At 32.4% G+C, this 72,089-nt stretch overlaps 2 protein-coding genes across 3 annotated transcripts; one reads left to right on the top strand and one right to left on the bottom strand.

Moving 5' to 3' along the window:
- Positions 1-33,701: 33,701 nt before the first annotated feature.
- Positions 33,702-49,627, top strand: LOC139487591 (uncharacterized). 2 transcript variants are annotated; one of them, XM_071272485.1, is made up of 13 exons: positions 33,702-33,954; positions 36,723-36,846; positions 37,543-37,641; positions 39,051-39,116; positions 39,642-39,707; positions 40,084-40,175; positions 41,185-41,285; positions 42,946-43,136; positions 43,512-43,586; positions 44,998-45,117; positions 45,552-45,683; positions 47,006-47,136; positions 47,740-48,118. In XM_071272485.1, the coding sequence occupies exons 1-13, from the start codon at positions 33,845-33,847 to the stop codon at positions 47,852-47,854; spliced, it is 1,422 nt and encodes a 473-aa protein (XP_071128586.1). In that variant the 5' UTR covers positions 33,702-33,844; the 3' UTR covers positions 47,855-48,118. The 2 variants fall into 2 exon arrangements, with proteins under 2 accessions (XP_071128586.1, XP_071128588.1); XM_071272487.1 differs by lacking the exon at positions 47,740-48,118 and adding an exon at positions 49,349-49,627 and having other exon boundaries at positions 33,709-33,954.
- LOC139487592 (uncharacterized) lies at positions 48,921-61,280 on the bottom strand. Its single transcript, XM_071272488.1, has 3 exons — positions 61,094-61,280; positions 52,652-52,972; positions 48,921-49,605 (listed from the first exon to the last, which is right to left on the bottom strand). Exons 1-3 carry the CDS (start codon positions 61,190-61,192, stop codon positions 49,009-49,011), a joined length of 1,017 nt encoding a protein of 338 aa, XP_071128589.1. The 5' UTR covers positions 61,193-61,280; the 3' UTR covers positions 48,921-49,008.
- Positions 61,281-72,089: the final 10,809 nt, after the last annotated feature.

Raw genomic sequence — 72,089 nt, 5'->3', positions numbered from 1 at the left:
GACCCGTAAAGTACTCAACATATAGGCATCGTATGGTTATCGAGCAAAACCTGACCCGTAAAGTACTCAACATATAGGCATCGTACGGTTTTCCCGAGCAAAACCTGACCCGTAAAGTACTCAACATATAGGCATCGTACGGTTTTCCCGAGTAAAACCTGACCCGTAAAGTACTCAACATATAGGCATCGTACGGTTTTCCCGAGTAAAACCTGACCCGTAAAGTACTCAACATATAGGCATCGTACGGTTTTCCCGAGTAAAGTACTCAACATATAGGCATCGTACGGTTTTCCCGAGTAAAACCTGGCCCGTAAAGTACTCAACATATAGGCATCGTACGGTTTTCCCGAGTAAAACCTGGCCCGTAAAGTACTCAACATATAGGCATCGTACGGTTTTCCCGAGTAAAACCTGACCCGTAAAGTACTCAACATATAGGCATCGTACGGTTTTCCCGAGTAAAACCTGACCCGTAAAGTACTCAACATATAGGCATCGTACGGTTTTCCCTAGTAAAACCTGGCCCGTAAAGTACTCAACATATAGGCATCGTACGGTTTTCCCGAGTAAAACCTGACCCGTAAAGTACTCAACATATAGGCATTGTACGGTTTTCCCGAGTAAAACCTGGCCCGTAAAGTACTCAACATATAGGCATTGTACGGTTTTCCCGAGTAAAACCTGACCCGTAAAGTACTCAACATATAGGCATTGTACGGTTTTCCCGAGTAAAACCTGACCCGTAAAGTACTCAACATATAGGCATCGTACGGTTTTCCCGAGTAAAACCTGACCCGTAAAGTACTCAACATATAGGCATCGTACGGTTTTCCCGAGCAAAACCTGACCCGTAAAGTACTCAACATATAGGCATCGTACGGTTTTCCCGAGCAAAACCTGACCCGTAAAGTACTCAACATATAGGCATCGTACGGTTTTCCCGAGCAAAACCTGACCCGTAAAGTACTCAACATATAGGCATCGTACGGTTTTCCCGAGCAAAACCTGACCCGTAAAGTACTCAACATATAGGCATCGTACGGTTTTCCCGAGCAAAACCTGACCCGTAAAGTACTCAACATATAGGCATCGTACGGTTTTCCCGAGCAAAACCTGACCCGTAAAGTACTCAACATATAGGCATCGTACGGTTTTCCCGAGTAAAACCTGACCCGTAAAGTACTCAACATATAGGCATCGTACGGTTTTCCCGAGCAAAACCTGACCCGTAAAGAAAGCTATAAAAGTCCTCGGCATGACAAAATATGAAACAATTCAGACCAGAACGGCATCGCCTAGTCAACATATACAATTACCTGTCTAAAACGTAACACATGTTGCTATTAATATCTTACCATTTTCAAAAGGGGGCTCAATCCCAGGATAAAGGGGGGTTCCAACCATATGACCCTTATTTAAACGATAGATCGTCAAAAACAAATTGGGGTCCAACACCTGGACATAACCCTCCCTGGGTCCGCCCTGATAATCACCTCCCTTATACAATACAGACCTAACGGCTCTTATAACTAAAACATATTTCCTTTTGGTAGAAATACCCTAGTATATGTCATACGTTTGTGAATTGTCATGAGCGCGTCCGATCGAATCTTGCAGTGTTTAAATCAGATAAATACCATCACCTCCTAGAACGAGTTGTCCTAGAATCATATTTAATCACACCACTAATACTAAATAGTACAAAAGAAACAGAGAATATTATGTTTTTATCTACCACATTAACTCATGCTACTGCCTAGGGTTTCATTTTCTGTCGTAAAACACACGACGACACAATTATTATATAGATGATTGCTGGATTGCCCCGTGCTTAATTGAACTATGAAAGCGTAATGTAATTACCTATTTGACTAAATGAGGTTAGCTCTATATTTACCATGAAATATCTTTTTATTCATTTTCAATATGCTCCCGTAAAATATAATTGTATTATCAGCTTCCAAAATCGAATAAGGATATTTAGGTTAATTATGAACTCAGATTAAATTTCCAAAAGCAGAACATTCGATATATATCGGGGTCTTAAGTTATAACTATATTGTCATTCGCTTTGCTCATCCAAATCTAAAAAAAAATCTTCATAAACATATAGATTACCACATAAATGGGGATGAGTCACTAACCAGCTTTCCATCCCTAATGTAACAAAATTCAGGCTATATTTCTTTAAACTGATTATGGAAGAAACAATCATTCGTAGTAACTTCTAAAAACTGAAAATCGAAAGGTTCTTAAACACTTTGAGTAACTAACTATGATATCAAAATAAATTTACAAAAGAAAGTGAATATGAATCTAGAGTTCAAGCGAACGACGCTCACACAATAATACACCGTACCACATAAACCATTGACAAATCCACGTGTTGCTAAGCGAAGCCCCAAACAATTTCTGATACATTTTGAAAAAGGAAGCACAGTTGCATAAAATGGTACACCAGATAAATAAAATTGAGAATGGAAATGGGGAATGTGTCAAAGAGACAACAACCCGACCATAGAACAGACAACAGCAGAAGGTCACCAGAAGTATCAGATGTTGTTTCGATTGGTCTTTGCTGATTTTTGTCATAAATTATAACTCATAGCAATACAAAAAAAGGTCCGCCATTAGTGGTGCACAGTTAGTCCCCATTGGAATTCCGATTACCTGACGATATACGGCATCTCCAAAGCGAACAAAAATGTTATCTAGTAAAAATTAATGATAATGTACCTCTAAAATTTAAGGGCAGATATAGTATCAAAGCATGTCCAATTGACATAGTTTGTTTTGTTTATTGCTACTAAAAAATGACCTAAAAGAGTTTGAACATATATATTCACATTTTGACTTTAATGATTTTCATAAAAATGATATAGGAGGTGCACAATTTTATGACGTTATATGGTAAAGATTATGTTCCATGTTATTCAAAAATTGATAAAGGGTAAAAAGTAGAAACGAACGGATGGACAACCCCATCAATATTACATCTAGGTATAGAAAAATGAGTATGATAAAAAGTTGTACTTTTACGAAATAAATGATATTCGGAGATCAATATTACAGACCAATAACTGCACCCAACTGTTAGGGATTAGATTAAAGGGATGATCGTTGATATGTTTTTGTCATTCATTTTACGATTGAATACTTGATGTATAGTTATAGAAAATCATATTATCTTATACATCAACTTAATGTCTATTGGAAAATAATTAGAAGATTAATAACAGCAGACATCAAAATGGAAGATAAAAGTGACATTACAAGGTTATATTTGTCGTTTAAGGACTGTCATAGAAAATAAAAGTACAAAACACTGCAGTTCAAACATTAAATCCAGATGAGAATTACAAGAAACGTTGATGCAACTCGAGATTGAATTAAATCCAACATGATCTAATAGACATAGATATGCACCAATATCTGACGCCAAACGATAGCCGGACCAGAGGTAAAAACCGCTTCTTCCAAGAAAGGGCCACAACAGACGCCTTCGGACAATCATTTTTTCCAATGATCATTAGAGAATGGAACCAACTGCCAACATCAGCAACATCAGCTGACACAGTTGATGGATTCAGAGCTGCCCTGAAGGCATGCTCTGCTAAAATTTACACAGTAGCATACTGTACATAGTTTTAATTGTATATATAGAGAGAACGTTTTATCCTGTAAATAGCCAAGAGAAAACGTTCTGTGTTGTCCGACATTGCGTTAGTTTTCGCGGGACCTCATACATTCAAAAAAGAAGAAGAAAGAAGAAGAAGAAGAATTTACAAAACTCCTGTACAAAATTCCAATGCAATAGTTAGTCTTGCTTCAATCTATTTATGAACGAATTTGTTTTAATTATAAACGACACCAGATTCAAGGAATAAACAATTATAACAATTGCTTATACCCCTTGGCATTGTGTCCGTTAAGGTTAAAGAAAGAGTAATACAACAACTATTCATTTACTTGCTAGCTTTATAAGGGAGAATCATACATGTACGTCTACAATATATATGAATAATAGAACACTCCAGTTTTTGGTGAGTTTCGTGTTGCTTACTCTTTAGTTTTCTATAGCCTCATGCATACTAAATTATATCTATTTATGTACTATAATTGTGTGTCTGTTTGTCTTTTTCTTCTTTTTTTTATAGCCATGGCGTTAGTGTCAGTTTATTTTCGATCTGTGAGTTTCAATGTCCCTCTAGTATATTTCGTCTCTATTTTTTGATACCCTGATAATGTGATAATGAAACGAACTGATATTGACAATGTTAAATCAAAGGTTATGTATGATGTTGCCGAAACTATCACCAATACTTTATAGTCATTTGTAATAGAGCTTTCTTACAAATTGACGAAAGGTACGTATGCTTGACGAATCATACATAATACTCGTTTTAGGGATCCTTTATTTTGACATATTTATATAATAGTCGTGGAACTTCGGACAATAATCATGCATGCTACGAAACTTATTAAATTGGATTTTTCTTGAGATATATTAAGGATTTCGGGACGTACGATAGGTTAGAATATGATTATTGATACCACCAGGTCGGAGGAGGTAACACTACAAAGTATTCTAAATATAGAGTTGTCAGACGAAAAAAATGTCCCCTAGAAAACTAAAAACCGACCCCTCCCCCACTTTTAATATTACAATGTTGCCTTCCTTGATTCATAATTTGCAACGCTCAAAATAATAAAATGAAGAAAATAGGATGATCTTTATACTATGTCATATGCTGGTGCTCATTTCATAACTTTTGAATCATCGCCTTAATGTGATATATATGATACACCGGAGCAATGGAACGGTTATTTTAGCGTATAACTGCGTTTTGCCTAAGTCCTGAACATTCATGAAATATTAGCCACTGGACTATCTTCCAAACATGTGTACTGTTAAATCGTCATTATAAAATCCACAATATATACGGTGCAAAACTGTAGATTTATTTCTTGATATACAAAGTCTTTTTTTTTTTTTTTAGATTTATTCAACATTTCTTTTTAAAATCATTGTATCATCATTTTATAGCAAATCTCGATATTCCACTTTGACAATTTGCTGAAAGTGTACTGTAACAAATCAAAATAAATGTGAAACTTGTCGTTAAATTTAGACTAACGATCTTCAATAATGTCATTGAAATGTTAATCGTGAAACTCGTGCTTATAAAATTCCCGCGGAAATTTGTGTACTCGTGGTTTACGTAAATAACGTATCGGACGTAAGTGTATTTGACACTATTTTTCTCTGTTTGATTATATTAAAATCGTGTATTATTTGCGATATTATTTTTTTTTTAAATAAACTTGATTTAGAAAAGAATGCTGTTTTACTGGATAAAACAAAGACTCTTTTAACTGTTTTTGTAGAAATGAAATACGTGCTCCCTTTACGTTCGTTCGTACCTTTCGTCAATTTGTAAGAAAGCTCTAATAGAACACTTAATTCAGTAACACAGTACATATTTGTTTCATAAATGTGACAAATTAACTCTCATTTCCTTAAATGTTAGATATTTTTTTTACTTTTTAACTGTGTATGTATTACATATAATAATATAATAATAATCAAATTTCGTGTTAGCGAAGAAAACTAGCCTCAAGCATACTAAATTATATTCATTTACGTTGTACGTTCGTTGCGTGTAATGCAAAATGATAGTTTAAATAAATACATAAATATGTCTACATTCGTTTTTATATTCATGCACCAAACGTAATGATGTAAATAAATATTTTTCCTAAATATAACACTGGAGAATTGTGATATTATTAGCTTACATGCATGGTAATAAAGTAGGCAATAACAGACAAATTGCAATAGGGAAGAAGAAAAGGGTTTATGACGTCATTGGAAAGAAGGCTAATGGAAGATGTGGAACACCCGATAACTTAAAGAAACAAAAAATATCATTTATATGTAGTCTTAATGATATCATATAGTATTTGAAGTCTAAACATACATATTACATCATAGTTACGATTAATTCTAAACCGGCTCAAGTTTCACAAACTAAAACAGTTGAGCTGAATTAAATAAAGATTTGAAAAATTACAACAGTTTCTTTGGCAAATAAACAACAAATCAAGAAACAGGATTCACCAATGGAATTTAAGCCGTACGGTGACATATAGTTGTTAATTTCTGTCTCATTTGGAGAGTGGAGAGTTGTCTCATTGGCAATCATACCGCATCTTCTTTTTTTATATCTGCCTTCGCGCAGGTATATAAAGAATGTGGCTTCAAATATGGTTGTCATGCTTTTCTCGACTACTTGTGACCTCTTTACAAATTCTGTTGAATGTATATTTATTGATATTTTAGTCTTGAACAACATGGTATGTTAATAAGACTATAAATCATAATTGACTTTCAACTAGGCTAACTTTCAGTAACTTTGAATACTCTTCGATCGGTACCGTGTTTCCTTTTCTTTTGTCTTTTCGTAGGGTTTTTGTTGTGCTATTTTTCGATATGATAAGCCCAGACTCTTAAAATGGTTGTTGTATCTTGGTCTTATGGTGTGCGTTTACATCACTGTCTCATGTCATTGGAGAGCTAAGCGCTCCCAAATTTGTTAAACTAAACAACTTTGCAATGTCCATAAAACTGTGTCTGACCAAGGTCAGGAGCGTGTACTTCTGTGGTTGTCGTTGGTTGCCGTTTGTTAAACTTTTTTGAATTGTTTCACATAAAGTCATGCTTTCTTTTGTGTATTGGTTTTGCTCATTGTTGAAGACCTTATGATGGACTAGTTGTTTAAATATTCGTATATTAGTTTTTGGTTGACAGTTGTCTTATTGTCAATCATATCACTTTTTTATATTGTGAACGTCAACCTTTCTCACCTCAAGATAGTGATCCAACAGCGCACCGTTAGAATCACAGGCACTCGTCTCAGAAAAACAAATCCCATATGCCTTTATATAACACAAGTGAGTTATATAAATGTATTTTGGAATATTTTTTTCTGAGACGAGTGCCTTTGTACTCAAAGATCTACGAGACTCCCAGGTTCTAAATGTATGTTCAAATTAAGCAAATTTTTATTTGTATGTTATAAGTTTCCGTTAGATTTGTTACACAAAGTGTTGTTAACAACGACAAATGAGCAGAATTGTCCAATGATATATGTATGTATCGTCATTAATTAAAAAACGAACGGAAGACAGTTCAATATCCAGATATGTCATCAGAAACAGTTCAAAACGACCTAACCAAGGTCGGAGGAAAGAGATGATATCATAAATATGATAACACTGTCAAATACCGGATGAGAAGGACACAGATTGAGTTTTTATTGATGTGAAGATGTTTTGAGAATCATGCATAAAGGAAGTCACCTCTGTTAACATCAAAATGCATTTCAATGAACGATATATGCATGGTTTTCCTATGATAAGGGTCAAATTTCTTAAGATTTGAATCATGATTGTTGTCATATGTAAGTTGTTACATTACATTAGTCTCTGATGCATGATTTTTTTATTACTAATTGTTTTTGGCTTTTAACTAGCGGTCAGTAACTGCGAGTACTCTCAAATCGTATTTTCTTGCTAATTCGACCTGTTTATACTTTTAATAATGTTTTTATGTTATTTTTTTATATTAATATGGATCTTGTCTATATACCAGCTTTGATTATTTGGAATATCTACTAATTTTCACTTCTTCGTACTACATTTATTCTCCTTAAATATGTAGGGAAGTTTTAGCTGGCTCTAATTGTACAGTTTTATTGTTATATTCATCCCAATTTGTATCTAGTGTTAAATTGTGTATTTATTTATATGACATAACTTTCTTGGTATTCCTAATTATTGGAAGAATTTTATACACATAAATAGTATACCTAAAACGACAAAGTTATTTTTCATTTACCTGTAGATATTATAAAAACCGTTTTTTTTTCAAAAGTGATTATATTTTCGAAGGGTTAAATATTTCGCGGAGGTGTTTTTGCCATGGCTTTGTTTGGACTTTTTTGTTTGCTTTTTGGCCTTGTATGTTTGTCCCTAATATTTTATTAACTGTGCATTTGCATTCAGGTATTGCAGATCAAATTTATTCGTTCATAGTGTGTTAATATACGTTGTTTTTTTTATTGAATTAAGCCTTCCAATTTTTCTTTTTTATCGTGTGGTGTTATGCTATTGTTTCAGAAAAGGGAGAAGGTTTGGTACCATTAAAACGTTTAATCCCGCTGCAAATGTTTGCACCTGTCCTAAGTCAGAAATCTGATGTACAGGAGTTGTCGTTTGTTTATGTAATTTATACGTGTTTCTCGTTTCTCGTTTTCTATATAGATTAGACCGTTGGTTTTCCCGTCTGAATGGTTTTACACTAGTAATTTTGGGGCCCTTTATAGCTTTTTGTTCGGTGTGAGCCAAGGCTCCGTGTTGAAGGCCGTACATTGACCTATAATGTTTTACTTTTATAAATTGTTATATGGATGGAGAGTTGTCTCACTGGCACTTACACCACATCTTCCTGTATCTAAGTAGTAACCAAAGAAACAATTTAAAAGCAAATATAAAGGAGACAGCCAAGCCATTATAAAAAACGAAATTATTACGCAGACAATATATCTTCGTTTACGAATCCTACTAGTTAGATTGTTTCAGATTTCTTATTGTGACTGTAATGCAAAAAGTCGTCGTTACATTACATTGCATATCTGAAAAAAAAGACAAAGCTTTGAATATTTCGTAGTTCAACGACATGCGAAGAAAATAAAGTAATAAATTCATCAACAAATATTCTTTAAAAAAAAACCTCGAGGACTTTTTATACAATTAAGGATAAATGAACTGCGTAAATATCAATATTTTGTCAGTAATTGGCTAACTTAATATTATCCTAGCAGGAAAACTTCAACTTGATTTAATGTATACAGTATTGGTTAACTTGTTATCCTAGCAGGAATACTTCAACTTAATAAAATGTATATATAGTATTGGTTAACTTGTTATCCTAGCAGAAATACTTCAACTTAATATAAATTAAATGTATACAGTATTGGTTAACTTATTATCCTAGCAGGAAAACTTCAACTTAGTTTAATGTATACAGTATTGGTTAACTTATTATCCTAGCAGGAAAACTTCAACTTAGTTTAATGTATACAGTATTGGTTAACTTATTATCCTAGCAGGAAAACTTCAACTTAATTTAATGTATATAGTATTGGTTAACTTGTTATCCTAGCAGGAATACTTCAACTTAATATAATGTATACAGTATTGGTTAACTTGTTTATAAAGTTCTAGCTGCTATTACTGTAATGATCCTGTATGGGGGTGCGAGAGGCAAAATATCAACAGCTAATAAAATTACGTCCTTTAATGGCACTTGCAAAACGAAAAAGAGACAGTACATGTGATTACGATTACATACATGTATATAACAAAATCATATACGGACTGAACAGTATTTCCGGAAACGCGGATTCAACCCCCTATATATATTACATCCCCCCGACAAAAGAAAAATGTAAATTTTGCTCAGGGTTGAATTCGCTTTACAATATATATGCACCAACTCATATACCATCTCAAAACACAGCATGAAAAATTACAATTATCTGACGTTGCGAAATCTCAACTTTTGAAAGTTAGTAGTTAAATATATTTTTACAGATCCGAAATTGTTTCGTGATACATGTATCATTGAGTAATAAATTCAACAGAGCCCCTAACTCTTACAATATTGTGAAGATGTCCTATAATGATCACATTTCATAAGTTGCAAGTTTCAAAAAAAAAATATATCAACTGTCTCTCACAGAATCATGGTGCACCAAACCCATTTACGCACACACACTCTCATAAAAAATATAAAATTGCTAACAGATAAAACATATCAGAAAGATACAATTCACGGGGTTTGTTTATGAAATTATTTCGATATCACTAACATAGATCCTAGATAATACAATCGTCATAAAAGTTCCAAAAGGACGTTAACTACAGATTTCCGTCTTTATACAATGCAAAAAAAACAAAAAAAAAAAAAAAACATTCTCTCTACATTTTCCTCAATTTGTTTGCTAATGAAACTGTATATCACTATCGTGTTTCCTTAAAAATCCACTAAATACAAAATGAACCATATTCATACGATCTCATCAACATATTTCAAAAATAGTAAAGATCGATGTTCAATATAAAGATACAAAATTCGGCATTCTTCCTAGAAAATAATTATTGAATTACAAATCTGAAAACGCAGTACCAACTTTCTGCTATTATGTTACAAAATTAAATAAATCAAATATTAATGACTAGATAATTCAAACTTGATACTCATGTGAATGAAATTGAAATAAAAATCTACATGTATAAAAATGTGTTTAGCATAATGTCATGTATACGCAATATCAACAATCGTTCATTATTTTCCTCAGAATAATAGAAAAAATCAAGCAAATTAAACATACATAATACGAATTGTTCAAGTATTTCAAAAAGATAAGTAATATCAACATATGCAAAAACAATCTTAAACAGTTAATAATCAGTTTCCATGTACATGTATATTATATATGCAAACAAACTAATGTCCGTATATTTAAAAAAAAAAGTTCTTATTGAATAACATTGAAATAGGGCTCCGCTCTGAACTGAATTTCATCTGATATCATAGTAACGGATTGTCATGAGATAAATCCCACGGACAAAAACATGAAAAGTTCGCCAGAAAAAGTCGTTGTACCATCATCAAAGGGCATTGTCATGAGATAAATCTCACGGACAATAAGTTCAAGAAAAACATCGCTGTACACAGATTAATAAATTGTCATGAGATAAATCTCACGGACAAAAAGGTTCAAAATAAACATCCTCGTCAAGCATTGGCAATTGTCTTGAATTTTACAACAAATATGTACAATATGAGCGTTCCATAAAATTAAACGCTCACGTCTGAATAAAACATTAAAAAAAACGGTGTATCATGAGGTAAACCTCACGGACACAAAACGACTTAAAGAATTTGTGGAGGTGGTCGGTGGTTTATCAAATCACGGGTTTTCTTGTCAAAATCGGACTCCTTTAGCCAACGGGCATTTTGAGCCGGTTCTCCAATGAAATGAACTAAATAACTCATTGTTCCGTCCACAATTTTCCTAGCAAGTATTCGTTTAACTTTGTAAAAACGATTTTCATCACTCGAAACAGTTTTGTCTCCTGGATCGGTGAAACTTTCATCTTCAAACCGAGCTGGTTTCTTTTTTAATCGGGTTGATTTCCGGATGAATCTCACGTACAGAAAACTGGGATTCATGTGATTAAACATATTAAGGCAACTTAAAGAAAATCATAATACAAATATTGTCAATGAAAAACTGTCTATTTTCAGTATATCGGGTACAGAAAAAAAATTTGACTACCCACGTGGTTTTCCCACTCAGTGAAAATTATGGGAAAAAAATTTCAGTTCATTTCAGTTCAGGTTTACACAAATAAAGTCCTTTGAATGAAGTTATATTTCGGGTCCTCCGCCATGTAATGATCCTGTATGGGGGTGCGAGAGGCAAAATATCAACAGCTAATAAAATTACGTCCTTTAATGGCACTTGCAAAACGAAAAAGAGACAGTACATGTGATTACGATTACATACATGTATATAACAAAATCATATACGGACTGAACAGTATTTCCGGAAACGCGGATTCAACCCCCTATATATATTACATTACTTCGAGTCAATTATTAAACTCATATGCAGATCTTGTGGCAACTACAGTACGGCCGGTTTGAATCTAAATTTGGTATAAATTTTCATGAAGAACTTTTGAAAGAGAATCCTACAACATCCACATATGTGACATGTGTGTTGTGCTTACAAATATTGTGAGCGCTTAGTTCTCCAATGACATTTCTTTTTTCTATGGTCCATTGAATTAAGGCTTAAGGTGGTCAGCATTTATTACTCAATATGTGTTATATTCGTATTCTAAATATCACGTAATTCCAATACAATTCACAGTAATAAACTATTTGGGATATAGTTTAGAAATCGAACGGTTGTATAAAAGCTCATGCACCCAAAGCGCTTATAAATTGATCTAATTGTTTATCTTTTGTTTTATACAAATGGAGAATACGAAATGCTCCTAGTGGTAAAAGATCTCTTATGTAAAATCATGTGTTGCTAAGATGTGACCGTTGATATGACCAACACTTCTTTGGCAATATAAGTAGATCGATGACTAGATTGTTTATTTGAAATTGATAATCGTTTAAAGTCATACGGCACAAAAATCTAGCATACAGGTTAGGGATGGTTAAATGAGTCTTTCATTTACCATTTATACATATAACATATGCTCTGTTTTAACGTCCGATAACCTGCTGTGGAAAATGTCACCCTTCCAGGACTTCGAAGGAAGCGAATATTCTATGATACCATGTGCTCAAGAGAAGCAGCAAATAATTGTGTTGTAATCTTTCTTTTTACCTATGAAGGCGGCAATAAAAAACATTATCTTCTGCACTTGGCGCAAGTACACTAGTACTACTAGATCAATTAACGAGACGGTCACTTTTGGTAAATGTGTTGCACCTCATGATAATAATAATGTTGCACTTATAATAATAATGTGGCAATACAGTATTATCGTATTACACTTCTAAGAAATTCATATCAACGGAAATCTAAATCACTGAATCGCAAGTGGGAGGACTCGTTAGCCGATTTACTGTCTCGTGGACTATCCTTAACTACATCTCTTTTTTTAAACGCCTAACATCATCGTCTTTTATTCTCTGGTGGATAGTTGTCTCAACATCGTCTTTTTATAATGTTTAGTTTATGTAAATTAAGATTCATTTACTACAACATACTTATGATCAGTTTTGGTTTTCAGACCGTATTATATAGATAAACATTAATCACGGTGATACGATTCTATTTTAGCATTGTTCATCCCATCAAAGCTAGACATCAAAGGTTAAAAAAACAAAACTAGATGATAAGGAAAAGACGATTGATAAAAAACTGGAAATTAACTCGTCAGTAATAGTATATGATTATGGTTATACAATTTATAAATTTTTTCGCTTTTATATTGCATTTGGAGGAAACTTGTGTATGTACATAATAATGATCGACAAATATCATATAAAGCAACAAACAACAACCATTGACTTCCAGACTCCTGACTTGGGACAGCCAAATACAGAAAAGGATCCCAACCCTCCCCTAACTTGCCTGGGTCAGTGGCGTAACAGTACAACATATGAACACACTATAATAATCAGTTGAAAAGGGCTTAACTCATCAGATCGATATGTACAAAGTATAAACTTGTCACAAAATACCGAGTTGAGGTAGGGTACTTAAATACATTCCCACACCAAAAAGTCACAAAGTGCAGATCTGCGTACATGAATACTCTCAGTTACTGACAGCTAGTTCAAAGCCAATAAAAATAGTTTGCATCTAAGGCAGCAACCATTTGATTTTCGGGGGGGGGGGGGGGGGGGTCTATCTTTTTTTTTTTGAAAAAAAGTTTGTTTCCACTTTTTTGAGAAAAAAGTAATGTTTATCTATATAATACGGTCTGAAAACCAAAACTGATCATAAGTATGTTGTAGTAAATGAATCTTAATATACATAAACTAAACATTATTAAAAGACGATGTTGAGACAACTATCCACCAGAGACTAAAAGACGATGATGTTAGGCGTTTAAAAAAAGAGATGTAGTTAAGGATAGTCCACGAGACAGTAAATCGGCTAACGAGTCCTCCCACTTGCGATTCAGTGATTTAGATTTCCGTTGATACGGGTTATGTTCTTCTCATATATGTTATGATGGTATGATACTAAACCCCTAACGGGAAGGATTGTGCCTGATATTCATATGATGAAATCGTAATCTTTCAATCAGTTTAATTGAAGTCTGGAGCTGGCATGTCAGTTAACTGCTAGTAGTCTGTTGTTATTTATGTATTATTGTCATTTTGTTTATTTTCTTTGGTTACATCTTCTGACATCAGACTCGGACTTCTCTTGAATTGAATTTTAAATGTATTGTTATGCATTTACTTTTCTACATTGGCTAGAGGTAAAGGGGGAGGGTTGAGATCTCATAAACATGTTTAACCCCGCCGCATTTTTGCGCCTGTCCCAAGTCAGGAGCCTCTAGCCTTTGTTAGTCTTGTATTTTTTTTATATTTTAGTTTCTTGTGTACAATTCGGAAATTAGTATGGCGTTCATTATCACTGAACTAGTATATATTTGTTTAGGGGCCATCTGAAGGACGCCTACGGGTGCGGGAATGTCTCGCTACATTGAAGACCTGTTGGTGACCTTCTGCTGTTGTTTTTTCTATGGTCGGGTTGTTGTCTCTTTGACACATTCCCCATTTACATTCTCAATTCCATTTGTTTTTTTGAAAGCCATGCATGTGAATATGTATACAACGATAATATTTAGTTTGATTTTAGTTTACTGATAACAAAATCAATATTGATACCATTAAAACAGTATTCAAAGTTATAATTATAGTGTTGTATCGGTAACCTTTTAGAATAAGTTTGTGTATCGAAATTTCCGAACATCTCCATAAAAATTAGGACGCGATATCCCGTTATAAATGGGTTTTTTACAGGTACAACCAAAAGATGGTGCCAAATAAATTTGAGAATGGAAATGCATACAGTCTTTCGAAAAAGGAAAATTAACAATAGAGAAAGAAAAATCGTCCTTTTTGTGGCAAGTATTGAGTGTAGAGTTTCTCGAGTAAAACTTAAATATCTAAATCTTTGAAAATACAGTTGTTATCGGTTACCGTTATATTTGATTATTTTAAGTTCCGTTCCGCGAAACATTTTGAAAGTGTATTTAGAACGTTCTAGATGAACAAGTTTAACGAAAAAAATATCAAGATTACGGTAACTATTGTTAAATTCATCAATAAGATGCAATTTAGACGGGTCTCATAGGCAGCTCCAGGGTGGACCCTAGTGTCCCAATCTTGTTTGAAAAAATTGGTTGATTATATGCAGATGGCAGTTAGGTCCGCTGCTGTATGCCCTGAGGTAATCGGTGCCCTCAGGTAATCGTGGCAATAGTGCCCATATGCGTAGTAATAACATGATCTAAAAATAGAATAAACTAAAAATACACCATTGTACTTTCTATTTCGACTGAACAGTATATGTGCGAAAAATAGGAGAAAACAGGAACACATACATTTTTTTACAATAAGTTACGACAAATAATTCACGAAAAAAATCCAAATATTTGGTTTATTTGTGAGCATTGCAACGTGAACAGATATTTATTTAGTGAAACGTATCTTTATTAAAATCATATCTTTCTGATAGAAAACAGCAAATTAAAGTAAACGGTGTTCTGAGTAGCTGGGCTGACATCCAAAAAGGGGTACCCCAAGGTTCTATATTGGGGCCCCTTTTATTTAATATCTTCATAAATGATATTTTTTATTTTGTTAAACATGGTACATTATATAATTATGCGGACGACAATACTCTGTCTTTTAGTAGTCCGGATTATGACCATCTCATATCAACATTAGAATCTGAGTCTCAAGTGCTTATTGATTGGTTTAAAGAAAATAAGATGCAGGCAAATCCTGATAAATTCCAAGTTATTGCTGTAGGGAAAAGAACCTTTGCAAAAAATCCATCTATACAAATTCAGCAAAATATTTTATCATGTGAAGAAACAGTAAAGTTACTTGGAATTGATATTGATTACCAACTAAAATTTGATGCACATATAAGTAACTTGTGTAGAAAGGCATCACAACAGCTGAATGTTCTCAAGAGAATTGGATCATTTTTAAACAGATTAAATAAACTTACAATTTTTCATACTTTTATTTTGAGTAATTTTAATTTTTGCCCTTTGGCTTGGCATTTTTGTACAGAGAAAAATTCTAAAAAACTTGAAAAAATACAAGAGAGAGCATTACGATTTGTATACGACGACTATTTATCATCCTCTGAAACTCTTCTTGAGAACGCAAAGGTTCCAACCCTACAAGTAAGACGCATCAGGACAATGGCACTTGAGACTTATAAAATTTTAAATAATTTGGCTCCTGTATGTTTACAAAATTTAATAAAAATTAAACACACTAAATATTCTTTTAGATACAGCAATATTTTGGATGTACCACAGGTAAGAACTACCTCATATGGGAAAAAATCTTTTAGTTTTGCTGCTGCTACTTTATGGAATAGCTTACCTGACCACTTCAGGACTGTTAACAGCTTCTCACATTTTAAGAGTCTTGTACAGTCCTGGAGTGGAACAGAATGTTTTTGCTCTGCCTGTAGATAACTTTGTGTTACAATATTTATGCTTTTCATGTTGCATTAACAGCCTGCGTTGCAACTGAAATTTTGTTTTTTACCTTTTAAAATTTGAAAGATTTGAAATTTTTTACTTTATAATTCATAAATTATTTAAAAATTAATTTTTAAACAGAAAATTTTTAAAAATTTTAGTGCTTCATATATATGTTTTGGTATTTTGCAAGATACATGTATTATCTATTTGCTTAGAGTTAATTTTTGGTGCTGCTTCTTATTATTTATTGCATGCTGCATGTCTTGTTTTATTTGTTATTGCATATGTTTTTATATTCGGTGAAAAGCTCATTAGAGCTTATGTTTGTATTGTTTGTCAATATGCCGAATCCAAATAAAGTTTTACTTACTTACTTACTTACTTGACTTAAAATAATTAAAAAGAAAACACTTTTTGAATGGCGATTTAAACTTTTATAATAATAGTTGTCAAAAACTGGCTTCATAGAGATTTATGTAAATAAATGTATATACAATCATTTAAACTAACTATTAAAGAAAAGGGGGGGGGGGCTATGGATTCTTTTCCTTCGGCGAAAGACAATATTTTTTGGAGACAGGTCGAAAACATTTTTTTCTTTCATTTCAATTTTAGCATTACATATAGTGGCAGAACAATAAGAAACAAACTTTATAAAAACCAAACATAGCAATTCTTGTTCGACTGCATGAGGAGCAGTGGCGGATTCATTCATTTAAAAAAAAGGGGGGAGTCCCCAATCCAGAACACAAGGAGGGGGTTCGGCCAACTATATGTTCCCATTCAAATGCATTGATCTCCAAAAAAAGGGTTCCTATCCCCAAAACACCCCTGGACCCGCCACTGATCTGTTACAAAAAATATCGCTATAAACTGTCACGGCATTATTTGAATTTAAGTGTACTGCATGCATCTTGCACTGTAAGATTAGCATTCAGTTAACACTAATGCAAAATTGTTAAAAAATTACCACTTTCGTTGGTTTTTTCTTATCTTTGTTTGAAATGTATTTTATTTAAAGCTTCTTTGTGTACCATTCTTTGTTTATTCGAAAGGGGTAGTAGATATATATATATATATATATATACAATTAAAATAGAAGAACCTAGATAACGATATGTAGGCGTTCAATAATGATACATATGGTATTAATCGCAATGAGACAACTGTCCACAAAAGGACACAGAAATTAACAACTGTAGGTCACCGTACGGCCTTCAACAATGAGCAAAGTCCATATCGCATTGTCATCTATAAAAGGTTCAGAAATAACAATGAAATCCAATTCAAACGAGAAAACTAACGGCCTTAATTATATAAAACAAATGAACAAAAACAAATATGTAGCACATACTAGTAAACAAACGACAACCACTGAATTACAGGCTCCTGACTTGGGGCAGGCACATACGGTTTTTTTTTCTCATAAAAGTTGTACAAACAATCGATATGTGAAAAGTATTCCATCAATTATATCAAAGTATAAATAATCATAAATCTTTATCATTTAAGCAAAGCATACATTTATAGATCCGTTTTTTACTCGATTGGCTTTAAGATAGTTAATAATAGATGACACTAACATATGGACAGATAACGCATATATTGATTTTGGTTACTTCTTTTAAAGTAACATAAGTAGAAAATGATAACATTTAATATATAGGTTATTGAAAATCAGTCCATCTTGTCCGACTGCATGAGGGGCAGTGGCGGATCCATCCATTTAAAAAAAGGGGGGGGTTCCCAATCCAGACACAAGGAGGGGGTTCCAACTATATGTTTCCATTCAAATGCATTGATCTCCAAAAAAAGGGTTCCTATACCCAAAACACCCCTGGACCCGCTACTGTCCATTGTTCAACTACTAAATTGTCTGTTTTACTTACTAGTACACTTGGTACAATAAAAAACCTTATAATAAATTGTTCAAATAAGGCTTTTGAAAATATTGGAATTAATTACTTTTGGAATGTCAAAAACTCGTTGGAAGTACTTGATAAATTGCATGCATATATTGGTGATTTTAAATCTGTTCAAAGTTTTGATTTTTCTACCCTATATACCACTTTGCCTCATATTCTTATTAAGAAAAAATTCACATCCCTAATTAACTGGGCATTTAAAAAGTCGGAATGCGAGTATATGTTCAAACTCTTTGCGATCATTTTTTAGTAGCAATAAACAAAAGAACTATGTCAATTGGACATGCTTTGATATTATTTATGCGCTTGAATTTTTGTTCGCTTTAGAGATTCCGTATATCGTCAAGTTATTGGAATTCCAATGGGGACTAACTGTGAACCAATTATTGCGGACCTGTTTTTGTATTGTTATGAGTTACAATTTATGACTTAAGTTAGAAAAGACCCATCAAAACAATATTTGATACAAAAATTTAACAATACTTTTAGATATTTGGATGATATATTGGCTCTTAATAATAACGACTTCCGTATGTATACTAAAGAAATTTATCCTGTAGAACTTACTTTGATAAAAGCTAATGATAACAATGACCACTGCCCTTTCCTCGATCTTGATATCTATATCAGAAACGGGAAGATTAATACAAAAATTGTTGATAAGAGAGATGTTTTTTCATTTCCTATTGTTAATTATCCATTTGTAGATGGTGACGTTCCATTGTCATCATCTTATGGTGTTTTTATATCTCAACTTGTACGATTCTCTCGTGTATGTAACAACGTATTAGATTTTAGAGAGAGAAATTTATTTATTACTAAAAAATTATTGCACCAGGGTTTTCGATATCACAAATTGGTCAAAACATTTACTAAATTTTATCATCGGTATAAGGAAATAATTCGTAAATATAACTCAACATGCAGACATCTTATACGTTCAGGTATTTCACATCCAATTTTTTATGTAAGTATTCTATATAAAGAACAAAAATGTCAGTATTCTCCTCAGAAACTAACAAAACCTTTAAATAGACTTATTAAAAAGGGATATATTTTACGATACTGTTGTCAGGTCATTAAAGATTGCATATTTTGGCTTTAATATTGATTCACTGATAGAGTCTTTGAATCGGGACTAAACACATCTATTTCTAAAAAAAACAGTTGTTGGCATGTCACGGGTTATGTTCTTCTCATATATTTTATGATAGTATGATACTAAACCCCTAACGGGAGGGATTGTCGGGAGGGATTGTGCCTGATATTTATATGATGAACAAATGATTTTTCAATCCGTTTCATTGAGGTCGGGAGCTGGCATGTAAGTTAACTGCTAGTAGTCTGTTGTTATTTATGTACTATTGTCATTTTATTTATTTTCTTTTCTATCATCTTTTGACATCGGACTCGGACTTCTCTTGAACTGAATTATAATGTGCGTATTGTTACGCTTTTACTTTTCTACACTGGCTAGATGTATAGGGGGAGGGTTGAGATCTCATAAACATGTTTAACCCCGCCGCAATTTTGCGATTGTCCCAAGTCAATAGCCTCTGGCCTTTGTTAGGCTTGTATGATTTCAAATTTTTGTTTCTTGTGTATAATTCAGAGTTAAGTATGACGTCCATTATCACTGAACTATTATGCATATTTTTAGGGGCCAACTGAAGGACACCTACAGCTGCGGGAATTCTCGCTACATTGGAGACCCATTGGTTGCCTTCGGCTGTTGTCTGCTCTATGGTCGGGTGGTTGTCGCTTTGACATATTCACCATTTCCTTTCTCAATTTTAATAACTATGTTTCTGATCTAATTTTGTATTCTATAAACGGCATCTATATATTTACACTACAAATCTACAACTCTCAGTATATGGCTACACGTGCTGATCTTAATATACTCATGCAACATATTCATTAGCTGTGTATGAGTATCAAAATCGTATCATACGTGATGATAACCAGCCAGTACACACTGTGAGGATTTTATTCACCAGTATTAAAAAAGAGAAACATTGCAGTACGAACAGTAATCTATTTTTTTTTTCATTTGACATTACTTTGAAAGAAGCGTAGTTACAAGCACAGGTTATATAGTATATAACTGCTTTTTTAAAATGTTAATTGTCTTAATCAATCTTATTTGAGAGATGTTGGATATTTTCAAGGAAAAACCTCACATCTCCAGTGGACTTTTGTACATGGTCAGATACTAGTAACCTTAGGTCATCTCTAAATTACTGTGTATCTCCTGTATCTCAGATCATATCTATGATTGCTCACATGGTGAGGTTACCTCAGGTCACCTCTGTATGATTGAACATTGTGAGGTTACCTAATATTACCTCTGTATTGCTGTACATGGTGAGGTTACTCTGTATTACTGCACATACTCGTATTACCACTTTGTATAAACTTTACAAAACACTTTTTTTTTAGTTTTCCTCAGAGCACTTCTGCATTTCTATACATGGCCAAGTGCACATGTTAACTAATGTCATTTCTAACTACTGTATATAAATATGTAACCTTAGAATACCTCTGTATGTTAGAATATGGCGAGGTTACCTAAGGTCACAACTTCATGGTCATTGTACCAGCTGCATGTTACCACAGATAAACATTGCAAAACGCTAATTTTCTACAAACCTCAGGTTACCACAATTGAATGTTCATAACTCCCTTCGTCAGCTTAGTCAGTCCAGATTACATCTATGGTTTTTTTTCACGGACAGTCTACCTCAGGTCATCTGTAAATTACTGTACATGACCAGGTTACCTCAGGTCATCTGTAAATTACTGTACATGACAAGGTTACCTCAGGTCATATGTAAATTACTATACATGACCAGGTTACCTCATGGAACCACTGTACTACTGTGCATGGTAAGGTTACCACAGGGAACCATGGTACTACTGTGTATGATCGGGTTACTTCAAGGAACCATTGTTCTACTGTGCATGGTCTGGTTACCTCAGGTATCCATTGTACTACTGTGCATGGTCAGGTTACCTCAGGGAACCACTGTACTACTGTGTATGGTCAGGTTACCTCAGGGAACCATTGTACTACTGTGCATGATCGGGTTACTTCAATGAACCATTGTTCTACCGTGCATGGTCTGGTTACCTCAGGGATCCATTGTACTACTGTGCATGGTCATGTTACCGAGGGAACCATTGCACTACTGTGCATGGTCAGGTTACCTCAGGGAACCACTGTACTACTGTGTATGGTCAGGTTACCTCAGGGAACCATTGTACTACTGTGCATTGTCATGTTACCTCAGGGAACCTTTGTACTACTGTGCATGGTCAGGTTTCCCCAGGGAACCATTGTACTATTGACATGGTCAGGTTACTTCAGGGAACCATTGTACTACTGTGCATTGCCAGGTTACCTCAGGGAACCATTGTACTTCTGTGCATTGTCATGTCTCCTCAGGGAACCACTCTACTACTGTGCATGGTCAGGTTACCTCAGGGAACCATTTTACTACTGTGCATGGTAAGGTACCTCAGGGAATCATTGTACTACTCTGCATTGTCAGGTTTCCTCAGGATACCATTGTTCTACTGTGCATGGTTATTTAACCTCAGGGAACTATTGTACTACTGTGCATTGTCATGTAACCTCAGGGAACCATTGTACTACTGTGCATGGTTAGGTTACCTCAGGAAACCATTGTAATACTATGCATTGTCAGGTTACTCAGGGAACCACTGTTCAACTATTAATGTCAGGTTACTCAGGGAACCACTGTTCAACTATGCATGGTCAGGTAACCTCAGGAATACATTGTACTACTGTGCATTGCCAGGTTACCTCAGGGAACCATTGCACTACTGTGCATGGTAAGTTTATCTCAGGGAACCATTGTACTACTGTGCATGGTCAGGTTACCTCAGGAAACCATTGTAATACTATGCATTGTCAGGTTACTCAGGGAACCACTGTTCAACTATTAATGTCAGGTTACTCAGGGAACCACTGTTCAACTATGCATGGTCAGGTAACCTCAGGAATACATTGTACTACTGTGCATTGCCAGGTTACCTCAGGGAACCATTGCACTACTGTGCATGGTAAGTTTATCTCAGGGAACCATTGTACTACTGTGCATGGTCAGGTTACCTCAGGGAACCATTTTACTACTGTGCATGGTCAGGTTACCTCAGGGAACCATTGTACTTCTGTGTATGGCCATGTTACCTTAAGAAATCATTGTACTACTGTGCATGGTCATGTTACTACAAGGAACCACTGTACTACTGTGCATGGTCAGGTCACCTCAGGGAACCATTGTACTAATCTGCATTGTCAGGTTTCCTCAGGGAACCATTGCACTACTGTACATGGTAATGTTACCTCAGGGAACCACTGTACTACTGTGCATGGCCAGGTTACCTCAGGGAACCATTGTAATACTGTGTATTGTCATATTACCTCAGGGAACCATTGTTCTATTGTGCATGGTCAGGTTTCCCTAGGGAACCATTGTACTACTGTACATGGTCAGATTACTTCAGGGAACCATTGTACTTCAGTGCATGGTCAAGTTTCCTCAGGGAACCATTGTACTTCTGTGCATGGTCAGGTTACCTCATGTAACAATTGCACAACTGTGCCTGGTCAGATTACTTCAGGAACCATTGTACTACTGTGCATGGTAGGTTTCCTCAAGGAACCATTGTACTAATGTGCATGGTCAGGTTACCTCAGGGAACCACTGTACAACTGTGCATGGTCAGGTTACCTCAGTGAACCACTGTACAACTGTTCATGGTCAGGTTATTCATAAAGATAGACAAGAATGAGATTTACAGATAATTTAGTAGACTGAATTTTTTTCTGAACACATTTTTTTCTGTTTGTTTATTGGTTTATGGTGAATGGAAACATAAATATAGACTTTTTTTTAAAATCTTGCATCTTCTGGGGATATCATTCCAGGAAAGTGGAAGGATATCATGTTTACTTGAAGTGGTGAGGTCTAGTAAAAAAAGCAAACAGAAAGTAGAAAAAAAATTAGTTGACTTCAGGATTGCGTAACGTTTTATTCTTCGTGGCAAGACCCCTTTTTTCAATTAAATCACAAATTCACTTTGGTACATCCATGATATGAAAATGAATTGTTTTTCTAAGATCAGCTGTTTTGCATGTAAGCCTATGGAGCAGTCAACAACAAGACTGCAACCTTATGTTAATTTGATTTGAATCGATTATATTTGTTGTTATTTTTTGGGTTACCTGAGGTAATCCTGTTATATAGAATACTTCGTAGATACTTTGCTGGTATATGCATTTATGCTTTAATTACACAATTTCTTAATTTAAAATGTAGTACTTCATAGATTTGTATTGTTTGTGCGATTATATGTAAATGTTACACGAGTTAACTTGAGTTGAATGGGTTGTATTTGGTGTTATAATTGGGGTTACCTGAGGTAACCCTGTCATGAATGAATACTTCGTAGATACTTTGCTAGTCTTTACAAAAATTGTAATAAACCAACCTCATTCATTTTGAATGTAGGTCTTCATTGAAGTTATATTGTTTATGGGATATATATGTGAAGGTGATCTCAAATAACTTCAGTTAAGTGGGTTATATTTGCAATTATTTTTGGGGTTACCTCAGGTACCCCTGTTATGAGAGAATGCTTATTAGATAGTTTGCTAGTGTAAACATTTATGTTGTAATCAAATAATTTCTTTATTTTACAGATGTAAATTGCTTAGGCGATATTTAGAAAATGCAATCTGTCTTAACTCGATTTAAATGGATTATACTTGTAGCTATTTTATGGGTTACCTGAGGTAACCCTGTCATGACAGAATACTTAGTAGATACTTTGTTAGTATATGTACTTATGGTGTATAAAACCAACTTCTTCATTTTCAATGTAGGAATTCATTGAAGATATATTGTTTATGTGATGTAAATGTAAAGGTGATCTGAATTAACTTGAGTTAAATTGGTTGTACTTGCTGTTATTGCTTGGGTTACCTCAGGTAACCCTGTTATGGACAAAATATTAGTAGATACTATGCTAGTGTATACATTTGTATTTTATTCAAACAATTTCTTAATTTAAAAATGTAGCACTTCATAGATTTGTATTTTTTATTTGATGTTATTGTTATGGTTACCCGAGGTTATCCTGTCATGTAAGAATACTTTGTAGATAGTTTTCTAGAATATACAATAAGTTGTAATAAACGATTTACTTTTTTATAAATTTGAACATTATAGATGTGTATTGTTTATATGATATACAGGAAAGGCAACTTGAGTTAACTTTATTTGAATTGATTATATTTACTGTTATTTTTGGGGTTACCTGAGGTAACCCTGTTATGAAAGAATACTTCGTAGATACTTTGCTGGTATATGCATTGATGTTGTAATTACACAATTTCTTATTTTGAAATGTAGGACTTCATAGATTTGTATTGTTTATGCGATGTATAGATATATGTTACCTGAGTAAACTTGAGTTAAAAGGGTTGTATTTGTTGTTATTATTAGGTTACCTGAGGTAACCCTGTCTCTCAGGTAACCCTGTAATGAATGAATTATTCGTAGATACTTTGCTAGTGTTTACATTAATTGGAATCAACAAACTTCTTTATTTCAAATGTAGGACTTCATGAAAGTTGTATTGCTTATGTGATGTACATGTAAAGATGAACTCAGTTAACTTCAGTTAAGTGGGTTATATTTGTAATTATGTCTGGGGTTACCTCAGGTACCCATGACATGAAGAATGCTTTTTAGAAAGTTTGCTATTGTTAACATTTATATTTCTTTGTTTTAAATGTAGGACTTCATAGATGTGTATTGTTTATGTGATATACCGGAAAGGCGGCTTAAGTTAACTTGATATGAATGGATAATACTTGTTGCTATTTTATGGGTTACCTGAGGTAACCCTGTCATGACAGAATACTTAGTAGATACTTTGCTAGTTTATGCATTTATGGTGTAATAAACCAACTTCTTCGTTTTTAATGTAGAAATTCATTGAAGTTATAACGTTTATGAGATGTATATGTAAAGGTATTCTGATTAACTTGAGTTAAATAAGTTTTATTTGTTGTTATTGTATTGGTTACCTCAGGTAACCCTGCTATGAAAGAATTCTTAGTAAATACTTTGTAAGTGTATACATTTATTTTTTAATTACACAATTTCCTAATTAAAAAATGTAGGACTTCACAGATTTGCATTGTTTATGTGATGCATATATATTTAGAGGTGATACCTGATACCTAAATGTAGGAATTCATTAAAGTTATATTGTTTATGTGATGTATATGTAAAGGTGATTTGATTTAACTTGAGTTAAATAGGTTGTATTGTTGTTATTGTATTGGTTACCTCAGGTAACCCTGATATGAAAGAATTCTTAGTAGATGCTTTGCTGGTGTATATCTTTGTATTGTAACTCTACAATTTTTTAATTTGAAATGTAGGACTTCATAGATTTGTATTGTTTATGAGATGTATATAAATTAAAAGGTGACCTCAGTGAACTTGAGTTAGATGGGTTATATTTGTTGTTATTTTTATGGTTACCTGAGGTAACTCTGTAATGAATGAATCCTTCGTAGAAACTTTGCTAGTGTTTACATTAATTGTAATAAATAAACTTCTTTATTTCAAATGTAGGACTTCATGAAAGTTGTATAGTTTATGTAATGCACATGTAAAGGTGACCTCAGTTAACTTCAGTTAAGTGGGTTATATTTGTAATTATGTCTGGGGTTACCTCAGGTACCCATGTTATGAAGAATGCTTTTGAGATAGTTTGCTAGTGTGAACATTCATGTTGTAATCGGACAATTTCTTTATTTTAAATGTAGGACTTCATAGATGTGTATTGTTTGTGTGATATTTCTGAAAGGCGACTTAAGTTAACTTGGTGTGAATGGATAATACATGTTTCTATTTCATGGGTTACCTGAGGTAACCCTGTCATGACAGAATATTTAGTAGATACTTTGCTAGTATATCCATTTATGGTGTAATAAATAATCTTCTTTATTTTTAATTTAGGAATTCATTAAAGTTATATTGTTTATGTGATGTATATGTAAAGGTGATCTAAATTAACTTGAGTTAAATAGTTTTTTTATTTTTTTATTTATTGGTTACCTCAGGTAACCCTGCTATGAAAGAATTCTTAGTATATACTTTGTAAGTGTATACATTTATATTCTAATTACACAATTTCTTAATTTAAAAATGTAGGACTTCATAGATTTGTATTGTTTATGTGATGCATATATATATAAAGGTGATACCTGAGTTAGATTGAGTTATATGGGTTGTATTTGTTGTTATTGTTATGGTTACCTGAGGTAACCCTGTAATGAATGAATTCTTTGTAGATAATTTGCTATTGTTTACATTAATTGTAATAAACAAACTTCTTTATTTCAAATGTAGGACTTCATGAAAGTTGTATTGTTTATGTGATGTATATATATAAAGGTGACCTCAGTTAACTTGAGTTAGATGGGTTATCTTTGTTATTATTGTTATGGTTACCTGAGGTAACCCTGTAATGAATGAATCCTTCGTAGACACTTTGCTAGTGTTTACATTAATTGTAACAAACAAACGTCTTTATTTCAAATGTAGGACTTCATGAAAGTTGTATTGTTTATGTGATGCACATGTAAAGGTGACCTCAGTTAACTTCAGTTATGTGGGTTATATTTGTAATTATGTGTGGGGTTACCTCAGGTACCCATGTTATGAAGAATGCTTTTTAGATAGTTTGCTAGTGTAAACATTTATGTTGTAATCAAACAATTTCTTTATTTTAAATGTAGGACTTCATAGATGGGTATTATTTATGTGATATATTGGAAAGGCGACTTAAGTTAACTTGGTGTGAATGGATAATACGTGTTTCTATTTCATGGGTTACCTGAGGTAACCCTGTCATGACAGAATATTTAGTAGATACTTTGCTAGTATATCCATTTATGGTGTAATAAATCATCTTCTTTATTTTTAATTTAGGAATTCATTAAAGTTATATTGTTTATGTGATGTATATGTAAAGGTGATCTAAATTAACTTGAGTTAAATAGTTTTTTTTTGTTTTTTTTATTTATTGGTTACCTCAGGTAACCCTGCTATGAAAGAATTCTTAGTATATACTTTGTAAGTGTATACATTTATATTCTAATTACACAATTTCTTAATTTAAAAATGTAGGACTTCATAGATTTGTATTGTTTATGTGATGCATATATATATAAAGGTGACCTCAGTTCACTTGAGTTAGATGGGTTATCTTTGTTATTATTGTTATGGTTACCTGAGGTAACCCTGTAATGAATGAATCCTTCGTAGACACTTTGTTAGTGTTTACATTCATTGTAATAAACAAACTTCTTTATTTTAATTGTAGGACTTCCTGAAATTTGTATATATGTGATGTATATATATAAAGGTGACCTCAGTTCACTTGAGTTAGATGGGTTATCTTTGTTATTATTGTTATGGTTACCTGAGGTAACCCTGTAATGAATGAATCCTTCGTAGACACTTTGCTAGTGTTTACATTAATTGTAATAAACAAACTTCTTTATTTTAAATGTAGGACTTCATGAAAGTTGTATTGTTTATGTGATGCACATGTAAAGGTGACCTCAGTTAACTTCAGTTATGTGGGTTATATTTGTAATTATGTCTGGGGTTACCTCAGGTACCCATGTTATGAAGAATGCTTTTGAGATAGTTTGCTAGTGTGGACATTCATGTTGTAATCGGACAATTTCTTTATTTTAAATGTAGGACTTCATAGATGTGTATTGTTTGTGTGATATTTCTGAAAGGCGACTTAATTTAACTTGATGTGAATGGATAATACGTGTTTCTATTTCATGGGTTACCTGAGGTAACCCTGTCATGACATAATATTTAGTAGATACTTTGCTAGTATATCCATTTATGGTGTAATAAATCATCTTCTTTATTTTTAATTTAGGAATTCATTAAAGTTATATTGTTTATGTGATGTATATCTAAAGGTGATCTAAATTGACTTGAGTTAAATAGTTTTTTTATTTTTTTATTTATTGGTTACCTCAGGTAACCCTGCTATGAAAGAATTCTTAGTATATACTTTGTAAGTGTATACATTTATATTCTAATTACACAATTTCTTAATTTAAAAATGTAGGACTTCATAGATTTGTATTGTTTATGTGATGCATATATATATAAAGGTGATACCTGAGTTAGATTGAGTTATATGGGTTGTATTTGTTGTTATTGTTATGGTTACCTGAGGTAACCCTGTAATGAATGAATTCTTTGTAGATAATTTGCTATTGTTTACATTAATTGTAATAAACAAACTTCTTTATTTCAAATGTAGGACTTCATGAAAGTTGTATTGTTTATGTGATGTATATATATAAAGGTGACCTCAGTTAACTTGAGTTAGATGGGTTATCTTTGTTATTATTGTTATGGTTACCTGAGGTAACCCTGTAATGAATGAATCCTTCGTAGACACTTTGCTAGTGTTTACATTAATTGTAACAAACAAACGTCTTTATTTCAAATGTAGGACTTCATGAAAGTTGTATTGTTTATGTGATGCACATGTAAAGGTGACCTCAGTTAACTTCAGTTATGTGGGTTATATTTGTAATTATGTGTGGGGTTACCTCAGGTACCCATGTTATGAAGAATGCTTTTTAGATAGTTTGCTAGTGTAAACATTTATGTTGTAATCAAACAATTTCTTTATTTTAAATGTAGGACTTCATAGATGGGTATTATTTATGTGATATATTGGAAAGGCGACTTAAGTTAACTTGGTGTGAATGGATAATACGTGTTTCTATTTCATGGGTTACCTGAGGTAACCCTGTCATGACAGAATATTTAGTAGATACTTTGCTAGTATATCCATTTATGGTGTAATAAATCATCTTCTTTATTTTTAATTTAGGAATTCATTAAAGTTATATTGTTTATGTGATGTATATGTAAAGGTGATCTAAATTAACTTGAGTTAAATAGTTTTTTTTGTTTTTTTTATTTATTGGTTACCTCATGTAACCCTGCTATGAAAGAATTCTTAGTATATACTTTGTAAGTGTATACATTTATATTCTAATTACACAATTTCTTAATTTAAAAATGTAGGACTTCATAGATTTGTATTGTTTATGTGATGCATATATATATAAAGGTGACCTCAGTTCACTTGAGTTAGATGGGTTATCTTTGTTATTATTGTTATGGTTACCTGAGGTAACCCTGTAATGAATGAATCCTTCGTAGACACTTTGTTAGTGTTTACATTCATTGTAATAAACAAACTTCTTTATTTTAATTGTAGGACTTCCTGAAATTTGTATATATGTGATGTATATATATAAAGGTGACCTCAGTTCACTTGAGTTAGATGGGTTATCTTTGTTATTATTGTTATGGTTACCTGAGGTAACCCTGTAATGAATGAATCCTTCGTAGACACTTTGCTAGTGTTTACATTAATTGTAATAAACAAACTTCTTTATTTTAAATGTAGGACTTCATGAAAGTTGTATTGTTTATGTGATGCACATGTAAAGGTGACCTCAGTTAACTTCAGTTATGTGGGTTATATTTGTAATTATGTCTGGGGTTACCTCAGGTACCCATGTTATGAAGAATGCTTTTGAGATAGTTTGCTAGTGTGGACATTCATGTTGTAATCGGACAATTTCTTTATTTTAAATGTAGGACTTCATAGATGTGTATTGTTTGTGTGATATTTCTGAAAGGCGACTTAATTTAACTTGATGTGAATGGATAATACGTGTTTCTATTTCATGGGTTACCTGAGGTAACCCTGTCATGACATAATATTTAGTAGATACTTTGCTAGTATATCCATTTATGGTGTAATAAATCATCTTCTTTATTTTTAATTTAGGAATTCATTAAAGTTATATTGTTTATGTGATGTATATCTAAAGGTGATCTAAATTGACTTGAGTTAAATAGTTTGTTTTTGTTGTTTTTTTATTGGTTACCTCAGGTAACCCTGCTATGAAAGAATTCTTAGTATATACTTTGTAAGTGTATACATTTATATTCTAATTACACTATTTCTTAATTTAAAAATGTAGGACTTCATAGATTTGTATTGTTTATGTGATGCATATATATATAAAGGTGACCTCAGTTCACTTGAGTTAGATTGGTTATCTTTGTTATTATTGCTATGGTTACCTGAGGTAACCCTGTAATGAATGAATCCTTCGTAGACACTTTGTTAGTGTTTACATTAATTGTAATAAACAAACTTCTTTATTTTAAATGTAGGACTTCCTAAAAGTTGTATTGTTTATGTGATGTATATATATAAAGGTGACCTCAGTTCACTTGAGTTAGATGGGTTATCTTTGTTATTATTGTTATGGTTACCTGAGGTAACCCTGTAATGAATGAATCCTTTGTAGACACTTTGCTAGTGTTTACATTAATTGTAATAAACAAACTTCTTTATTTTAAATGTAGGACTTCATGAAAGTTGTATTGTTTATGTGATGCACATGTAAAGGTGACCTCAGTTAACTTCAGTTATGTGGGTTATATTTGTAATTATGTCTGGGGTTACCTCAGGTACCCATGTTATGAAGAATGCTTTTTAGATAGTTTGCTAGTGTAAACATTTATGTTGTAATCAAACAATTTCTAGATCTTTATTTTAAATGTAGGACTTCATAGATGGGTATTATTTATGTGATATATTGGAAAGGCGACTTAAGTTAACTTGATATGAATGGATAATACTTGTTTCTACTTTATCAGTTACCTGAGGTAACCGTGCATGACAGAATATTTAGTAGATACTTTGCTAGTATATGCATTTATGGTGTAATACACCAACCTCTTAATTTTTAATGTAGGAATTCTTTTAAGTTATATTTTTTATGTGATGTATATGTAAAGGTGATCTGAATTAACTTGAGTTAAATAGGTTGTATTTGCTGTTATTGTTTTGGTTACCTCAGGTTACCCTGCTATAAAAGAATTCTTAGTTGATACTTTGTAAGTGTATACATTCATATTGTTATTCCACAATTTTTTAATTTGAAATGTAGGACTTCATAGATTTGTATTGTTTATGTGATGTATATATATTTAAAGGTAACCTGAGTGAACTTGAGTTAGATGGGTTATCTTTGTTGTGATTGTTTTGGTTATCTAAGGTAACCCTGTCACGTAAGAATACGTCGTAGATAGTTTTCCAGAGTATACATTTAACTTCTGATAAACCATTTACTTTTTCATTTTGGACTTCATAGATAAGTATTGTTTATATGATATTCAGGAAAGGCGACTTTAGTTAACTTAATTTGAATGGATTATATTTGTTGTTATTTTTGAAATAACATGAGGTATCTCTGTTATGAAAGAATACTTCGTAGATAATTTGTTGGTATATGCATTTATGCTGTAATGACACAATTTCTTAATCTAAAATGTAGGACTTCATTGATTTGTATTGTGTATGCGAGGTATATATAAATGTAACCTGAGCTAACTTGAGTTGAATGGGTTGTATTTATTGTAATTATTGGGGTTACCTCATGTAACCATGTCATGAATGAATACCTCGTAGATACTTTGGTAGTGTTTACATTTATGGTAATAAACAAACTTCTTTATTTTAAATGTAGGACTTCATGAAAGTTGTATTGTTTATTTGATGTACATGTAAAGGTGATCTCAGTTTACTTCAGTTACGTTAAGTGGGTTATATTTGTAATTATGTCTGGGGTTACCTCAGGTACCCATGTTATAAAGAATGCTTATTAGATGGTTTGCTAGTGAAAACATTTATGTTGTAAACAAACAATTTCTTTATTTTACATGTAGGCCTCATAGATGTGTATTTTTTATGTGATATATCGGAAAAGCGACTTAAGATAACTTGATATCAATGGATAATACTTGTAGCTTTTTTATGGGTTACCTGAGGTAACCCTGTCATAACAAAATACTTAGTGGATACTCTGCTAGTATATGCATTTATGCTGTAATACACCACTTTCTTCTTTTGTTATGTAGGAATTCATTGAAATTATATTGTTTATGTGATGTATATATAAAGGTGATCTGAATTAACTTGAGTTAAATAGGTTGTATTTGCTGTTATTGTTTGGGTTACTGCAGGTTACCCTGTTATGCAAGAATGTTTAGTACATACTTTGCTAGTGTATACATTTATATTTTAAATACACAATTTCTTAATTTAGAATGTAGGACTTCATAGATTTGTATTGTTTATGTGATGTATATATAAAGTTACCTCAGTTGACTTGAGTTTAATGCAGGTATTTGTTGTTATAATTGGGGTTACCTCAGGTAACCCTGTCATGAATGAATACTACAGATCATTAATTGAACTTTTATAAAAAAAAAAGTTTATAATTTTACCAGCCATCCCCACCCTACACGTACATAGGAAATGAATGATCGGTGAATACAAATAATAAAATCATTGGGAAGTTTGTTGACATCTTTGGTATTTGGTCACATTAAAATTTGGTATTAAGATCTATCTAAATAAGAACTATATTTTCGTGCGTATTTAATCAATGACGCATTACCACGATTATCTCAGGGCACCGATTACCTCAGGGCATACAGCAGCGGACCTAACTGCCACCTGCTGATTATATAGGGAATCGCTGAAGCATGACTGGAACGGGCCTCCCTTAGGTCACTTCTGGATCCGCCACTCGATCTTTAATGAGTTTGATTATAAACTGTGATTCTTAACAGCACAAATATCAGTCTGCTATTTAAGAGACACAATTGGTACCCATAGGATTTACAGGTGGTTTTAAATGTCAAATTAGACTGTTATTTATAAATTATGTTTTTATATTTGGTCAAAAGCTCCTTAGAGCTTGTGTTGTATATTTGTACTTATGTCGAATCAAAATAAAGTTTTCCACTCTTTATCTTATAGGAATAACTAAAACCTATCGATAAACTTTATTGCTGGAACGTACATAAACATTATCAAGGAGAACATTAACAGCTTCAATCATCTCATCTGCGGTAAGTATATCATGGCTAGCATGTACACCTTTCTCATTAAAGAAGAATGCTTTGAATGAGTTGGAGCAAATATTTTTGCATCCAGATTTACCTATGTATACACTGAAATGTGCCTCTTTCAACTTTTTAAGTACTTGAAGCTATGTTAATAACATATAAAACTTCTATATAGTGTTACTTTTTGAAATTCAGTACTTCTAATTACTCTAACCAAGGATTTTTATAGTGAGACCATATACAAATCCTTGCTCTAACTTGAGTAACTAGATGGATTTATAAAGATAAACTCCGGATCTTATTTTCCGATATCGACAAGTAAATTATAAAAAGAGTTTCCGGTGTAAACAAGGAGGCGGGGACTTCAACTTATCGAGACTTTTAAGAAGTTCATTTATCTGTTATAAGATTAGAACGAGACGGATCGCATGATCTAAATATGTAGATTGCAATAATTTGAAACTGAAAATGGGAGCTATCCGACCTGTGAAGCTTGAAGGTTTAGATATATATCCCGCTACGGTAGAAGGTTTGCAAGAGACATTTGGTTCTCCAAATTTTATATTAGCAAAGGCAAGGTAAACATTAAACACTGAGACGATAGATCTTACATATCAATTTATGGACTTTACTTTTCAGTTCACATATTGACAGTTGAATCATAGAATCCAGGGGGATTTCATTTCATGTTAAATTTTATTCAAGACGTCATAAATATTTGTGATTTTGCTATTTGTCAAATGCTTAGTATATTTAGCAAGAGTGAAGTTTCTGAGACCTTCCCCTTATTACACCCTTTGACCAATGAAACAAATGGCTTGTCAACAACTTAAAACATTTCTGGTGTATAAATAACTGTTTACTTACATGTAGTTGTCTAGATAACATGATAAAACCAGAGACATAGATACGTATATGTGTATATATGTCTCTGATAAAACTTAGCACTTTATCTGTTTACTGTATATACTTAAATTGCTTTTAATTTTAAATAAGATCTTTTAAAAAAAAATAGAAGATATGAATCATATGATATGGACATGATGAATGATTGCCAATAGGAAAACTACATGTATGCATTTATAACAGACCAAAGTACAAATGTGATCACCAATTAAGTGTACTTTTTTAAATGAGTTTTGAAGCAAGAGGGGATTCAAGCATATCTCCTCTACCCTTAAAAAAAAATTGTTAAAAAAGATAAAATTACAGCTAAGTTTTTGTTGAACTCAGGTCATCTATTCCTAATGCACAGGAGTACCCAACTGCCTCCTCCAATATCAAATTATGGAACCCACTTGTGTTAGCATTATTAAAGTTTATTCTTATACTATATGTATCAGCAAAATTAACCAAACAGACACCCCTTGCACCAAATCTTGGTGACATTTACCTCAACAGAAGTAGCCAAGTAGCCAACATATATTTATAGTTCAACATATAGTCTTCAACAATAATCACAGAGACGGATCCAGCCATTTTAAAAGGGGGGATTCCTAGGCCTCGACATTAACGCTTGTCCGATTGTCCGGTACCAGAGGGAAAAAAGGTCGGACAAGTAAAAGCTGTATCAAGCTTGTCTGTCGGGACAAGTACATTATTATTCTGCAGAAAATAAATTTAATTCAACTTTGATGAACAAAGTAATTATAAACAAAAAACAAGAAAACAAATATTAATTTGATATGTTTCTGTATTCTGTTTATTCAAATGCAAAGCCTTTTTCTTCAACATGTTTACTTGAAATCGATAATTTTTAACTGGTTCTTTGTCAGGTACTTTTTAACAAGTAAAACTAAAAGGTATACTATTCTCGGAAACCACTCTTACTAATCCGAATCAATGATGCGCGTTGTAGATAAGGTAACTTTACAGGACAGTTCCTTACCTCGGAAGATTCAGCTTCAAGTTTAATAGACAGTTTGGCACCGTAGGAGACATATTTAATAGACATGATTGATAGACAGATTGACAAGGCAGGAGACATTTCAGGACCAAGACAAAACAGTACCACATTTTGCTACCTTATTCTGTTCCTTATAATAAATACCATACTGGTAATTTTTTTTATTTACAATAAAATTCACAAAATCATATTTGATCATAAAATAAAGTAGAAAAAAAAAATATACTTGCATTATGGTGACCTGTAGTTGTTAAATAATTTCTGTGTCATTTGGTCTCTTGCAGAGAGTTGTCTCATCGGCAATCAGACCTTATGATGGCTTATCTTCTTCTTTTTATTGATTGCATTTGAATAAGCTTTTTTCAACTTAAAATAAAAACAGGATACAAACCCAATGAGTGTACATTGGCCTATCAGATGGTGCCTCATGTTTAGAGTCTGATGAGACTGGCATTGATGAAAACTAGAACGTATTTCCTGTGACATGACTAGTTTCGCAGTTGTACTTGACTCATATTTTTGAAAAGTATTTCAAAAGAATAAATCAAATTCTGTTATATAGTTTAAATTCGTTTTGTTCCTTTAATCAACTAAAAATGTAAAAAGGTTATTTTTAATAGAAATTTTTTGGACAAGTAGCAATTTCATTCGGACAAGTAAATTTTGGTATGTACTTGTCCTACAGGACAAGTTGAAAAAAAAGTTATTGTAGAGGCCTGATTCCCAACCCAGAACAAAAGGGGGGGAGGGGGTTCCAAGTTCCAACTATATGTTCCCATTCAAAATGTCAAATGCATCGATCCACCCAAAAAAAGGGGCGGTTTCGACCCCCTGGATCCGCGACTGAAGCAGTTGCATTTACACTGTCAGTTTGTCAAGGTCTGACACCCGACCCATGAATAAGAAATTTTGTTGTAAATAAATTTAATAGCAGTGCTCTACCACAGATCTGTCAGATACACCAATTTAAAAACAAATCACATCTAATAACAAGGATCCAGACCTCATACAGCTCAGAAAAATCACAACTTATAACAAGGATCCTGACCTCATACAGCTCAACACATTAATGCCTGGCTGGTTGAAAAAGTTTTTTGAGATTTCAACCCTACCCGTTACAATGATTATCAGTGGAAAGACAAGCGGTCCAACACTCAGGAATAAGTATGAGAAAAACACATGTCTCAATGATAACAGTATAATAGATAAAAAAAACACAAGTTCAAAATGTACAAGTATTTATTACAGTAAAAAGGTTGTGTAGTTTAATTTTGATTAGATAACCTTAATATCCCAGTGTTCTAGATCTTAATTCATCAAAAACATGCAATTAAACAGAAATAACAAGTGAAATAGTTGTGTGGTGCCAGAATTAAACCACACCACATTATTTCTATTTAATTTTTACCTAAATGTACAAGTATTGTATTAATGTTTCAGATGGATGTCAGATGATGAAGCTTCAAACTGTGTCTTATGTCAGAACAAATTTAACCAGCTACGAAGAAAACATCATTGTAGGATGTGTGGAAGAATCTTGTGCAGCAAATGTTGTAAAGAAAAGGTAGGTAGAACATTTATGCACATTTTTGTCAATGTTTAAAAAAAAAATGTGTATTCATCTATATATGAAAATAAAAAGGTGTGGTATGATTGCTAATGCGACAACTCTCCACCAGAAATGAAATGACATAGAAGTTAACCATGAAAGGTCACCATATTGCCTTCAACAATATCTGTCTGAATGAGTAAAGCCCATACCACATTGTAAGCTATAAAAGGCCCTGTAATGACAAATGTAATACATTTCAAATGAGTAGACTAATAGCCCATTAATGATCAAATATTATACATGGATGTATACATTGTCAATAACTCAGCCGAAGATCATTTGTTAAAGACAAGGAAAACTTCAGCTGATAAACACCAAGACTTTCTTCGTTTTTTAAAAAGATGATAGAAAGGAAATATGCTTTCCTAAAATTTAATAAAGAAACAATAACTTTGAAGAAAATAAAAAAAAAAGCTGAAAGGATGACATTTCCTCATTCAAAACAAACAAAATTTAAGATTTGTTTTTCGGCTCCACGGGACACTTATTATATTAACAAATTGCTATATTCATTAGATTGAATCATAGTTATGAAAAATAATCATATTTTGAAAATAAAATATAAAATTGAAATTGTTCAATTTGAAAGCTAAAAAAAATATAAAATCAATATGTCCATGATATTATTTGGTTTCTGCTATACTATAGATGCCCCTACCACAGCTTAGATGTGAAGAACCAGAAAGAGTTTGTGAGATTTGTCGTCCTGCAGCAGAATGTGTAACTAAGTCAAGGTCAACCATTTTGGTAAGTTAGCTACACTCAGAGAGAGTTTGTGAGATTTGTTGTCCCGCAGCAAATGTCAAGCTAAGTCAAGCTCAACCATACTGGTAAGTTAGCTTCAATCAGAGAGGTCAAGTTATGGGTAACCACTCATGACAAGTCAATAATATTTGGTATTCAGTTGAAGTTACATTTGCATATTCTGATTTCTTTGCAGTTGTTTTTGCCCAACTCTTAATCATGGTCATTTGAGTTTGAATACATGTAAGATAACAGATCAAAACTTTAATTTTAAATTTAGCATTATAAGTAACAATATAACATACAGGTGAGACATATATATGTGTAAACATTTTATTACATTAGTACACTTTGTTATTTAAAGTCTACAGTTTCTTACATTAGTTCCATGTAGATCTACATTTTATTACATTAGTACACATTGTTGATTTAAAGTCTGCAGTTTCTTACATTAGTTCCATGTAGATCTACATTTTATTACATTAGTACACATTGTTGATTTAAAGTCTGCAGTTTCTTACATTAGTTCCATGTAGATCTACATTTTATTACATTAGTACACATTGTTGATTTAAAGTCTGCAGTTTCTTACATTAGTACCATGTAGATCTACATTTTATTACATTATATATATAATTAGTACACATTGTTGATTTAAAGTCTGCAGTTTCTTACATAAGTACCATGTAGATCTACATTTTATTACATTAGTACACAATGCTGATTACATTTTATTACATTATAGTACACAATGTAGATCTGAAGTTAATAGTTTATTACATAATGTAGATCTACAGTTTACTTCAATAGTACATAACGTAGATCTTAGATCTTAAGTCAACAATTTATTACATTATATTACACAATGTACGTAGATCTGAAGTTTATAGTTTATTACATTATAGTACATAATGTACTAGATCTGAAGTTTATAGTTTATTACATAATGTAGATCTACAGTTTACTTCAATAGTACATAACATAGATCTTAAGTCAACAATTTATTACATTATAGTACACAATGTACTTAGATCTGAAGTTTATAGTTTATTACATAATGTAGATCTACAGTTTACTTCAATAGTACATAACGTAGATCTTAAGTCAACAATTTATTACATTATAGTACACAATGTAGATCTGAAGTTTATAGTTTATTACATAATGTAGATCTGAAGAAGAAAAAGATAATTGTCTGGTTTCACTCTGAATGTCATGCTCTTAAAACAAACTGCTTATTTGAAAATAAGTTATTTGTTTCTGAAAAACAACTTAAAAAGATGAAAATAAATATCAGTTAGTCATTTATTTGCAATGCGAGCAAATCACTCTACTTCAGCAATAGGAGCCTTTTGTTTGAAAACTTTTACTTTTTCGATATTTGAATTTGTAATTTATTTTTTTAATTTTAGTCCTTTAAGTTTGAAGCTGTGAAAGGTATTGTTAGTATGTGTAAAGAAGAAAAAGGGCTGTGTAAGGTATGACAATTTAATAGCTTCAGTTGAGGTCAAAGTTCGTGTTGAGGAGACCAGTAAAGTACAAACATAATTCATTTTGGTAAAAAAAATAGTCTAATTCCTTTATTCATAGATTTGAACTGTTGCTGTTTACAAATGTAAAAGAAAATGATATAGAAATATAGAAAAGGGAATGAAAAACTAAAGAGTTCAAACAGAAATTCATGATAATAAAGTACAACCTGTGATATAAAACCAAAAACAGTTGATTTTAAACAAACAGGTTAGTCATATAAGAGTAAAATAAACAATTTTGACAACAAGCACCATGTTCCTTCGTTCTTGTATAACAACTGTATGCACAGGATGGCATAAGACAAGATTTAAGGTTTGAAATTATTTATGGTTAAAAATGCATTTTTTTCTGGAAATGCTTCATTGTAATTTGATATTGGTTACTAAGAAAGTTTTAAAAATAAATTCCTTAATATTTATAAAGTTTATCTGAGATGTTTTGTGCTTACACTTGTACCATTTAAATTTCAGTTAGTAGAACTTGGAGGTGTACAGATGTTGATTTCTATGTCAAAGGAGCCAGATGCTGCTTTACGGGTATGTCTAGGAGACCAATAATTGTTGTTACATGGTAACCCTAAATGCTGTAAATTTAGAGCTAAAAATTAATAATTTGAATGAATATATATCTTTGATCTTTTAGATTATTTATGAACATAAATCCTTTATTTGATTGTTGAAGTTTTGATACACCATCACTGCAATAAAATAACAAATCTTAAAACGAAATTCATGGAAGTAAGATATGAAAAAATAAAGAAAAGGAAGTAGAAAAATTCATAATTTATTATAAAGTTTTAAGGGGAGAAAATATGAGCAATGTTTTGACCTTTTGTCAATCAAAGTTTTCGATATGAAGGACTGCTTAGGCATCAGGATGTTTTTTAGCTATAATTTTCTTTGTTATATTTAGGCTATGATAGCTGAAGGCTTACATATACTGTCAACACACCACCCCCTACATCAGATGTTATCTGTTGTTGGTGTTATCAAAGCTTTATGTTGGTAAGTAATGCTGAGTTGTGATGTTTATGGTTAAACATGTTGTTTTGGAGCCTGTCTTGCTTTGGTGACCACTAGGCCTAATTGTCTGTTTTGGTTAAAATGTATTGTTAGATTCCTTTATTATTTATTATCATTTATCATTCTCTTTACAAAACAATAACTGATTAAACTGAATACTGAACAACAAGATATCAACAAATGGGTGTGAGTAGAATAAATATAAGAAGATGTGGTATGAGTGCAATTGAGACAACTCTCCACCCAATTCACAATTTGTAAAAGTAAACCATTATAGGTCAAAGTACAGTCTTCAGCCTTGAACCGTGGCTCACACCGAACAGCAAGCTTTAAAGGGCCCCCAAAATTACTATTTTAAACCATTCAAATGAGAAAACCCAAACACTTATGAACCATACCAATAAACAACAGTAAGTTTTACCAATGATTTACACTCTTAAAACTTGACTGAACATTTCTAAAGAAACTTTGTCAGGAAAAATGCTCCTATCAAAGTTTTGAAATTTTTCAGAAAATAAGGTTCAACCTCTCTTGGACAAGATTGACCTTAGAATTTAACTATTAATGTTAAATCCCTTTTGGTCATATATCTCTACACCTGTTTCCATACTTATACATCCTTGACTTTAAATTATAAGGCTTTTTAGGGTTCCTGAATGAAGGTAGATCCAGAAATACATAATGGACACATACATTATTTTAAGTGCTATTTCAATTTTATAATTATTAATAAGATGTTTGCTTCTGAATAATTTATCCTACATATATATGTACCTAGTGACTTGTATATGGTATCAGTGAGAATGACAAGAATAGAAAATCAATGGAAACCTTTCATGTTAAACAAATTAAACCTGTATCCAAGGGGAGATAATTACTCTCCTGTATTGATAGTTGTAGGAGTACTGTCATTATGTTTTTATTAATTATCTATAATACGTTGTATAAAATGTTTACATTAATGTATCCTCTTTGTATGATGTATTTTTAGGATGATATCGGCCTGTGATATAGTGACGGAGGAAAAAGCAGTTATTGACAGCCTTAGTGCATTAACTATCTTCTGTAAACTCAATGAATTTAAAATGAAAGGTAAAACACAGGAAGTTACAACAATTATCCTCGTGCATTGGTTGGAATTGTTTAAAGGGTCTGAATCCAGTTATTGCATGTCGAAGAAAATTATGGGTATTAAATGTCAAAGCTATATTGTAAGATAATATCAGATTATTACATGGCATTTTTCATATCGCATGTAATATCAGCCCTAGGTTCAATATCAGCCCAAGAGCCGCATGGCTCGAGGGCTGATATTGACCGAGGGCTGATAATACATGCGATATGAAAAATGACATGTTATGATCTTTTTATCATATGCTTCAACAGTAGAGAAAAATAACAGATTCATATATTGATCCTTCTACGTGGTTCCCGAAAAGAAGTTGAAAGAGTAAAAAGTTCACGGACGTTGGACCCAAAATTTGATACATTCAATATCAAATCTTTCTATCATATGCCTCAACTGAGGAAAAAAAATCATTTAAATATTGACGAATCGACAAAAAATGATTCAACAACATACATAATGAACATTGTTTGGAAAAGTCAAATTTTTTAAAGTAACTTTCTAAATTATGTTTCAGAAAAACTTAAAAACTGCATTTATTTAATTTTTTTTTTTTTTTTTTTTAATTTAATTTAATCATTTTACACAACATATTTTCCACTATTCAAATAATTGTTTTGTACACTACTTTGTAATGTTTTTCACTGAAAACGTTGCATTGAGGTGTATTTTCCGGAATTTGCCGAGTATCACCGGAATGGCATGTGATAACGTTAAGGAAAGGCATGTGATAACAATCGAAGCATGTGATAAACTTTATATATCAGCCCGCTAAGCACCAGTTCGGAAAATATGGAAAATACTTTAATTTAATGCTATTATCATACGGTAAAAATCATATGTTATTTAGTCTAAGTATAAGATAACTAAAATTACATGTGCTAAGGGAGGTAATGCTATATGCTTTCCAAAAAAGTTAAGTTAATTTTTTAATATTTGTCAAACTATAAAGTCTTGATTTATATCATTGTCTAGATTTTAATGAGTCAAATTGCTTGACACTTTTGTTAAGATTTGATGGGTGATCGCTATTTTAGCAACGATCACTATCTTTGAAATAATTTATTAAAATTTTGTGCATGGTTGGGTCTAATAAAAGTGCCTTCCGAAACCAGCTTCACTATTAACCTACATGAGTGATTCTGATTTCGTTACCAAATCAAATAAATAAAAATTACAACCATACATACATACAAAAATAAATGGTCACATTCCCCCCAATGTAACCTACCGAATTAGACATATCACTTGGTTTGTACTTACATAAGCAGCACGATGGGTGCCACATGTTGAGCAAGATTTGCTTACCCTTTTTTGAGTACCTGAGGTCACCCATAGTTTTTTGTGGGGTGCATGCATGTTGATCAGTCTGGTTTTCTATGTTGTTTGGTGTACTGTTGTTTGTCTTTTTTCTTTTTTAGCGATTACGTTGTCAGTTTACTTGATATATGAGTTTTGATATGCTTTGCCTCTTTCTTATACAATACAATTTAATATTTTAAGAGAATTTTATCATCTTTAAAGACACACTTTTTTTTGTTAAACCCCATAATGATTAAAGGTAGTTATTATCAAAACATGTATGTAAGACTACATCCGTACTTCAAATATAGAATTATTTTCCAGCCTTACAAGATGGTGCGTTAGATGCTGTATTAAAGTTATTCCAGGCCCAGACAACACCAGCCATATCCCTTGTAGCAGTCAGTACTCTATCCTTACTCATGGAAAATCCTAACACTCATACCAAAATCATGGACAACCCTGGGAATATACTGAGGAATATGCTACTTTTGTGTGGATCAGAAGATGAACAGGTACACTTTGTATTAATTAAATTGATAGAACACTTGAGAAAACTATACTAAAACATCCTTGTGAAAAGGCTAGTTAGATGGGAGAAATTTCGGAAAAGGCAATATTTTTCATTAAGTTGAATTTATTTTGATAAAAATTGTATTAATTTCATTAGAGTTATGACCCTTTGTATATTAATTTGCTTTATTCAGGACGGTAAATATTTCATATACTAGTTTAACAATAACATGTTGATCATGATATGTTGCATGACTAACAATCTCCATTCCATCATACACTCAAGGGAAACAGCATCTTTCCAAATGCTAACTTCCACAGTTTCTACAAGTGCAAATATTTAATTAGAAAAAAATAATATTTGTTTTTTATTTTAGATGCAGGAAATTTCCTTGAAAACTTTGTCACACTTGTCAATGGGAACAGATTGGCACAGACATAAAATAGTCCAGGTAATGATGGTAGGAAATCTTAAGTTTTTCTAATCTAATTTGGATAACTAAAAGATACCCTGAAGATTATGAATACAAACACAAATCAAGTTCTTTGGAACAGAACTAATTTGAAAACATAATTGAATTACTCATTATTTTATTATATCAAACACATAAATTACCAAGAGTTCCAAATGGTGAAGTTGAAATCATCCTTTCGTAAATTTTACGGACGCCATCACGAGTTGGTTGACCGTTATGGAATAACCGTTTCACAAATGATATCGGATATGTTCCTTACGTCGTAACTACAATCCCCTTCCCTTTCATGAATGTGACCTACCGAATTAGACTATTTACCGGATTTGTAATCACATAAGCAACATGACGGGTGCCACATGTGGAGCAGGATCTGCTTACCCTTTCGGAGCACCTGAGATCACCCCTAGTTTTTGGTGGGTTCGTGTTGTTTATTCTTTAGTTTTCTATGTTGTGTCATGTGTACTATTGTTTTTCTGTTTGTCGTTTTCATTTTTAGCCATGGCGTTGTCAGTTTGTTTTAGATTTATGAGTTTGACTGTCCCTTTGGTATCTTTCGTCCCTCTTGTATATAGTATACAATTACCATATCATCAGTCTCAACAGGTAGTAACAATTTATTAAATATCTTCAGTTTACATAGACCTCCAGATAGGAATTGATGTGTCTTTTCATTTAACTTATTACTTTACATCCTCTTTCTTCTTCTTCTTTCTGTAACTTCTTCCTATGGTTAGGAGCACATCAATTGCTTGATTTTTCACAATGGGTTTATATTACACAGTCGGAAATAGCTAACATCACTTTGTTATTTTACAATATAGAATGCAATTGCATATGTTGAAAGACGATAGGCTTATATTACACGGACGGTATTAAAAGTTATTCACTTTGTTACTTCCTTAAAAATGTTCTAAAATCTAAAATGTCACTGATTCACTTTATGACAATAGTAAAACTTTTCATGGTCTGACATTATTAAATATCTGCATGTCTCTATATTCAAAACATTAGCTACCACTCTGATACAGCAATTGTCTGTATATGTTAATTTCCATACATCAATGTATTCCTAAGTACATCTATATCTCAACTGTACTCAAAAGAGACAAGAACATTTTAGACTCTTTATCTTAAGTTTTAAACATGAGCCTGTCCATTACTCATTAACACAAATATAATTACATGTTTCAACAGCAAGTATGTGATTCTCCGTTACCTTTGGCTTTTAACAGGTTTAATATGAAAAGTATCCTTTTGGATTTAGGTTGATCATTTTTTCTCAAAGTAATAAAATTTATTAATCCTAATGGAAGAGCTGTAAATTTGTTTTTTTCGAATATTTCATCATTCAGTCTTACCTTTGTTTCATATAACACATGTTTTCCAGGAAGATTTTACAGCTGGACAAATGATGTTGAAAGTGATGAGAAGTAAACCTAAAAATGACCAAATACTTTGTAATGCAACCTGTCTGGTGGCGAACCTTTCTACAAGTTCTGAAGATCAGGTACCAATTAGCTCATGAATGTAGGGGACAACTGACAGGACAAAAATTGATTTCTATTTAGATTTTTTCAAACAATTTAATCATTGTTTTGTGAATCTGAGTCAAGTCAATATCAAATTTTCTGGACATAAGGTAACATCTACACAACAATAACACCACATAATTTAACATTCACAACAACATCATAACAGGATACATACATTGTATGTATATTTGCAACATCAAAGATTCTGGAAAATTCTATGGTTTGGAAGAGTTTAATTTTCATTGCATTTAATTAAATTTGTACACAAAAGCAATAAAAATTAAATGCTCGTAAGAGTTTATATACCAGTTTCAAAATGCTTTAAAGAAAAAGTCTCATTTTTTCAGGAAAAATATTTTTCCTATCAAATAAAGGGCTTGTTGTAGCATAGATGATTTGTATATTTCAGGGAGGTCTTCAAGAGTTACTATCATGTTTATGTGAAATAATGAAATCAGATGTCAAGAGTAATGCACTATTGGTCCAGATATCCAGGGGAATGGCTAATTTTGCTGCATTTCAACAAAATACAGATAAGTTGGTATGTATACTTATATCAAAGTTGGAAACTTGTAAAAACAATAATCAATACTTAATGTGTCTATATCATTTATTAAGCTCTTATAGTGGTAAGGCTAGAAAAGTTGTATATAAATTTAATAGAAACTGCTATTATCAAAACACTATTTCCAAATAAATTAAACTATTTAGAGTTAGTTAAGACATCCAATTGCTTACATCCTCTTTATTAGAAAGGAGTAAGTTCGGTAAGGGCCATATTTGGCCCCAATTATAAAGTTCATAGTTACAAGACAATGAATGGTTTAAATTGCCTTAAAGACATGTGAGAAAGTTTAACAAAACTATTTTTGTCAAAGTTTAATTCTAACACGTTGATTTTTACGTCCCAAAAATGTCAAGATAAAGGATTTTGGTGAAATTTGACAAAATCAGCTTGATTTCAACCACATTAAGGACCAGGAAACAAAGAGCGCAGGCATCGACAAACTTAATATTCAAATAAGACAAGTGAAAAGTCTTCACAAACATTATTTTAAAAGATCTTTGTTGTCGACGTATGCGCTCTATGTTTCCTGTCCAATAATCTATGGAAATTTACCCATTTTCAGTGATTTTTTCGTGAAAAATGAATATGAGTACAACTTGTGACGTCATAATGAAACGCAGAAACGTAAAATTTTCAACAAAATGGCTTATTTCCTATCTAGTCACTGTATAAGCTATAATTTATTGTGATTTTGGTCAATAAATCTGAATTTGAAATTTACGCTAGAAAAGGGGGCCATTTTAGGACCTTACCGAGCATACTCCTTTGGTGGAAAGTTGTCTCATTGAATATCATATCACATCTTCTTATTTCAACATTGAGGGTTGGAGATTCCTGACTGAATGCGTACATTCTTAGATACATCTCTGTGACATTAATCTATATCAATGATTTTTCAAAAATTGCAATGATTCAAGTATATATATTGACGAAATTCTCATAAAATCTTTATTCAGTTCAAATTTTTCTTGAATTTGAGATACTGAAACTAGAATTGCAATTGTTCATATGTCTTGTGATAAATCAAGAAAAGATAAACAGCTATAGTCATCTCTTCACAGCTTCACTAGCTATGTTGCATATTAATCTTTTTTTCATTACAGGAAAAGGCAAATTTGAATACTATTTCGAGTTTGATATATTTCATAGGCATTTGTCTTATAGACAGTGTGTTGATTTGTCTTTCAAATTTTCGTCTGTTTTCTTGGGTTGTCTGTCATTTCATATATTACCTTTGAACATCTGTTTAAGCGTAAACAATTAAAATTATTGAATCATCTGTTTTATTTTTAAAGTTACAACATTTACCAGTGATAGTGTACAAGTTTCTGAAATCACCAGATAATATTGTTAAAATGCATGGAATGAGAGCTGCGCTTCATCTGCTATCAAAGAAACCAAGCAATACAGTTGAAGAACTTTTAAGGTATTTACAAAGCTTTGTGTAAATATTTCAGTATTAGTTTTACTTAATCACTCAATTTATATGTATTGTACAAACTGTTATGATAACTAAACCGTATAATAACAAAAGAGTTCAAGAGATATGGCATGAGATGGATTGATATTTGAAGGTTTTTTTTTACCTTAAACATGTTTGGTTTCCCGTTTGAATGGTTTTACACTAGTAATTTTGGGGCCCTTTATAGCTTGTTGTTTGGTGTGAGCCAAGGCTCCATGTTAAAGGCCGTACATTGACTTATAATAGTTTACTTTTTTTAAATTGTTATTTGGATGGAGTGTTGTCTCATTGACACTCACACCACATCTTCCTATATCTATTAACTAAATCGTGTATAGTAAAATACTCATGAAAGATACCAGGCTTATTATTTGTGTCGCAAAACCCAAATTCCTCTTTTTAAACTGTTAAAGACATCAGATCAAAAAATATTATTCACTTATAGAAATTTAAAGATTTTTTTTTTGATTCAGCATCGTCCTTCTATTTTGTAACTTGAAATTTAATTTTGCAATTTTAATTTAGTTTAGTTACGCTTATCATTGATCCTTGTATATGAACTTGTAGAGATGGTGCTGGTGATTTGTTAACTAACATATCCAGACTACCTGGTGTAATAGACGCTATACAGGCATCCTTACTAACACAAGCTCCTAGCAGATCTAGACCATCTTTTAGATAGAAGATATATTGTAATAATATTACTGATGACAATACTCATGTGACATAAAAATGCAATATAATTAAGTGCCATACTGTTTGTTGTAGCATTTTCTTTTTAAGTAGTTTGTTTAAAGTTAAATTTATTTTCATTTCATTATTCAAATTATTTTGTTGATAGTATATAAACTCTCAAAAGAGACAAAAGTTGGTTATTAAAATATTAAGTCAATCATATAGCTATAAAATAGCTGAATAAATGCTTACTTAGAAACTTCTTTATGACTATCAGTTTTTGTTATTTTTTAACTAATTGTTGATTTGTGGGGCTTTAAATTCTTGGTTAAAGGATTATCCAATCCAGACCCAATTATAAGTATTTCATCAGCAGTGTATGACGTTAGAAAAATAACGTACAATTTATGACACCAATTTTAACAACAAAAAGAAACATTCAAAAATGCAGTGGAGTCTTAAAAATGTCCTCGCTCACAAAAACCAGGTGCTACCTTATTAGTCCTAGAAAGTTGACAGTTTGCTAGTTTTCAGCATAGAGAGAGGTTTTATTAACCCTTGCAGCCTCTTGGGACATAGTCTTCATTCTTTTTTTAGTTCATTCAAACCATACTTATAATCATTAAACCCATTTTTTGTTCAAACTTAGTAGGTTTCATTTGTCACCGTGCTCTTTAAACCAATATAAAACAATTTTTATATTTCATCATCTCCGCAAGGACTTAGTCCCGTAGGTTATAATGTTTTTGACCACGAATCTGTCAGTTCCTTGATCAGTTTTTTAAGTCCTGTTTTTGTCATCTGATTCCACACAAAAGAATTTCCTTAACATTTGGAAGCAAAGAATGTGTAGATGCATACAAATGTGAGGAGCTATCTGGCCAAAAGGGACGAAATACTTTACTACCTTAATGTTGGTTACATCCTTACAAACATCTGATCAATAATTAGTTAAAACTTTATCTCCTACATAGTACCTGTAGTCATCTCATGTCTAACATACTTTGTATGAAGGGGGATATAATTTGTTCTCAGATCTGAGAATGGTTGCAAAGATTTGATAATATGGAGTCATATTTGGCAAACAATTATTTGAATTATACTTTAAAAGACTGTCTGTAAACAATTCTTATATGTAAGCATTTTTATGCACATAAACATTTACATGCCTGATTTAATTAGATCTTTAATTGTTTCTTTTATTGGGTCATATCTTTTTGCATTTCCTGAAGTTAACTTCCCGGATTCATAAATCATCCACCTAGAATTTTCCTTAGACATAGAGCACATTATCACAGCTTGAGATTTATTTGCATGTGTAAAAGAAGTTTTACATAGGCTTTCGTCAGGCCTTGATGCCTCGTAGAACCGCAAACTGGGATCTTTATATTTTGCTATATTAGGACACCGCCAAGCGCTCAGTGTAAAAAACATATGTGTAACTTCTGTTGGTATTTTATGCAAGAACACGTTGATTTTATGATGTCCCATTTTGTTATAGTTATCCATAATATCACCAGAATGATCAATGCATGGATGTGGATTCTTGTGTGCATAATCACAAACTTGATAAAAGGTTGTCTTAGAAAACATCAAACAGGAAGCATCAAGATATTCAGGAAACCGCCAACACAAGTCGAACACAACATGGTTCAAGTCACCTGGAATACTGTATAGTCGTCTAACCATGCACATTGTAGTATTTGGCTTTACATCATAATCTTCAATTGTTGTTAATTTATTATCATGTCTGAACGTCTACAAAGATAATGTTAACAAATGTTTTATTGAAATACATTTATAAAAAGATAAAAGTTCCCATACTTTATTTGGTATGGTTCAAAATCAAGCTTTCTGTGAAATGTTTTACAAAAATCATTGTTTGTATTTGCTTCCTTTTACTATTGGAAGTGTTCTTGTTTTATTTTGTTTTCGATAAACCCTTAAATAAAGGCAACAGTAGTATACCGCTGTTCAAAACTCGTAAATCTATGGACAAAAAACAAAATCGGGGTAACAAACCAAAACTGAGGGAAACACATTAAATATAAGAGGAGAACAATGACACAACATTAAAATGTAACACACACAGGAACGGACTAAGCATTAGACAAAATCCGATGAGAATAACAAATATAACATCAAAACCAAATACATGAATTTGGGATAGAAAAGTACCGTGTCACGTCTTATAGTAATTAGGGATAGCAAGGTATCAAAATTTTCTTAGACAAGTCATTTTTTCTCCATTTCATAATAATAAAAAACAAGTATTTTCTTACTGTTTTGTTCATTTTTACTAGTTGAATTTAGAATATAAAGAAAGCTAATGAATAGCAGATTTTAATTCTGTATAACATGATGCATATTATTTGTTGTAAAGTAATAAAATTTCTTCCTAATAAAACAGGAGCCTGAAGAAATAGCGCAAATGACGTTTATTTTGACCGCCGACGTCACCAGTATTTTTATCAGAATGTAAGTAATGTAAATTCACACTAAAATATAAGAGAAAACAAACAACACAACGGAAACACAACGTAAAAATGTTACACACACAGAAACGAACTATTATATAACAATGGCCATTTTCCTGACTTGGTACAGGACATTTTTAAAGAAAAAAATGGTGGGTTGAACCTGGTTTTGTGGCATGCCAAACCTTGCACTTAAATGGCAATGTTGAATATAACACTAAAATAACAACATAAAATTACAGGACTACAATACAAATAAATAGGAGAACGTATAAGGCAAAGAAACACATGAATAATAGATAACAAAAGGCATCAGGTTTAAAATTCAATACGCCAAAAACGCTCCTCGTCCACACAAGACTTACCAGTGACGCCCAGATATAAAAGTTCGAAAGTCAAAAAAAGTACAAAATTGTACAGCACTGAGGATCAGAAGTTGAAAAAGGTTGTGCTAAATACGGCTAGGGTTTTCTGTTTGTGATAAGAACATCCTTATTATTCAGAACAATTTATGCTATTGCAAACAGTAAATGTTATCAAATGAATATAAAAGATATACATGATTAAACTGAAGTCTTAACTAATTACAGAAAACAAAACCCGAATACATAATACAAAGACCAAAATATACAGAAAATAGACACACCCAACTTAGTCCAGGCCTCAACGCAAAAATTCATAAAAATGACGTCACATACGAAGTGGTGAAAAGGCACAAAAATTACGTCACATTTGAATTTCTGAAATAGCAAAAAAATGACGTCACATTTAAAAAACTATATTTCAAAAATAAAATAGAATTAGGATTGATTAAAGATTATGATAGAACTAAATACTGATATTACATTTAAACACAATGCACAGTCAGCACATTGCAATACTTATTAATAGCAATTAACTATATTATATATATGTCCGGTTTGTTTTGAGTCTAACTTCAAACGTAAAACATCGTTCAGATTACTTTGAACAAAATCAAATCTAATAAATGAAGGCGGTGGTTAATTTTCTTTACCATAACACATGAATATAATAGAAAAGACGTCAACAAATTTGACAAAATCCGATGAGAATTACAAATATAACATCAAACTAAATACATTAATTTGGGATAGATAAGTACCGTAACACGTCTTATAGTAATGCGAATTCACACTCCGCAAAACAGTAACAATCGGGAATAATTCACGTTCGGTAATTAAAAGATTAGACGACGTAATGTCCTTAGCTATTTTGGTCAAAGACACATCGTATGGATCAACTAATTCGTGATGGTATCCATAAAATTTACAGAGTGTCAATTTTAATCTGTCGTCCTCATAACTTTGTTGAATCAGTTTTTGTGTAAGGAGCACACTTCTGTATATGAAGTCCGTATAGTGTGAACAAGCACGAGAATAACGTATCAATTCTGATATGTAAACACCATACGAAGGGACAGAGGGTATGTTACTACTGAGAAATGGGAAATTGATAATTGGGAAGTTAAAATCTTCAAGTTTCTGTTGTAATTTGTAAGTTACAGTTAAACACTGTGAGCCAGACTGTTATAGTAATATAATCTCGACCTAATTATACTAGTAGGTTTCCGGTAATTTTGATATTATTGTTAACCGGATTTGCTTCTATAGCTTAATCAGCTTTACCCTAATCAAATTTGTTTGTTTGTTTTGAAATTTAAAAAAATCTGTAAAGTTTTATTTTTGCCTGCAAAGATATCATGTTTTTGTTTTGTGTATGGAATAATCGGGACTTTGTCAGAAACATTAATCACCTTGTGGTACATAATAAATACGCATCAATTGAATAGTCTCTTTGAATGATCAAAAAGTAAAAACACAAAAATACTGAACTCCGAGGAAAATTCAAAAAGGAAAATCAAAAATCAAAAGGCAAAATCAAAAGTCCAAACACATCAAACGAATGGATAACAACTGTCATATTCCTGACTTGGTACAGGCATTTTCTAATGTAGAAATACAAGATAATACAAAACTCAGAAAATGTTTCAGAACAATCAAACCAAATGACAAAAAAACAGAATACCCAAAAACAGTAAAAATTGGAATCAAGGAATCTGAAACTACTAGTATAAATAAATTTCCACACCGACAAGTTATAATTAAATATTTATTAAAATTGATGCCAGTAATAAATGCACCTGGTACTTGGGAGATGGTACCCTCTAAGACTGCAAGTGTACCAGCTATTAGTCCGACTCATTTATAAACATTTGATACCGATTTTGGTGCTCACGACACGTGACTAATAATAAATCCGGCTCAGAAGGGAATATTTTATACACATGCGAAAGTTTGTTTACTTACCTCCAATTCTGCATCACCGTATAAAAGTTTTTGTTTGTTTGGAGCAACATCCAAGGCTTGACTTACATGGCACTTAATGTCAAACACAGTCATATATGGTATGTATTCTATTTTTGTTGAATAGCCTGTAAGGGATAAAATATTCACAAATGAATTGTTGTTGGCAGCAGACTTCTTTGGGCTATGTTTAATTTCGTACTCTATAAACATTTTTGCAAGCATATCTTGAAACAGTACTATTGCGTCACAGTTTTTATTTATTTCTTGTTGACACCCTGGATATGCACAATGCCCTGTGTTCACCACACTGCGTACTAAACACTGAAATTGCAGTATAATCAAAATTAAATACAATTACACCAGAAAAATAAAGAAATATACTGCCGCTTTATCATAGTATAGATTGAGCAGAAATGATTTTGTGCACCAAAAAATACATGTAGGACGACGAAACAATTTCGATCCCACGGTGAATTTTTGACGGAAATGTACATACAAGCTATTTTGTAAATGGTAAGTTCCAATATATATATATATATAGCGGGACGGCTGCAGTGCAGGCGATTTGGTGTCACGATATCACAGTAGCATGGGTTCGAATCCCGGCGAGGGAAGAACCAAAAATTTGCGAAAGCAAATTTACAGATCTAACATTGTTGGGTTGATGTTTAGACGAGTTGTATATATATATATATATATATATATATATATATATGATAAAAAAAAACACAAAAAAACGTGTACCTTTATATGCTACTTTAAGAGATAAATGGGATCGAAAGTATAGACATCTACTCAAAATTTCAGTTTCTTTGATATATCCATTCTTTGGAACGACATATCCTTTTTTGTTTCGAAAGATAAACACAAGCGAGTTTTTGTAAAACACCTAGTCTACTTTACACAAGTTTTACTCAAGCTTTAAATTAATGCAACAGTTCTTTGTAAATAAAACATTTTGATTGAATTTATATGATTTTGGAAGAAGAAAAAAACTGGTATATTTATCCAGTTTAAAATAAAAAATACATTCAATTTGGTGATTTGTTAATAGGAACAGATAGTAGTCTCAAATAAGAATTGGTACAAATATTCTACATAAATCATCAAAATGAATGTCCGTTTTAAAAAGTGGTTTCCATGTACTCGTTTTCAAGCTAAGGTAGCACTCCACAGTTAGAAAATAAAATTAAAAATGAGCCACAAAATGTTTTATCATCCCCTATTCCTGGATTTCTAATACATTAACATAACTGTTTGTGTTGTACATGTGCATATGCATATAATCAGTAACTTCCATAGATTTGATTTTCAAAAGTTAAAAGGGTGAAAATTAATTCCTTTTATGTGTATCCATGGCAACATTCTGCATTTATTTACCATAAAATATTGCAAAAAGGGGGGTGAACATGTCACATATCCCCCCAAAATTTTGATCAAACTAGAATTTCAATGCCTTTGAGTGATACCTTTTTAGAAACTGTTTTCATAAATCTTCCTAATGATCAAATAAAAAATGGGTGTCTTTCGCCTCATTTTTTCGTAAAATCCAATCACAAAGTTCGTGCGATAAAAAGTTGGAAAAAAACATTACAATAATTGCCGGACCAATGTTTGGTAGGGACATGCAAATACGGACTGTCATACAGAAAACAGCCTATATTACATACATTACATAACCTTGATGTTCATATAAACCCAATACAAAGGCTATTTTAATACTCAGCTATCCAAAAATTAATTTTATTGCACACTAGCTCTCATATTTGAAAAATCCACAGGGGCCAAAATGCGAAACTACACACCTAACTGTGGAGTGCTACCTTAAGGTGAAATTTTTCCCCTCCTGCCTCAATTTTTATTATATGTTCTGTGTTCTTCTAGCTGTTACGATTGAAATGGTACCTTAGTTTTTAAAATTGGTTCAGTAATAAAGATTTTATGAAGGTTAGCAGTTGATGTTGAAACGCGACAAAAAGTGATTTAAAAATAAATGCTGGATCATAGTGAAAAACTTCAAGTCTGTCTCATTTTTGGGGTAAATTTCTAAAATTTTTCCCATTATCTTATTTAAAATCATAAAATTACCTTCAAAGAGGACAAATTGTACAATTTTTAGGTATTTGAAAGCACTTATAGGTCAATTTTGCTGTAAATAGCATACCTAACCTTGGTTTAGAAGCTCTCAAGCAGGGTATAAATTTCTAGCAGTACTGGCATCATTAAATTTAATTAATGCCAAATTATAATATAAAATCCTGCTAAAAATGTTTATTTGACTTATTCGCATTCAAAAATATAAAGAGATACATTCTGATGATATCATATAAAGCGCAATCTTTGGTTACAATGGTGAAGCTAATTGAGTACAAATTTAAGACAGCAACATGTCTAAGTGTCAAAATGTGTATATTTGGTTGCTAAGGACAGTAAACAATAAAATAAACATAAATTGCATTCCTAGCAGATTTTTTACCTTTAGAACTAAAACAAGAACATAAAAGACTAAAGATTTGTGGTAAATTTTATCTTAAAAAGTGCATTTCTGTGCTTTCTGATGTGCCATAAGGTAGCACTCCACAGTTAGAAAATAAAATTAAAAATGAGCCACAAAATGTTTTATCATCTCCTATTCCTGGATTTCTAATACATTAACCTAACTGTTTGTGTTGTACATGTGCATATGTATGTAATCAGTATATTCCATAGATTTGATTTTCAAAAGTTAAAAGAGTGAAAATGAATTCCTTTTATGTGTATCCATGGCAACATTCTCCATTTATTTACCATAAAATATTGCAAAAAGGGGGGTGGACATGTCACATATCCCCCCAAAATTTTGATCAAACTAGAATTTCAATGCCTTTGAGTGATACCTTTTTATACGACCGCAAAATTTGAAAAAATTTTCGTCGTATATTGCTATCACGTTGGCGTCGGCGTCGTCGTCCGTCGTCCGAATACTTTAGTTTTCGCACTCTAACTTTAGTAAAAGTAAATGGAAATCTATGAAATTTTAACACAAGGTTTATGACCACAAAAGGAAGGTTGGTATTGATTTCGGAAGTTTTGGTCCCAACATTTTAGGAATTAGGGGCCAAAAAGGGCCCAAATAAGCATTTTCTTGGTTTTCGCACTATAACTTTAGTTTAAGTGAATAGAAATCTATGAAATTTTGACACAAGGTTTATGACCACAAAAGGAAGGTTGGGATTGATTTTGGGGGTTTTGGTTCCAACAGTTTAGGAATTAAGGGCCAAAAAAGGGCCCAAATAAGCATTATTCTTGGTTTTCGCACAATAACTTTAGTATAAGTAAATAGAAATCTATGAAATTTTGACACAAGGTTTATGACCACAAAAGGAAGGTTGGGATTGATTTTGGGGTTTTTGGTTCCAACAGTTTAGGAATTAAGGGCCAAAAAAGGGCCCAAATAAGCATTATTCTTGGTTTTCGCACAATAACTTTAGTATAAGTAAATAGAAATCTATGAAATTTAAACACAAGGTTTATGACCATAAAAGGAAGGTTGGGTTTGATTTTTGGAGTTTTGGTTCTAACAGTTTAGGAATAAGGGGCCCAAAGGGTCCAAAATTGAACTTTGTGTGATTTCATCAAAAATTGAATAATTGGTATTCTTTGATATGCCGAATCTAACTATGTATGTAGATTCTTAATTTTTGGTCCCGTTTTCAAATTGGTCTACATTAAGGTCCAAAGGGTCCAAAATTAAACTTAGTTTGATTTTAACAAAAATTGAATCCTTGGGGTTCTTTGATATGCTGAATTTAAAAATGTACTTAGATTTTTAATTATTGGCCTAGTTTTCAAGTTGGTCCAAATGGGGGTCCAAAATTAAACTTTGTTTGATTTCATCAAAAATTGAATAAAGGGGTTCTTTGATATGCCAAATCTAACTGTGTATGTAGATTCTTAATTTTTGGTCCAGTTTTCAAATTGGTCTACATTAAGGTCCAAAGGGTCCAAAATTAAATTAAGTTTGATTTTAACAAAAATTAAATTCTTGGGCTTATTTGATATGCTTTATCTAAATATGTACTTTGATTTTTGATTATTGGCCCAGTTTTCAAGTTGGTCCAAATCAGGATTCCATATCAAGTATTGTGCAATAGCAAGAAATTTTCAATTGCACAGTATTGCACAATAGCAAGAAATATCTAATTGCACAATATTGTGCAATAGCAATTAATTTTCAATTGGAGTTATCTTTCTTTGTATAGAATAGTAGTTGATAATATATGTTGGAAATTTGCCATACATGACTATGATGTCATTTTCTATTTTTATTTGCCAATAACTTTATGTAAATAACTTCATTGGAAATTTGCCAATATAAAATGTTGCTGATGAAGCTTTTTTTCCTTATCTTATCTAAAATGTTTTAGATAATGTATGTTGGAAATTTGCCAGACATGACTATGATGTCATTTTCTATTTTTATTTGCCAATAACTTTATGTAAATAACTTCATTGGAAATTTGCCAATATAAAATGTTACTGATGAAGTTTTTTTTATTGTTTTATACAATAAACAATGTATATTCACTTTTACTACCAACCAATCTTTACCATTCAGTGATAACAAGCACTTTATTTTACATTTTAATATTTTATGATGTATTTAAAAGAGTAGTTATTGTTGCAAACTCCATTAGAAATTTGAATTGATATCAGTTTTGGAAAAGGGAAACGGGGATGTGAAAAAAGGGGGGGGGGGGTTTAAATTTTTCTCATTTCAGATTTCATAAATAAAAAGAAAATTTCTTCAAACATTTTTTTGAGAGGATTAATATTCAACAGCATAGTGAATTGCTCAAAGGCAAAAAAAAAACTTTTAAGTTCATTAGACCACATTCATTCTGTGTCAGAAACCTATGCTGTGTCAACTATTTAATTTTAGATTTAAATAAGAAGAAATCTTTAATTGATTTGTAAAATCTTGACATTTGTTTTGTGTAAAAAAAACCATGTAATGTCAAAAATTTGATCACAATCCAAATTCAGAGCTGTATCACGCTTGAATGTTTTGTCCATACTTGCCCCAACTGTTCAGGGTTCGACCTCTGCGGTCGTATAAAGCTGCGCCCTGCGGAGCACCTGGTTAGAAACTGTTTTCATAAATCTTCCTAATGATCAAATAAAAAATGGGTGTCTTTTGCCTCATTTTTTCGTAAAATCCAATCACAAAGTTCGTGCGATAAAAAGTTGGAAAAAAACATTGCAATAATTGCCGGACCAATGTATGGTCGGGACATGCAAATACGGACTGTCATACAGAAAACAGCCTATATTACATACATTACATAATCTTGATGTTCATATAAACCCAATACAAAGGCTATTTTAATACTCAGCTATCCAAAAATTAATTTTATTGCACACTAGCTCTCATATTTGAAAAATCCACAGGGGCCAAAATGCGAAACTACACACCTAACTGTGGAGTGCTACCTAAGGATTAAAAATATGCGTAGAATGCTTCTTTTTCTGATTTTTCACTGTTTGACGTCGCGAAAATACGTTTGCAACATCACTATCTCCCATGTAACTGTATCGTACACCTTTAGTAAAGTAAGTCATAAAGATACTGTTATGACTTACTGAGTCGGGTGTGTCTATTCGGTGTTGGTCTTTGCATTATGTATTCGTGTTTGTTTTCTTTAATGAGTTAATACTTCAGTTTCATTATGTATATCTGTTATATTCATTTGATAAAATTTACTGTTTGCAATAGCATTAAGGTTTATGTACCCTTCTGTAGCCATTTTTGTACGATTTTTCAAACCTCAATTGTATCAAAACTAAAGATATAATAAATAATAGAGATAGGCCATTTAGTACATGTTCCAAGGGGAAACTTGATGCAAAGCATTATTTTTTACTGTTTCATTGCATGTGATAGAAAAAGAGGACTTTGTGGCAAATAAATCAAGATTTTTATAGAAAATCCATATGGAATATGTACAAAATGGCCTAAGGATGTTCTTATCCCAAGCATAAAGGTGGCACGGTAGTATTTGCATTCCTGAATTTAGGTTGCTCTTTTGTGTACCCTACTTAGGTTAATGTATCTAAACAGTTTGATTGGACAAAAAATACAGTATCAACTGAACATACTTTCCCAAACTGAGGGATGAATCAGGTGTAGAAAAATATGAAATAATTTTACATACAGATGAAAATGAATTTTTGAGAATTTTTTTTAATTTTGTATTCACTGCACCATAAAAGACCTAAAAACACTAGTGGCCTTAGGTATTTAAATATAGCAAAAAAAGTAAACGGTCATGATACATATTCAAATTCATTTCTAAATAGTAAAATGAAAGTACTTCAGTTAACTGTGAATGTAGAATTTTTTGCAATGTTAGAAAGTGGTGAAAATTCTAAAAAGGCTATCATTATCCCTATGGGCCAGGAAATACTACCGTGCCACCTAAAAACATAGCCGTATTTGACACAGCCTTTTTCAACTTTTAATCTTCAGTGCTGTACAACTTTGTACTTTTTTTCGCTTTCGATCTTTTATATCTGGGCGTCACTGGTGAGTCTTGTGTGGACGAGGCGCGTTTTTGACGTATTGAATTTTAAACCTGATGCTTTTTGTTATTCATTAATTATGTGTTTGTTTCTTTGTCTAATACGTTCTCCTATTTATTTGTATTGTAGTCCTGTAATATTATGTTGTCATTTCAATGTTATATTTAACATTGCCATTAAAGTGCGAGGTTTGGCATGCCACAAAACCAGGTTCAACCCACCATTTTTTCCTTTAAAAATGTCCTGTACCAAGTCAGGAAAATGGCCATTGTTATATTATTGTTCGTTTCTGTGTGTGTTACATTTTAACGTTGCGTCGTTTGTTTTCTCTTAATTTTGAGTGTAATTTCACATTGCGATAAGACGTGTCACGGTACTTGTCTATCCCAAATTCATGTATTTGGTTTTGATGTTATATTTTTTATTCTCGTGGGATTTTGTCTGATGCTTGGTCCGTTTCTGTGTGTGTTAAATTTTAGTGTTGTGTCGTTGTCCTCCTCTTATATTTAATGCGTTTTCCTCGGTTTTAGTTTGTTACCACGATTTTGTTTTTTGTCCATGGATTTATGAGTTTGGAACAGCGGTATACTACTGTTGCCTTTATTTATGAAGTCATGGCGTTGTCAGTTTATTCTCAATTTATGAGTTTTACTGTTCCTTTTGTATCTTTCGCCTTTCTTTTGTGAATCTTGATATCACTGGAATCATAATTATCTATTCCAAATTGGTTGGGCGAGAAATTACCACGAGAGGAATTTAATCGAGCCGGTTTCAAATTTCAAAATTCATTAAACAGGTCCGAACCGTTTTCAAGAGACAGTATTGGAGATAGGAACTTATCAAACTGTCTTTTTTCAATGAAAATAATAAGAGGACGTGTATGCTGCTTTCATTTCAGCGTATTGCATATATTGATCTATCTATAAAACTGAAACAAAAATTTGTAGGCTTGAATAATTTTATGAAGAGTTTCTTTCGGTTTTAGTTTGTGGGCCGGATTTGTTGGGTTTTTTTCTCAATAGATTTATGAATTTCTAACAGCGTCATACGACTGTTGCCTTTGTTTATGGTGCCAAAAGAAGGCTCTTATATTTAATGCGTTTCTCTCGGTTTTGGTTTGTTACCCGGATCGGATTTGTTTTTTTCTTTCGATTTATGAGTTTTGAACATCGGTATACTACTGTTGCTTTTATTAAGTCATATCCGCTCCCTTTTCGCCTTAAACTAATACACTTGGTCCGAAATAACTGTTGTAAGTTCTTAGCGAAGTTGACGTCGACAATTATAGATGTTTTGTAATCCATTGATAATTTAAATGCACTGCAATGTTTCATTTGCTAGTATGCAGCTTCCAAACTGTTTGATGTTGTGCTGGTAAAAGTAATTTACGTGCCCGGATTTCTAGTTGAAATTGGTATCGCACTTGTATACTATCAACTTTATGATATAATTTACAAGTAATACACAGTGAGTATTGACATATTAAATGAGCTGTGTTCAACCAATGGGTCGATAACACTGCTGGTGGACGTTTTGTCCACGGTCGTGTCACCAACCTAGTAGTCAACATTTGAGTGCTGACATGCAATATCATTGCTTTTTTTCGTACTTTTACTTTCTATAAAATGTGAAAATAATGAAATGGTAGCATGTTCTACTTCCATGTAGATTGTCTTTATTTGTCTCATTGTTTTTTTTTTTTTTTTTTTTTTTTTTTGTGTTATTAATTCTTTTCAACCGCATAATGTCTTATTTGTTTTATAAACGTTTATGATTTTTATGTACACGAAACGCGCGTTTTGTGTACCAAAAAGCCTGGTATCTTTAATGAGTGTTTACCCTTTACTCTTTTGTTTTTGCTCTACTTATATTCATACAAACCCTTAAACATGTCAAACAAGGATGATCACAGTTATCAGATGCGTTATATGGTGCAAATTCCTTTGAGAGTTTTTCTTCATTGCATACAATACATGCCATTTTTTTCAAGTACTGTGTCCTCAATAGGAACCTGAATCATAATTTTCAAAGTTGAAATATATTTCGAAACATTCCAAAATATTTACATGATGAAAGTTTTGTTATATACTAGTATAAGTTTTGTATAACTGAAATGCAGTAAATTAAAACTGTCTACATATATACGGAATTTGGTATTCATTAAATTGTGTTTAATAACCTTTGTGGAATATATTTTACTAGCTTTGGAAATAGATGAATTAAAAAGCAGTTTGACTAATGATTCACTTCGCGTACAGTATGATGTCATTATATGCACGTCCTTTTGTACTTTTATTAAAGTGCGAAAACATTATTGATCAGAACAATTGGTAAATTTCTTTCTAACCACAATAAACTATTGTGCACCTAATCGTTTTCCTAGATTTTTGTACGCAGGATCGCTGAAGTCCAATATTTGAAAATCAGGGATGTATAAGAAATAAAACAGTTGAAAAGCTTATAAATGATAAAAAAAAGATCTATATCTAATTACCAAATTAATGTAAGGTCCATTTTTCCTGTAAAATCACTTTTTCTGGTGAGTCTTATATTTGAAATGAAATGCGTTTCTTGTGGTGTTTATAAAAAAGCACTATATATTTTAAGATTTGTTTCTGTATCGGATTTTTGTTTGTTTTGATGCTTAAATTCAAGATGTTCTGCATAGTGTACGGATATCATCTTGGTTGTCTAAATCATTGCTATTCTTTTCTCTGTATACCATGTATACCTCCTTTTTCAATAAAAATTTGGAGAATACAGAAAATGTGTAAAAATTAAATGATTGTAACATTGAGAAGTGGTCACTATCATATTTACTTATATACAAACCATATCGTGTCCCAAGTGAGGTTAAGGAGCATATTTAAACATTATAAATCATACAACATCTATTACAAACAAAAAATATATTAACTATCTTAAAAAAAATTAATCATAACTAGTTTCGTCATCTATAAAATACTACGATAAGAGATGAATGTTTTTTGGGATACCATTGCTTTAAAGCAATCCGTAGACTTATACCAGTGGCTCAGGTCTATGCCCTCACGTCAATTGTTTTATTCTAAACAATAAGGAACATCTCAGATTCTTATGATTGCCTTGCTTTAAAAGGTAAAAAGGCAAAGGAATTGAACTTACACAACTTTACTATGATGTTCTTTTCATAATCTTCATGTTTGATATTTCTCTTGACTTATATGCGTGTTTTTAACAAAACGGGAAATCAGAATTAAGCAGTATTTATATTTAGTGTTTTTAGGCAGTTAAGCTGCCTTATGCGAGCACCCTGGATTTTGGTTCCCCCCTGGGAATTTTTGAAAAAGTGCCATTTCTCTGATCTGGCAGGTCTGGTAGATTCTTTATAACTAATTAGACATTTTTTTCACACTTTTTGTTATGAAAAACAATAAATATAAGGAAGATTACCTTAAATGATCGTCGATTTTCCCAAAACAATTGATGTTCCCCATTTGAAAAAGTGCTAATTTAAAAGTTAAGCATAGCTTTTTATCGTCTGTGCTTTTGATGAAGATGTAAGTGAGCTATTGTAAGAATAATTTCATTGCCGAAAATGTTTGTAATGAAGGCATTAAAATTTGCCAAATGGCGCATGGATATAATTTTGCGGCTATTTTTAATCAGTGACGCCGTTGAATTTGGTGGATTCCATCCCAATAAAGGTAAATATTTAAAAGCATTGTCTTACTTCCTCTCTGTATAAGTCTTAAATTTGTAAGAATACTTGATTATTCTATTTCTACATTGTATGAAGATATGTATTTTATTTAATTATTTAATGCAAGCTGATGTTATTATTATTTGTCATCGTGTCTCTCCGTACTTGCTATGTATCGTGGAAACCCCCAAACATTATACTCGATCAGGGCCTTTGCAATTTTAATCGGGACCTCATTTGAATACGTATTTATAGATTTTGTCGATGTCAAGGTCATTTCAAGATGGTTTCCTTCATCGTGTTTTAGTTAAGGCTTTGGTGTTACAGACTGCTACATGTGCTTTGATATAGCCAAAGGCGCTTAAAAAATATTAAGATTACAACTTTATCAATAATTTGCTAATGGACAGCATTATTTTCCTTCAAAAGTATATAATTGTAAAATATTAAATACGAAATTTGTGACGCTTCCCAAGCCGTAATTGATTTGGATTTACAAGCACTTTTCATTTTCCGGATATTTAGCATTCGTGAAATTTTCAAGAATCATAACTTTTCGTTTCCTTCAGCAACTTGATACTGGTAAACCACTTTTCTATGAAATTACTGTGAAATAAAACTCGCATGGTACGAAAAGAAGCCTGTAGAAGGTAACGTTGTGCGTTACGAAGTTACGTTTTTAACAAGTTACAAACAGTATTTTTCTTAATTCCTACATCAATTATTTATAGAACAGATATATTATTTTATTATAACATTGGCAATGGATGACAGCGAATCCGTGATCAAGATATTTCACAAACAATTTCAAATAAAATTGGAATGAAAATGGGGAATGTGCTAAAAAGACAACAACACGACCAAAGAGCTGAGAACAGCCGAAGGCCACCAAATGGTCTTCAATGCAGCGAGAAACTCTCAAACATGAAGGCTTGCTTCAATTGACCCTAAACAAAAGTTACTAGTTCAATGATTATGGAGTTTATGTCATACTAAACTTAAGTTAGAATTATACACAAGAATCTATAATTGAAAATCATACAAGACTAACAAAGGCCAGACGACCCTAGAGAATTTAAGCATTACAAATGTAATTATAAGGGCCTCAATGAACATGAACATGGACAAAACTAATACATAAAGATTTTAGACATGAATATATAAAAAAGAAGATGTGGTATGATTGCCAATGAGACAACTGTCTACAAGAGACCAAAATGACACAGACATTATCAACTATAGGTCACCGTGCAGCCTTCGACAATGAGCAAAGCCTATACCCCATATAAAAGGCCCCAATAAGACAATGTAGAACAATTCAAACGAGAAAACTAACGGCCTTATTTATATAAAAAAAAATGAACGAAAAACAAATATGTAACACATAAACAAACGATTACCACTGAATTACAGGCTCCTGACTTGGGACAAGCACACACGTAAATAATGTGGCGGGGTTGAACATGTTAGCGGGATCCCAACCCTCCCCTAACCTGGGACAGTGGTATAACAGTACAACATGAGAACGAACTATAAAAATCAGTTAAAAAAGGTTAACTCATTAGATGGACAAAAATACAAGTGGACGTGACATGAAGCCTTTATGCTACATTGTATATGAATTTTTTTTTTTGCAATAATGAATATTATACCTATTTGTATTTGTTTTTATTTCAGCTTGATTCCAATCGTTTGCAATGGCTAATACAAGAAGAGGCAAGGCATACATGTACATGTATATGTACAATACATGATTCTCTGTAGCAACTGGATTGTCTATTCATCCCTATAGTTCCACAACAACAATGAAACTCTAGACTACTACATGTACGATGTTATGAAAATATTTACATATACCTACATGTATATCTACATATATGATCAATTTTGAGGATTGTTTTTGCCAGGTGTAATCATGTCAACTAATACAACAAGTTTTGATTCAGCTTTCTGACAGGAATTATTTATAAACTTGCCAGCTGCAGTTACAACAAATGAATATTATTAATTGAGTTAAAAATGAAGCTCATTTGGACAGTGAAGTGATTTTGACGCGTATTGAAGTAGACATTAAACATGTTAAACGTTTCAAATTGATATCGAATTATGTGTAAATGCAGCATTGATTTATTTAAGACATTAAGAATAAAGAAATATTAAAAAAAGATGGACAAATTATTTGTATTAAATTTGTTGGAATTTTTGTCTTGCCAAAGATGACAGAGTCAAAAAGAGAGGCATACATGTATATATAGTTGTGTTGTTTTGTCAGCATGGTCAGCATCAACAATGTATTACACAAATGTAGTTTGTGATTGTGTGATTAGGTCTAGTTTATGGGAGGTCAATGATATTTGGTACGCAGTTGTGTTATCATAGGTATATCTCATTACCTGATTACCAGAATATTTAGCCCAACCCCCTTTGTCATAGTCAATTGACTCTGAAACTTAGTTTACATGTATTAGTTTTTGATTAGGTCAGTTATTGAGGAACCACTAGCGAATGGTCAATGATATTTGGTGTGCAGTTGTATAAACTTTGTCACTTTCAATTTCTATTGAGGATATTTGACCCTGCCCCCTAAATTATTCTCTTTTTACTTGGAAACTTACGTTACTTTGAAATTTCATAAAGCTTTTGATTATTTTACTATGAAGGAAACCAATCGTCGTAAGTCAATGATGATTGCCATGTAGGTGAAGAAGCATTAGTACATTTCAGTTCCATAGAGGATATTTGGTCCTTACCCCTCGGTCATATGCATGATCTATTGACTTTGACTATAATTATGTTAGTTTAAGATACCAGTAATCTATGTGTTAGGGTTTGTTTAAAGGGGACAACTAATGAAAAGTCAATGTTATTTTGTAAGCAGTTGTATAAGTGTTGACACATCTTATTTCCATAGGGATTGTTCAGCCCTGTACAATCAGTCATGGATCATTGTCTTTGAATATATTTTACATGTTAATGCATTTCTATTTTAATTGTATTATTTGTATTATCAAAATAACAAATAGGCAAAACATGTCTCTGTATTAAAAGCTGATTATAGATAAGACATGTACAATTATTATAAAGATAAGAATATATGGAATGATAGCCAATGCATCATAATGAGACAACTATATATATATCCACCAAAATAAATGAAGAAAGTAAGCAATTATAGTTGGGCAACCATACAGGCTTCAAAAAATGTTGTATCATTGCTAGGCCATTATAACAACAAAGCATTTATTGTAATATAACTTACAAGAAAATTACACCACTTAAGATAGTTTCAGCTATGATTTGATGATTGTGCATACAATGTAGGTGCACCAACTGATGCAACTAAAACTGCTAATATGGCATATTCATACTATAGAATATAGTTGAATTAAACCATACACCACTGCTGGACCCCATTATTGAAATTGTGTATCTGATAAGAATAATCCTTCATGCAGCTTGTAACTATTAGCAAAACCTACATGTATACTGCATAGTAAGCTTTAAAAGACCAGGAAATTACAAATGTAAAACAATAAAACTACAGCAGCCTGATTTATGTACAAAACAATTATGAAAAATGGATATGATATACAGCAACAATTACCAAATTACTCCATAGGGGTCCTCAATATGGACAGGCACAATTTTAACTCTTCCCTTACATGTGACAGTGTACAGTATGTGCATAATCGCAGATATTAAATATTAAAAAAAATAATTGGACATAACTTTTGAAAGTGGCAGGATTGGATAGTGAAAACTTTAGGGTACAAACATTATTCAATACTTGAGAAATAGCCGAGATAATATTTTCACCAATTTTTCAACAATATTCGTCTTAACTTCTGCTAAGTTTGCATCTCCTTTTTTTACTTAACTGCCTACAGCGCCTTTGGTGCTTTGATTATAAATTTAGAAACACGTCAGAGGGAATTCCCCAGTTTTGTTTGCGAGAGGTTTCTGAATTCCGATAAATCTCTGTCATATAAGAACTGAAGTGGAGTTCCTCTTATATGTCACCGTTATGAAACTGAATTTTTATATTGTACTTCAATAAAGAAATAGAGAACCGTCTAGGTCGTATTATTAACATTTAATATACGTTCTTGCTCCAGGGTTTGTGTATGTAGTCATGCGCATGCGTATAGTTTTCTTGACTTCAAGGGGTATTACATTGAATGGTTACTCTGGATTCCCCACTCAATTGATTGATTTAAAACTCATGGGATCGTTTCTATTTTTATTCTGCTACTGAGGGTTATTGCTGTTTCATAATTTTAAATTATATGCATCATTTAAATTGAAATAAATTTAGTCCACGTCGGAACTCAGATGTCATCCTCCTGGACTTCTCCAAGGCTTTCGACAAGGTTCCACATAAGCGACTTATGCATAAACTTCATCACTACGGAATACGGGACAGTCTCCATAGCTGGATTGAAGACTTTCTAAACGAAAGAACACAACATGTCGTTCTCGAAAACGGTAAATCCAATACTGCACCGGTCCAATCAGGAGTTCCTCAGGGCAGTGTCATCGGGCCCATCCTTTTTCTACTTTATATTAACGACCTTCCAGATTACACAGTGAACAAATCATCAGTCAGACTCTTTGCCGATGACTGCGTCTTGTACAGGAATATAAAAGATGCAGAACTACTACAAGAAGATCTGGAAACCCTACAAGAATGGGAGAATGATTGGCTCATGGAATTTCATCCCAAAAAGTGCCAAGTCATCCACATTACCAACAAGAGGAAACCAATTAGACAGCCATATATCATCCATGGTCATGCCTTAGAGGAAGTAGAATGTGAAAAATATCTTGGGGCCAACATCCACCACAAACTAAACTGGACTACTCACATAGACCAAGTAGTAAGAAAAGCCAACAACACCAGGGCTTTTCTGCAGAGAAATATATCCCAATGCCCACGAAAGACCAAGGAACTCTGCTACAAGTCCCTTGTGAGACCTCCAATGGAGTATGCAAGCATCATTTGGGATCCACACACAGCAAACAATATCCACAACCTGGACATGGTACAACGTAGGACAGCAAGATTTGTTACTGGTGACTACCACCGAACCACTAGTGTAACAAACCTATTACACCAGCTGCAATGGCCAACCCTGCAAGAGCGTAGAGCTACGAACAAAGTCATAATGATGTACCGCATAGTTCACCACCTGGTTGCTATACCAACATCTTGCTTAATCCCAACAGCAGCAACATTAAGAGGACACAACCAACGATTCCTTGTTTCATTTGCAAGAACGCAGCTAGACCAGTACTCGTTCTTCCCAGACGCCATCAGATTATGGAACAGTCTGCCACCAACTACTGTAGCCTGCAACTCAATTGACACATTCAAGTGTGAGTTACAGAAGACCAAGATGTATTAAGGACTGTGCGAAATTTTTAACTGTACATACTATTTTTTAACTGCACTGTAAATATTGGTTTGTCTGCACCACGCATCAGTTCGATAATACACCAGATGGTGGTATGAACTGTATATGGAAGAAGAAGAAGAAGAACTACCCCTTACGGCGAAATGGAGTCTTCCATATTATCGTTTTGAGTTGTCTCCCCCCCCCCCCCCCCGGAAGTATCTTCCGTAAATTCTGAAAACAAAACATGTCGAAAAAATTAACTCGTTCTGTCGATAAATGTCGTATTATAATAAATACGATCGCAATTTTTACCGAGGAATGTGTACGGAAAGGAGTCATGACCACTGACCCAAAGGAAATTAAATATTTTTAAAAGAGTTAGGAATGGTGTTCCTCCTAGAATTATCGTAGGAAAATAGGTGATAAGATACGAAGTGAAATACCTTCTCTCACTCTGAGTCTCTGCTGTGACTGCTGTGGAAAGTAAACTTGGTATTGATAGTTCTAAAATAAAACAGTATCCGAGATTGGCTATTTTGTAACTTCAGATTACGTAAATTACATTTTAAGCGTGCAGTTGAATCAGTTTTTCCCTCAGAGCAATCTGCTCTTTTATTATTATATACTACCATATAATGTTTATAGTAACTATTTTGATTATGCCTCAGCTAAAATTATAAATCACGTTTTCTTCAATGTTTGATTTGTAAACAGATTTAAAATGGTGCAATCTGAGTAAAATCAAATCAATAACTTTGCTCATATAGAATAGTTTATCACTCGGGTTTGACCTGAAAACACAAAATAATTGTTAATATTCTATGCACGTTTTCAATCAGTGAGTTATTTCGAGTGACTGGCTAGCGTATGGAATCAATATATTTCCGAAAAATATATTACCGCGACTGCATCAAATTTAAACGTTTTAATGATTAAATGATAATAAAAATATCATTTATTATGTTATAAATTAATAAAACAATAAAACTTAACTGGTTTTCTAAATCGAAGATTGTTTATGATAATCAGATCTGTGTATTAAACTTAACCCACAATAGGAAATTATACATTTAAAACCATATTTTTTTTTTATCTAAACTGTTTCATAATATGTAGGTTCTCTTTTAAGGTAGCACTACAGTCAGAATTTTCTGACTCCAACCAACAGTCTTTACAGGTTAATTTCTCCAAAATTACTGAATGGATTTTTAAAATCTTTAACTCATTTTAAAACTGAAATATAAGTCTTTCTTAATCTATAGATACATTTATTTATTTTTTATTTAATTAATCTCATAATATAGCTCATTAATTGCCAAAAACGTGGTCTTTCAACTTGGATTAAAATGGCACATTCAAGTCAAATGGTAGTAAAAAATTGTTTTCATCCCTTTAATCAATCTATTTACTACATACATATGGAATTTACTGACCCCATATATACCGTGAACAATAACAACTTGGTAGGTTTAAATGCGGTTTTTTGTCGAGCCTGCAACTTTTGTTGCAGAAAGCTCGACATAGGGATAGTGATCCGGCGGCGGCGGCGGCTACGGCGGCGGCGTTAGCTCACTTCTTAAAAGCTTTATATTTTAAAAGGTGGAAGACCTGGATGCTTCATACTTTGTATATAGATGCTTCATGTTACGAAGTTTCCGTCAGTCACATGTCCGATGTCCTTGACCTCATTTTCATGGTTCAGTGACCACTTGAAAAAAAAGTTCAAATTTTTTGTAATGTTGAATTCTCTCTTATTATAAGTAATAGGATAACTATATTTGATATGTGCGTACCTTGCAAGGTCCTTGTGTCTGTCAGACAATTTTCACTTGACCTCGACCTCATTTCATGGATCAGTGAACAAGGTTAAGTTTTGGTGGTCAAGTCCATATCTCAGATACTATAAGCAATAGGGCTAGTATATTCGGTGTATGGAAGGACTGTAAGGTGTACATGTCCAACTGGCAGGTGTCATCTGACCTTGACCTCATTTTCATGGTTCAGTGGTTATAGTTAAATTTTTGTGTTTTGGTCTGTTTTTCTCATACCATATGCAATAGGTCTACTATATTTGTTGTATGGAATGATTGTTAAGTGTACATGTCTAGCGGGCAGATGTCATGTGACCTTGACCTCATTTTCATGGTTCAGTGGTCAAAGTTAAGTTTTTGAGTTTTGGTCTTTTTATCTAATGCTATATATGCCATAGGTCAACTATATTTGGTGTATGGAAATATTTTATGATCTTTATGTCAGTCGAGCAGGTTTTATTTAACCATGACCTCATTTTCACGGTTCATTGCACAGTGTTAAGTTTTTGTGTTTTGGTCTATTTTTCTTAAACTATAAGTAATGTGTCAACTATATATGTTGTATAGAAGCATTGTTAGCTGTACCTGTCTGCCTGGCATGGTTCATCTGACCTGGACCTCTTTTTCAAGGTTCATTGGTCTTTGTTTAGTTATCTTGGTTAATGTTAAGTTTATTTGACAGTTGTAATAAAGCTTAGCTTTATACTTAGGACTATCAACATAATATCAATGATTAGTATAGAAGGCGAGACATTTCAGCGTGTGCACTCTTGTTTAAAATTTATTTCAATCTTAATCATCAATTTCTTCGTCTGCTGAAACCTTTAAGATTTGTTATATGTACCGTTTTGTTTTTATAAAGGGACGTAACAACACTACTTACTGTGTGTGAAATTAGTCCCGCCCCTTCTAACCTAATATGGAATATTAAGGGACGTAACACCATTACTTATCCTGTATGAAATAAGCCCCGCCTTCCTTCTTACTTAATATGAAATATACACGGTCTCAACGCGGACGCTTTTAACCAATCATATTCCTAGAAATGTATAGGAGGTAAGATAAATTGTTTTTACTGCTAGATGTCAAATCTCATATCACCTTTCATCTGTTGGGACCTATAAATTCATTCAGAAACAATTATCTTTAAAAAATCATTGTTAGACTGTAGTGTTACCTTAAATCGAACCTTTTTTTGGTAGGTAATTATAAGTTGTTTTAATGGTTAAAGTTAACTGAACTTAACCCCCATATGTGATATCTTCGTGTTTTACATGAGGGAGGATCTGATCTCATAGATCAAAATGAATTATTTTTTTATTGCACATGGTAGTTTTAAAAATAGAAGTTAATATATAAACTGTCGCTAAAAAAATTATATATTAATGATTGTTTTGATATAAAATCAAACTTGTTTGATAAGGATGTTATATTACTCGTCATTATCAATGCATTTCAGTATCGTTATATTTGATTTGGCATTGCAACTGTTCGGATTCAAGCGCTACGAGTGAGTTTTAGGTAGAAGAACGCGCGTCTGGCGTGCACAATATTTGTAAGATGGTATTTATCATGAGTTTTCACAGCGACATATGTACCATGAAGGTGGAATACCACAAAATCATAGTATATCATCCTGTTTCATACTAAAATTGTTCGAAGCAATTGTTCCCTTGAATTTAACATTCATAGAGACATAACTTGGGAACGTAACCAGTAAATATACATGTGAATAATGTTTATCTTGAAATATGTGGTAACCCTACAGTCGAGGTAGGGGAAGTTAAGAAATTTAGTGTTAGTTTAAACTCTTAGAAGTTTGGGGACTATTAACGTTGACTGTCGCACAGCCCTATATTTTGACCTTCGAAAAAAATAGTAGTGCATATGAACTTTCCATTCAAGGATATGATTTTTTTCAAAACTTCATAGTAAAAGTGGTACAGTTTTAGCCGTAAAGGGAGTTCCTATGGGAAAATGCATTGTCA

The sequence above is a fragment of the Mytilus edulis genome, chromosome 9, assembly GCF_963676685.1.
Source record: "Mytilus edulis chromosome 9, xbMytEdul2.2, whole genome shotgun sequence".
Taxonomy (NCBI): domain Eukaryota; kingdom Metazoa; phylum Mollusca; class Bivalvia; order Mytilida; family Mytilidae; genus Mytilus; species Mytilus edulis.
This window is presented reverse-complemented; position numbering and strand designations above follow the sequence as displayed.

Excerpts from the sequence above, each read along its gene's own strand:
- LOC139487591 (XM_071272485.1), top strand. The coding sequence starts at position 33,845 with ATGGGAGCTATCCGACCTGTGAAGCTTGAAGGTTTAGATATATATCCC. Across the intron at positions 39,117-39,641 it reads AAGAAAAAGGGCTGTGTAAG|TTAGTAGAACTTGGAGGTGT; the intron begins GTATGACAATTT and ends TTTAAATTTCAG. Across the intron at positions 43,137-43,511 it reads GTGGATCAGAAGATGAACAG|ATGCAGGAAATTTCCTTGAA; the intron begins GTACACTTTGTA and ends TTTTTATTTTAG.
- LOC139487592 (XM_071272488.1), bottom strand. The coding sequence starts at position 61,192 with ATGGCATGTATTGTATGCAATGAAGAAAAACTCTCAAAGGAATTTGCA. Across the intron at positions 52,973-61,093 it reads CTTGTTTGACATGTTTAAGG|TGTTTAGTACGCAGTGTGGT; the intron begins GTTTGTATGAAT and ends CTGCAATTTCAG. Across the intron at positions 49,606-52,651 it reads ACGGTGATGCAGAATTGGAG|ACGTTCAGACATGATAATAA; the intron begins GTAAGTAAACAA and ends TTATCTTTGTAG.